This window comes from Bos taurus, chromosome 29 (genome assembly GCF_002263795.3).
Source record: "Bos taurus isolate L1 Dominette 01449 registration number 42190680 breed Hereford chromosome 29, ARS-UCD2.0, whole genome shotgun sequence".
Taxonomy (NCBI): domain Eukaryota; kingdom Metazoa; phylum Chordata; class Mammalia; order Artiodactyla; family Bovidae; genus Bos; species Bos taurus.
In genome coordinates, this window is record NC_037356.1 from 25,872,212 (window position 1) to 25,944,300 (window position 72,089).

General features: G+C 43.4%; 1 protein-coding gene across 2 annotated transcripts; it reads left to right on the forward strand.

Annotated features, from left to right (window-relative positions):
* The first annotated feature begins 10,274 nt into the window (after positions 1-10,274).
* On the forward strand, positions 10,275-38,239 carry MRGPRX2 (MAS related GPR family member X2). Of its 2 annotated transcripts, NM_001192450.2 has the most exons (3): positions 10,275-10,365; positions 29,801-30,007; positions 36,325-37,784. In NM_001192450.2, exons 2-3 carry the CDS (start codon positions 29,997-29,999, stop codon positions 37,340-37,342), a joined length of 1,029 nt encoding a protein of 342 aa, NP_001179379.1. In that variant the 5' UTR covers positions 10,275-10,365; positions 29,801-29,996; the 3' UTR covers positions 37,343-37,784. The 2 variants fall into 2 exon arrangements, with proteins under 2 accessions (NP_001179379.1, XP_059738907.1); XM_059882924.1 differs by lacking the exon at positions 10,275-10,365 and having other exon boundaries at positions 27,395-30,007; positions 36,325-38,239.
* Positions 38,240-72,089: the final 33,850 nt, after the last annotated feature.

Below are 72,089 nucleotides of genomic sequence, written 5' to 3' on the forward strand. Positions count from 1 at the left end.
CTCTCCAGGATTTATCTCATTCAATCATCATCACCATGCCCATGAGGTCAGCCATGAGCAATCAAGTTTCAGAGAGGTTAGCTAACTTGTCCAAGGTCACACAGCTGAAGAGGAGGTGAGACTTGAACCCCGTGCTCCCAGTCACTATGAGACACTGCTTTCTCTTGTGAAAAGAGACGTGAACATTGTTACAATCACAGTGGAGTCTTTGCTGTGATACAGGAAAGGAGTGACGGGGGGTGTGGGGACAGTCATAGCCTAAGATGATGCACTGAAGGACTTTTACCTTCGAGGTCATGAAGGTTACACTCTTCTTCTTGTGTAAGATTATTCATTCTGAGGGGCTATACTGATGCAAGGCACATGATCTCCCCAAAGAATGCAAGGTCAGTAGCTGTAGCTGAATCTCAAATCAAGAAATCTAGATTGGGGTCCTGGATCTGCTTCTTAGAATCCAAGTACCTTTGCTCAAGTCCCTTAAGCTCTCTGCTTTCAGGGCCCCATGTTCCTGGTCTGGAAAACAGAGATGACACTTCTCACATTACCCCTTTACTGCAAAAAGGGTCTTTGGAGATTCAAATGGGAATGAACGTGGAAGTACTTTGTCACTACCACTTTCTGTACAAATACAAATCTGTATTTGTACAGAAAGCAAAGTACTGATAGCTTTGAAGATTTTCAGTGTGATAAAGGAAGTGGCTGGAAGTCCCAGGCTGGTGCTGGACTTCAGAAAGACTGACTTAGCACCCATGGCAGGCAGGGGACAATATATATTACCTGCCTTTGAAGGACGCTTCAGTACATTCATAGCGCTGAACTCGTATTATTTGGTTAGAAGAGGGCACTTTAGGGGACCAGCCCTTTGCAATTCAACTGTAAACATAATGGGTTCCATTTACTTCAGGTTTCGACTTTTTCCCAGCTGAGACCCAAGGTCAGAACCTGTTGTGTTACATTCTTTGTTTCCATATGTGGGGAAAAAAAAAGCCCCTGTGAAAGGCCACTCACTGGGTGAGGCCAGCAAAGGAGGAAAGAAGACAACCCAAGCGTCATCAATTACTCTGGGTGATTTCCTCATCAATCAAGACTTTCCCAAATACCTCCCAGAAACTAGAATAACCAGGACTGTGCTCTGAATTACCCTGCTCCGGATGGATGGCTCAGAGTCATCTTCTCCAGGGATTTCCAGGGCTGACTGAGAGGATGACTGTGGCTCAGACTGTCAGAGATAAGGGAACACCCATCTGACTGACAGGTTGCCCTCTGTCAGCCTCCGGGCCTCTGGGAGGGAGAGACACCTAATACCCCAGATATGGGGCACTCACTCCCTCACATGGTTAGACACCCTCCAAGCACCGTCTGCCTCCAGGTGCTTCTCACGGACTGCTCAAGGGTCTCCAGCACCATTGGTATTGTGTCAACTCTAAGACACCCCTTCCCAAGACTAAATCCCCCACATTAGGAGGATGAAATGATATAAGCAAAAGGACATGGCTTTAGGCATCAGAAAGAAAGGCTTGATTTCCAAAATTCAAGATCAAAAACTGGATCAAAAACTCATCACCCATGTGACTTTGGGATATTTAATTGACCTCTCTGAACCTCTGTGCACTTACCTTTAAAACAAATAATAATCATCAGTACCTTTCTGGATTATTGTAAAGATACAAACTAACATAGAGAACGTGCTCACACAGAGCAGGCATTCAATACCAGCAGTCTCTACGTGGCAAGATTCAGTCATTTTAGAAACATGTATTGAGGGCTTTCTTTGGGTCAGTTGCTCTTCTGGGTGCTGCACATAGGAGAGCAGAATAGAGGAAGAGAAGGAGCATGGGAGGACTTTCCTGGTAGTCCAGTGGCTAAGGTGGCATTCCCAATGCAGGGGGTTTGGGTTCAATCCCTGGTCAGGGAACTAGACCCCACATGCTCCAACTTAAAGATTCTATATGCCACAATGAACGATTCCGTGCACTGCAACAACAATCCTGTGTGCTGCAACTAAGACCAGGTGCTGCCAAATAAGTACATGAATAAAAATAAGTATTTTTTTTAAAAAGAGAGAGAGTGGGCTTTGGTCTCAAAGATCTGGGTTCTAATCCAAATGTTTACCTACCTGGTGTCCCTGGACAGTGGGCGGACTGAGCCTCCCTCATCTCATCTCTGCACGGGGATGGTGTGGTGGTTAAATGAGATGATGCACACCACGTGCTGAGCCCAGGGCCCCATTCAGCATGAATTCTGAGGAAGCGGGAGCCACACTGCCAGAGTTAGGGATGCTGAATACGTGAAGGAGTTAGTGCCAGCCACGTTCAGGCAGTTCAGTGGACATTTTATTATGTAGAATTTCAAGTAATCTTATTTAAGGCTATGGTTTCTCACCCTGGACTCCATGGGCTATTTCCTTTGTCCACTTATTTTCCCAGGGAAATAGACCCTTGAACATAGAAGGGAAAAGTCCTGTCCCTTTAGATTCACTGTGCTGTCTTTAAGAGTAGAAGGGGGTCAAGACTGGGGTGCAGGGCCAGCTCCCTCCGGCTACTGTTCAGAGTGGGGAAACTAAGGCAGAAGATCGGTGGTATAGATGGGACATCAGGGAGGCGAGCTGGGGGGGGCATGGTTTGGGGGGCAGATGGAGAAAACTCGGTAGGCATGAGGGCTGCCTGGCCCTGCAGATATGGGGCAGGGGCAGCTCTGGGACCTCTGAGCCCACCCCCAGGAGTCGCGCCCAGCTCAGGAACTGCCCAGGGCTGAGTCCACCCACCCAGGGTTTCTGCAGGCCTGAGAAAGGCAGCCGCTGACAGAGACATCACGCTAACCATAGCCTTTCTTCATTTGAGCCACTGATCCAGGGAGAATCTAGTGGGGAGGGAAAAGAATAGTTTCATTTTCTCCCTATCCTGGAATATCCATGCAAAGTGCCTGACCTCCCTCTGTTTCAGGTAATAGAGTAGAGGAAAATCATGCTTCTCAACCCAGTTTCCTGGGGTTATATAAAAACGCAGATTCTGAGTCTGTGGGTCTGCGTGGTGCCTGAAATTCTGCACCTGTAATGAATTTAAAAGACGCTTACTCCTTGGAAGGAAAGCTATGACCAACCTAGATAGCATATTCAAAAGCAGAGACATTACTTTGCCAACAAAGGTCCATCTAGTCAAGGCTATGGTTTTTCCTGTGGTCATGTATGGATGTGAGAGTTGGACTGTGAAGAAAGCTGAGCACCGAAGAATTGATGCTTTTGAACTGTGGTGTTGAAGAAGACTCTTGAGAGTCCCTTGGACTGCAAGGAGATCCAACCAGTCCATTCTAAAGGAGATCAGCCCTGGGTGTTCTTTGGAAGGAATGATGCTAAAGCTGAAACTCCAGTACTTTGGCCACCTCATGCAAAGAGTTGACTCATTGGAAAAGTCTCTGATGCTGGGAGGGATTGGGGGCAGGAGGAGAAGGGGACGACAGAGGATGAGACGGCTGGATGGCATCACCGACTCGATGGACATGAGTTTGAGTGAACTCTGGGAGTTGGTGATGGACAGGGAGGCCTGGCATGCTGCAGTTCATGGGGTCACAAAGAGTCAGAGACGACTGAGTGACTGAACTGAATGAGTTCCCAGGTAATGCTGAGGCCTCCCTGAAACTCCCTGCCCATGAACCATGTCAAAATGTTAGATAAAATATTTTAAAACACATCTTTAAATCAAGAAAGGGGAACCTAAGGCTAGGAGTGAAGCCAGACCCAAGTCCAAGCAGATGCATGTGAAGAAACGGCCACATTCTCAGGTAGCAGGCTAGGCACGACCTCGTGGCCTAGAACTGCCACACACAGAACAGGATGATACACAGCATTCACTCTGTACCCGTGCAGGCTGGGGAGCCACACTGGAGACTCTTCCACATAAAACCAGGATTCAGGAAGGGCTACCCTGAGGAACACTGGGGAGAGATAAGAATTTCAGCAACAACAAAAAGAAACAAAAACTAGGAAAAGTGTCTGGGTCAATCTTGATTTGGGGGAACTGGAGAAAAAAAATTGTCCTCTGAGATTTGAGAGCTACAGGCTGACCCTTGCTTGATGCAGGAGTCTGAAATGACAAGGCAGCCTGCCCTTAGAACCTCTCCAATGATCCTTTAAATTTCAAGCAGACTGTGGTCTATTGTATGTCCAGATGCCTGGAAACAGTCACAAGTTCTCCTGCAGGAATGCATCTCAAGCCAAACCACACAGAGTTATCGTAGGAAACCACCTCCAAAAGGGCCTCACAGTCCAAATCTCAGTGCATGCAAGGAGACAGACCACCATGAGCGAGACACAGAGGGAACAGCGCACTGCGGAGTCCAGCCCACAAAGACTTCAGATATCAGGACAGAGACGAATGAACAATTATGCTGAACATGCTTAAAGAAATAAAAAGAAAATTAAAAGTGAGTAAAGAGTAAGAGACTATAAAAATGACCAGGCAGATTTTTTTTTTTAAAAGTGCTACTAATGATGAACAAGTTTCCCCAGCTTCCTGTTCCCCAGCCAACAACACGTTTTCCAATAGAAAAACGTTTGAAACGTGTCCACCCCATCCCTGGCCATTAAATGCAGCCTGCTCCCACCTGCCCTGTGTCAGCAGCAAGGAATGTTATTGAAAATATTTTTCCAGAATCATCTCTCCACCTGGCCCATCCTGTCTGGGGCTACTCCTCCAGGCTCTGGGATTCGCCACCTTCCTTCCCCAGCTCCCAGTTCCTCTTTTGGGCCCTCCTCCTTATTTAAGTGACACATTCAAACATTCCTCGCATCCCTCCTCAGCTCCACAGGAGCGCTTCTTTCATAGTGGGACCCTCCGTCCCAGGGGAGGGGTCTCAAACGTGACTGCACTAGCAGCAGTAATAATCCCGCCCCCTTCTACCACCACCACCTGCATATGTGTTTACAAAGCGCCTCTCGTTGTCTGCCAAAGCACTGTCATTGTCCCAGACAGAGCAGGCTCAGAGCCATCACAAAGTGGCCAGAAGCCAACAGAACTAGGATTCAAAACAGGGCTCACCCGGGTGACCCTGCCTTGGCTACTACTCCGCGGCTGCCTCTAATGACAGCAGTCATCAGTTACCAGGCAACACTCTCTGTTCCCTTGTTATGTCAAACCCTTCCCGGCCCTCATGGATCTGAACAGACATCTCCTTAGTCTTACCCAGTCGGTTAGGAAATCTCTGGGGGATGGCCAAATACATATTTATGATGAAGAAAATGCTAATTTATATCCCATCTGTCTGAAGATAATCTGTCTCTGGCTTCAGTCACCCCAAGTCACCCCAAGCAAGAGTCGGTGTAAGCTTAGCAGACAAGAAGAGGTGTGGGAGGGAGACAGGGTCCCATGCCACTTCCCTTCCCCGTCTCAAGGCAGTATCTCAAAATCCCACAGAAAAACTTTTTTTCTTTTTTACCTACAGAGACGAAAGACCACGATACATGACAGTATGCATAAATGCGACAAATCGTAGGCAAACTGTGAAATTTGAGTTAAGTTCTGTTAGTTTCACTCCTGGGAGAGTTTTCCAGCCAGAAACAGAAAAGGAAATTTACAGGCGCCCTCTCGTGGGGAGATCTAGCACTGCAGGGCCACCCCCAGCCACCTGGGCACCTTGGGTAAGACCGCTGCCTTCATGAAGTTTACATTCCAGGGGAGGCAGGTGAGGAAAGCGAGGCAAGGAACGAGCAGATAAATGGGTAAGCTCCTCTCAGAGAGTGAAAGTAAAGAACATAAAATAGGGTGAGGTGATACTGTCTGGGTGGAGGGGGTCTGGGTAGGGCTACAATAGGGGACGGGATGGCTGAGCTAAGCCCACGTGAAAAGAAGGTACTAACCACGCGGAGATCAGGGGCCAGTGTCCCTTGCACTGCAAAGATCTGCAGGCACACCTGAGCACAGAGCACAGAGAATCCAGTGTGGCAGGTCATGCAGAGCAGAGAGAACTCCAGGCAGTGAGAGTAAAGGCGTAGACACCTCTGTGCTCAGTCGTGTCCAGCTCTTTGCCACCCCATGGACTGTAGACCGCCAGGCTCCTCTGTCCATGGGGATTCTCCAGGCAAGAATACCGGAGTGGGCTGCCATTCCCTCCTCCAGGGGATCTTCCCAACGCAGGGATCAAACCCAGGTCGCAGGTGGATTCTTTACCATCTGAGCCACCAGAGAAGACATCTCTGGGAACACCCATATTGTGCAGGTGGGAAAACGAGGTCTCTCATACACATTCAGAACATGATTTTCACCCCTGTACCTGCCTCCATGCCAGGTCCTTCAGCAAATCCAGCCAGCTCTGACGAAGACCATCCACCTCTACTCCTACGGCAGGTTCCTAATGGATCTCCTTGCCTCCTGCAAGGCATTCTTCTCTCAGCAGAAAAGTGATCTTTTCAATGGATAGGGTCTCCCCCTTGCTTAAGCTCTTCAATGACTGTACACTTAGCATAAACCCCACTCAGGCCGTCCTTCTCCCTCCCTCCCTCCCTCAGCTGCAGCCATAGTAGAAGCTAACCTTTTCTGCGACAGGACCTTGGCGCTTGTGGTTCCCTACACCAGGAATGTTTTCCCCCTGCTTCTTATCAGGTCTGGTTCCCTTTCATCCTCCAGGATTCAGCTTAAACTTCCTAAAGAAGCCCCCAGTTTACTCCAGATCCCAGCAGCATGTAGATTTCCTTCATGGTACCCACCACCCTGTATAATTATTTTATTTAGTCATTGTTCTCTTGTTGTCTTTTTCCAAGTGGGTTTGTACCTCCACGAGGGCAGAGACCATAACATTTTTATCTACCACTGGATCTTCTATGCCTCTGAGCTCCTGGCATTTAAGTGATGTTTGCGGAATAAACAAATGAGCCCCAGGAGATGGGAGCCCATGAAGATCTTTGCAATAACCTAGCCCAGTACCTTTCAAATTTTATTTTTAGAACACAGAACCTCCTTCCAAATGGAATCCTATGCAGAATCTCAGAGGTGAGAAAGCAGACACGAGCCCTGCCCTTCTGTTCTGTGTTTGTACCACCAAGAGCCCTGAGTGATGCTGTGGGCTCTTGAGAAATCCCCCCAGGTGGCTGAGTTGTCCTCAAGCCCCACCATTTCTCTGGCTGCTTGCCTCTGTTTTGACTCTCAGAACAGAAGCAGGATGCGACATGGCATTCTGAATGGTCATAAGCAGTTTACAAAGAGGTTAGAGTTAAATGTTTTGGAGGAAATTTACATGTGGAAACATATTTGGTAATCTGATGATGCACACACCTGGGGTGTGTGTGAGTGCTGTGGTTTTTATTTCAAAGAACAGCAAGTGACCGTGGGCTCAGGCAAATTGGGAGAATTCCCCAGCAGCCCTGTGTATGCAAAAGAGGGTTCATGGACCACCGCCTTCTGAAACCAAGCAGCACAGCCCAGTGGGCCCCACTGGAGCATGAGACAGCCTAGGCCTGGCTCACAGGGTGGCTGGGCGTCCTCGGAAGGTGCCTGGGCATGTTAGACATCTTTTATGCTCCGCTTCACATCTTCTAGGCTCACCTTTTTACTTTGGCCATTGCTGAGGTGATCAGGGGCATAACAGCTGCATGGAATATCTTTTGCTTTCTGATGGCTCCTTGTTAGCTGTGTCATCTTGGGCAAGTTGCTTAACCTCTCTCTCTCACATTTATCATCTGGAAAAGGGGGGTGATAAAGGTACTCACTTCATACAGTGGCAGTGAAGATTACGAGTTAATACACATGAAATGCTCATACCAGTGCTTGACCTGCACAAAGCAAGACACTGTTATTTCAACTCTTGCCAGATATTGCCCCTCTTGTCATGATGCTGTACAGGTCTCTGTAAAAAAACTTTGCTCTCTCAGCAGCCAATTTTGTAGTGTTTGTATTTTTTGTTTGTTTGTTTTTTTTTTTTAGTTTCTGTTTTATTTTCTTTCTAACTGAGGTGTGAGAAAGTTCTAGGTTCAGTTGAAGTTCCTGGTGAAAAAACACAACTGAGATTTTTTTTCACTGATTAAAATCTGCATATTTGTATTTCAAACAATCCAGCTAAAACTTGATTTAAAAATTCCTTTTATTTCCTTTTTTGGCTTAATCAGTTCAGTTCAGTTCAGTTCAGTCAGTCGTGTCCGACTCTTTGCGACCCCATGAATTGCAGCATGCCAGGCCTCCCTGTCCATCACCAACTCCTGGAGTTCACTCAGACTCATGTCCATCGAGTCGGTGATGCCATCCAGCCATCTCATCCTCTGTCGTCCCCTTCTCCTCCTGCCCCCAATCCCTCCCAGCATCAGAGTCTTTTCCAATGAGTCATCTCTTCGCATGAGGTGGCCAAAGTACTGGAGTTTCAGCCTTAGCATCAGTCCTTCCAAAGAACATCCAGGGCTGGTCTACTTCAGAAGGGACTGGTTGGATCTCCTTGCAGTCCAAGGAACTCTCAAGAGTCTTCTCCAACACCACAGTTCAAAAGCATCAATTCTTCGGCGCTCAGCTTTCTTCACAGTCCAACTCTCGCATCCATACACGACCACTGGAAAAACCATAGCCTTGACTAGATGGACCTTTGTAGGCCAAGTAATGTCTTTGCTTCTGAATATGCTATCTAGGTTGGTCATAACTTATGAGTATCACTTATCCAGTAGGAAATCCTTATACTACATATTCCGCATGTTAAGAACAAATGTACAATAAATCACCGTTTTTTATTAAAAAAAGGAAAAGATACAGCCTTATTGCTCCCTGATTGGGACTGTCCAGAGAAGGTGGAGGGGGGCCTCCCAGAGCCCCCCAACACAGGGGCTTGCCTGTTGGGGCTGAGTAAATGGTGAGTCCTGAACACCACCCTCCCCTACCCAAAGTACACCCTGGGGGGCTGGGCTCTGGGAGAGGTGGGAAGGGGGCAGGTCTGTTGGAAAGAGCACTAGGCCAGGCGGGAGTCAGGAGCCGGATTTCAGGACTGGCTCCCTGTGCAAACCCCCAGCACACAGAACAAGGCCCTCCAAGTAACGGGTGCTCAATCCTGTATTTGTTGAACGAACAGATGAATGAACCCATGGCTGCGTGACATGGTCCCTGCTCTCAGGGGGTTTCCAACCTGAAGGACAGACCCATGAATGTTACTGCAGAGCAGGGTGTGCTCTGTCCAATCTAGGGGCAGTGCTCAGGGGCTGCAGGAGTCAGTCAAGGAAAGCGCCCCGTGAGCTGGGATACATTCCAAGAAGGGAGCTTGATGGTTCTAAAGGATAAAGGCGATTCCGGGAGGCAGAGAAGAGGGCTGAGCGCAGAGCACTAGGAGGCCTGCACGCCCAGAGTCTCAGAGGCACCACCAGTAAAGCATTGGAATGGCACATGAGAAGGAGGTTTGACACTGCACAGATCTCCGCATTTTGGAACGTACTCTGCTCCAGCAAGGCTCTGCCCACCATTCTCCCAAAGGGCAAGGTTATCTGTAAAGTGGGCAGGAGCCCAGCTCTGCAGCCCTGGTTTTCTCAACTCCAGCCCCATACAATGAGCTGGCTGAGTAGAGAGAACTGTAGGTTCAGGGCCCACAGATGTCCTCCATCCAACAATCCCACCCCTCAGGGAGCTGCAGGCTGAAGCTGAACCCAGGCCTGGCCTGCACCTTGCCCTCCTCCTCCTCCTTGACTGGCTGCCCAAACTGTTACCACGGGGTTCACACACACCCTACCCACCCTACCCTGGACAAATCCCACTGTGAACCTCTCCCTGCCCTGCCCTGGCCAAGCACTGGCAGAGGAAAACCAGAGAAAACCAGACTGGCAGGCAGCCAGGCCTCAACAGCAATTCGGGGAGGAGAGGGTGACCAGGGAGTCATTTGGGTTCTCTGGAGCTAGAAAGTGGGCGCGGCGGCTGCGACGGCGCAGAAGCGCGGCGGCTGCGACGGCGCAGAAGCGCGGCGGCTGCGACGGCGCAGAAGCGCGGCGGCTGCGACGGCGCAGAAGCGCGGCGGCTGCGACGGCGCAGAAGCGCGGCGGCTGCGACGGCGCAGAAGCGCGGCGGCTGCGACGGCGCAGAAGCGCGGCGGCTGCGACGGCGCAGAAGCGCGGCGGCTGCGACGGCGCAGAAGCGCGGCGGCTGCGACGGCGCAGAAGCGCGGCGGCTGCGACGGCGCAGAAGCGCGGCGGCTGCGACGGCGCAGAAGCGCGGCGGCTGCGACGGCGCAGAAGCGCGGCGGCTGCGACGGCGCAGAAGCGCGGCGGCTGCGACGGCGCAGAAGCGCGGCGGCTGCGACGGCGCAGAAGCGCGGCCGGGGAGCTCAAGGTCAGAGACGTCGGTAGAGAGGAGCCCAAGAGGAGCTACCCCACGTCCAAAGTCAGAGGCAGCGGTCAAGAGGAGCTACCCCACGTCCAAGGTAAGGAGCAGCGGCTGCGCTTTGCTGGAGCAGCCGTGAAGAGATACCCCACGTCCAAGGTAAGAGAAACCCAAGTAAGATGGTGGGTGTTGCCAGACAGCATCAGAGGGCAAACACACTGAAACCACAATCACAGACAACTAGCCAATCTGATCACACGGACCACAGCCTTGTCTAACTCAATGAAACTAAGCCATGCCCTGTGGGGCCACCCGAGACTAAAGGGTCATGGTGGAGAGGTCTGACAGAATGTGGTCCACTGGAGAAGGGAATGGCAAACCACTTCAGTATTCTTGCCTTGAGAACCCCATGAACAGTATGAAAAGGCAAAATGATAGGATACTGAAAAAGGAACTCCTCAGGTCGGTAGGTGCCCAATATGCTACTGGAGATCAGTGGAGAAATAACTCCAGAAAGAATGAAGGGATGGAACCAAAGCAAAAACAACACTCAGTTGTGGATGTGACTGGTGATAGAGCAAGGTCTGATGCTGTAAAGAGCAATATTGTATAGGAACCTGGAATGTCAGGTCCATGAATCAAGGCAAATTGGAAGTGGTCAAACAGGAGATGGCAAGAGTGAATGGCAACATTCTAGGAATCAGCGAACTAAGAAGGACTGGAACGGGTGAATTTACCTCAGATGACCATTATATCTAATACTGTGGGCAGGAATCCCTTAGAAGAAATGGAATAGCCCTCACAGTCAACAAAAGAGTCCGAAATGCAGTACTTGGATGCTATCTCAAAAATGACAGAATGATCTCTGTTCGTTTCCAAGGCAAACCATTCAATATCACGGTAATCCAAGTCTATGCCCCGACCAGTAACACTGAAGAAGCTGAAGTTGAACAGTTCTATGAAGACCTACAAGACCATCTAGAACAACACCCAAAAAAGATGTCCTTTTCATTATAGGGGACTGGAATGCAAAAGTAGGAAGTCAAGAAACACCTGGAGTAATAGGCAAATTTGGCTTTGGAATACAGAATGAAGCAGGGCAAAGGCTAGTAGATGTCTGCCAAGAGAACGCACTGGTCATAGCAAACACCCTCTTCCAACAACACAAGACTCTACACATGGGCATCACCAGATGGTCAACATTGAAATCAAATTGATTATATTCTTTATAGCCGAAAATGGAGAAGCTCTATAGAGTCAGCAAAAACAAGACCCGGAGCTGACTGTGGCTCAGATCATGAACTCCTTATGGCCAAAATCTGAGTGAAATTGAAGAAAGTGGAGAAACCCACTAGACCATTCAGGTATGACCTAAATAAAATCCCTTATGACTATATAGTGGAAGTAAGAAATAGATTTAAGGGACTAGATCTGGTAGACAGTGCCTGATGAACTATGGACAGAGGTTTGTGACATTGTACAGGAGACAGGAATCAAGACCATCCTCAAGGAAAAGAAATGCAAAAAAGCAAAATGGCTGTCTGAGGAGACCTTACAAATAGCTGTGAAAAGAAGTGAAAAGCAAAGTAGAAAAGGAAAGATATACCCATTTGAATGCAGAGTTCCAAAGAATAGCAAGGAGAGACAAGAAAGCCTTCCTCAGTGATCAATGCAAAAAAATAGAGGAAAACAACAGAATGGGAAAGACTAGAGATCTCTTCAAGAAAATTAGAGATACCAAGGGAACATTTCATGCAAACATTTCATGCAAAGGACAGAAATGGTAGGGACCTAGCAGAAGAGAAGATATTAAGAAGAGATGGCAAGAATACACAGAAGAACTGTACAAAAAAGATCTTCATGACCCATACAATCACGATGGTGTGATCACTCACCTAGAGCCAGACATCCTGGGATGTGAATTCAAGTGGGCCTTAGGAAGCATCACTATGAACAAAGCCAGTGGAGGTGATGGAATTCCAGTTGAGCTATTTCAAATCCTGAAAGATGATGCTGTGAAAGTGCTGCACTCAATATGCTAGCAAATTTGGAAAACTCAGCAGTGGCCACAGGACTGGTAAAAGTCAGTTTTCATTCTATTCCCAAAGAAAGTGAAAAGTGAAGTTGCTCAGTCATGTCCGACTCTTTGCGACCTCATGGACTTAGCCTACCAGGCTCCTCTGTCCATGGGGTTTTCCAGGCAAGAGTTCTGGAGTGGTTTTCCATTTCCTTCTCCAAGGGATCTTCCCACCCCAGGGATTGATCCCAAGTCTCCTGCACTGTAGGCAGATGCTTTACCATCTGAGCCACCAGGGAAGAGCCCAAGATTCCCAAAGAAAGGCAATGCCAAAGAATGCTCAAACTACTGCACAGTTGCACTCATCTCACACGCTAGTAAAGTAATGCTTAAAATTCTCCAAGCCAGGCTTCAGCAATACGTGAACGGTGAACTTCCAGATGTTCAAGTTGGTTTTAGAAAAGGCAGAGGAACAAAAGATCAAATTGCCAACATCTGATAGATCATCGAAAAGGCAAAAGAGTTCCAGAAAAACGTCTATTTCTGCTTTATTGACTGTACCAAAGCCTTTGACTGTGTGGATCACAATAAACTGTGGAAAATTCTGAAAGAGATGGGAATACCAGACCACCTGACCTGCCTCTTGAGAAACCTGTATGCAAGTCAGGAAGCAACAGTTAGAACTGGACATGGAACAACAGACTGGTTCCAAATAGGTAAAGGAGTACATCAGGGCTATATATTGTCACCCTGCTTATTTAACTTATATGCAGAATACATCATGAGAAATGCTGGGCTGGAGGAAGCACAAGCTGGAATCAAGATCGCTGGAAGAAATATCAATAACCTCCGATATGCAGATGACACCACCCTTATGGCAGAAAGTGAAGAACTAAAGGTCCTTTTGATGAAAGTGAAAGAGGAGAGTGAAAAAGTTGGCTTAAAGCTCAACATTCAGAAAACTAAAATCATGGCATCCGGTCCCATCACTTCATGGAAAATAGATGGGGAAACAGTGTAAACACTGCCTGACTTTATTTTTCTGGGCTCCAAAATCACTGAAGATGGTGATTGCAGCCATGAAATTAAAAGACACTTTCTCCTTGGAAGGAAAGTTATGACCAACGTACACAGCATATTGAAAAGCAGAGACATTACTTTGTCAACAAAGGTCCATCTAGTCAAGGCTATGGTTTTTCCTGTGGTCATGTATGGATGTGAGACTTGAACTATAAACAAAGCTGAGTGCTGAAGAATTGATGCTTTGGAACTGTGGTGTTGGAGAAGACTCTTGAGAGTCCCTTGGACTGCAAGGAGATCCAACCAGTCCATCATAAAGGAAATCAGTCCTGGGTTTTCTTTTGAAGGACTGGTGTTGAAACTGAAACTCCAATACTTTGGCCACCTGATGGGAAGAGCTGACTCATTTGAAAAGACCCTGATGCTGGGAAAGATTGAGAGCAGGAGGAGAAGGGGATGACAGAGGCCGGATTGCATCACTGATTCAATGGACACGGGTTTGGGTGAACTCCGGGAGTTGGTGATGGACATGGAGGCCTGGCATGCTGCGGTTCATGGGGTTGCAAAGAGTCAGACATGACTGAGCCACTGAAGTGAGTGAATGAGTGGAGCTAGAAAGCCGTGGAAGGGAGCTGGTCTCTGTGGGGACCCCAGGGCCATGTGCCTCATCCAATGACCCTGTGAGAGCTAAGAGAATTTCATCAGCTATAACAGTCCTTTTGGGGGATTCCCTGGTGGCTCAGATGGTAAAGAATCTGCCTGCAATGCAGGAGACCTGGGTTGGATCCCTAGGTAGGGAAGATCCCCTGGAAGAGGGCATGGCAACACACTCCTGTATTCTTGCTGGAGAATCGCTATGGACAGAGGAGCCCTGCAGTCTACAGTCCGTGGGATCGCAAAGAGTCAGACATGACTGAGAGACTAAGCTCAGTACAGCACATGACAATCCTCTACCTCTTTACAGCCCATGTTTACACAATGTATCTACTCTAACAGAGGCAGCAACAGCAGTGGAAACTCACTCTGCCTGAGGAGCCGGGTCTGGCCTGCTGCTCTGCCCCAAAGACTCACAGGGGCAGACATAGCCTGAGCAGCTCCAGACTCTGTTGCCCTTGGGGGATTGGATTTCAGGCCAAGCTTCAGAGGCTCTGAAGTTGTGGGAAAGGAATTCGATAATAATGTTGATGATGGAGACCAAGATAAGTACGTTCCTGACATTCCTAGGGCTTTTCTCCTGTGCTGAGCACTAACCTGTGTTTGAGGACCTTGCAACAACCCTATAAGGGGACACAACCATCTCACATGTGAGGAAACTGAGGGTCAGTGAGGTTAAGCAACTTCAGTTCAGTTCAGTTGCTCAGTCGTGTCCGACTCTTTGCGACCCCATGAATCGCAGCATGCCAGGCCTTCCTGTCTATCACCAACTCCCGGAGTTCACTCAAACTCACGTCCATTGAGTCGGTGATGCCATCCAGCCATCTCATCCTCTGTCGTCCCCTTTTCCTCCTGTCCCCAGTCCCTCCCAGTATCAGAGTCTTTTCCAATGAGTCAACTCTTCGCATGAGGTGGCCAAAGTACTGGAGTTTCAGCTTTAGCATCATTGCTTCCAAAGAAATCCCAGGGCTGATCTCCTTTAGAATGGACTGGTTGGATCTCCTTGTAGTCAACTAGTAGCAAATTTAAGTTAGTAATCCTTAGATCCAGGATTGGAGACCGGGAATAACCATTCCAGAGGTTGATTTCATAGACACTGCCCTAAACTGGCAGGAATAGCTCACTGCCATCCATGAATAACCATCCAGAAGCAACATGAGCCCCTTTGCCATCCTATTTAATCTGGACCTCTTTCCAGACTTCATGAACGTGAGCCCCCTGCTGGCCGGTCAAGGGTAACACGAGCCCCACAATAATCATCGACTGCCACCTAGTGGCGCCGTGAGGAATGTCACATTTCTTTTCTTTGATTTCATCAGATGTGATACTTCAAAAACCAAAATGTTAAAAACTTGCTTTTTGCTTCTCCCTGCTTCGACATCTCTAAGAATAACTGCAGGCAGATGTTATTCCTATTTTATGAATGATAAGATACAGACCCAAGGGAGTTAAGTAGCTTCTTGAAGACCACATGATGAGGTTTCAGTTCAGTTCAATACAGTCGCTCAGTCGTGTCCGACTCTTTGCGACCCCATGAATTGCAGCACGCCAGGCCTCTCTGTCCATCACCAACTCCCCGAGTTCACTCAAACTCACGTCCATCGAGTCAGTGATGCCATCCAGCTATCTAATCTGTCGTCCCCTTTTCCTCCTGCCCCTAATCCCTCCCAGCATCAGAGTCTTTTCCAATGAGTCAGCTCTTCGCATGAGGTGGCCAAAGTACTGGAGTTTCAGCTTTAGCATCATTCCTTCCAAAGAACACCCAGGACTAGTCTCCTTTAGAATGGACTGGTTGGACCTCCTTGTAGTCAACTAGTAGCAAATTTAAGTTAGTAATCCTTAGATCCAGGATTGGAGACCGGGAATAACCATTCCAGAGGTTTATTTCATAGACACTGCCCTAAACTGGCAGGAATAGCTCACTGCCATCCATGAATAACCATCCAGAAGCAACATGAGCCCCTTTGCCATCCTATTTAATCTGGACCTCTTTCCAGACTTCGTGGATGTGAGCCCTCTGCTGGCCGGTCAAGGGTAACACGAGCCTCACAATAATTATCGACTGCCACCTAGTGGCGCCGTGAGGAATGTCACATTTCTTTTCTGTGACTTCATCAGATGTGATACTTCAAAAACCAAAATGTTAAAAACTTGCTTTTTGCTTCTCCCTGCTTCGACATCCCTAAGAATAACAGCAGGCAGATGTTGTTCCTATTTTATGAATGATAAGGTACAGACCCAAGGGAGTTAAGTAGCTTCTTGAAGATCACATGATGAGGATTCAGTTCAGTTCAATATAGTCGCTCAGTCGTGTCCAACTCTTTGCGACCCCATGAATTGCAGCACGCCAGGCCTCCCTGTCCATCACCAACTCCCAGAGTTCACTCAGACTCACGTCAATGGAGTCAGGGATGCCATCCAGCCATCTCATCCTCTGTCGTCCCCTTTTCCTCCTGCCCCTAATCCCTCCCAGCATCAGAGTCTTTTCCAATGAGTCAACTCTTCGCATGAGATGGCCAAAATACTAGAGTTTTAGCTTTAGCATCATTCCTTCCAAATACAGAAGTAAAGGGTCAGAATCATTTATCTAAAGTGTGACCTTGAGTAAGACATTTTATTATTTATTTTGGTGGACACCAAAAAACCCCCTCTGCTACAATAACAGTTTTTCTTGGCTTTATTTAATAAAAAGTTCCTCCTTTACCCATTAAGTTCCCATGCTAGTTCTACTATACTTCAGTTTGGTATTTGAGTGAATCTTTCTGGGCTGTCCTTTGCAATCCACTGATCAATCTGTCTCTCTCTAGGTCTGTACCATATAGTCTTAACTGCTACAGCTTTATACTTAAGTACAGGTCCCCCACCTTAAGCTTCTTTTTCCTAAGCATATTATCTATTTTTTATGTTTCTTTTTAAATTTAAAAATCAGTTTATCAAGCTTCACATAATTCTATTGAGATTTTTATTGGAGTTGCATTGAATATGTAGTAGAGAAAATAAAGAGAATTCATATCTTTATAATATTAGATTTTCCTGTGCATGAACATGAACAGTATTTACTTGGATAATCTTTAATGTCATTCAAAATTGTTTTTTTTGTTTGTTTGTTTCTACATAGAGGGTTGTATATGCTTTGCTTTAGATTTATTCCTAATAACATTTTTGATGTTATAAATGGTTCTTTTTAAAAGTTATGTTTTTTCCATTTAATTAATTTATTATTAGTTTTTAATTTATTTATTTTAGTTGGAGGCTAATTACAATATTGTAGTGGTTTTTGCCATACATTGATATGAATCAGCCATGGGTTTACATGTGTTCCCCATCCTGAACCCCACTCCCACCTCCCTCCCCATCCCATAAAAGTTATGTTTTAAATATTTTTCTACTAATACAAAAATAATCATTTTATAATAAAAGGCTCCTTATAACCATAAAGACTAATATAACTACATTATCTTTTGTTATTGTTTACCTGGTGAATCTTTTTCCATTTCTTTTAATCTCTTTCTATCCTTAGGTTTTAAATTAATATCTCATAAACAGCGTATTATTGGATCTCATAGATTGCATTGATAACGTAAGATAGCATGTGAAGAAGTAGGGGGCGCTGCTGTTTACTCAGGACCGAAGATCCCAAGACAAGATAGATTCTGCTCTCACCACAGTACATATCCATCCACCATACAAGGAACATAGCCATGCTTAGGGGTGGGCCACAGAGGTAAGATGGGGACAGAGCCACATGGCCACAGAGAGCTTGCCAGGCTGAGGCTGGATGCGCACACATGCGTGTGCACGCACACACGCACACACACAAGCTCTGGCTCTGGGCACCCAGAAGCGAGGGAGCTGTGCAGATTACAGCTGCCCTGCTCTGAAAACAGCCACCAGCAGAAACAGACACTCAGGACACACGACAGTAATGAGTCCCGGGCTTGAGTGACAGGGTAGCCAGAAGAGGAGGACCTCAGAGAGGCAGCACTTGAGGCTGACAGGGGCCAGAGTGCAGAAGAAGGTGGCCCAGATGACAAGGCGGAGCTCTAGGAGCACAATTTTCATCCAAGACTTCATGGGTAAAGGCTCAGAGAGGTTATGGGAAAGGAGGAGGCCATTGGGAGAGGACAGTGCAGGAGAAGCCCACTGCATCTGACCCTCGACCACTATGACGATGAGCTAGTCAGCAGAGCCCAGGCCCAGGCCCCCTGGAAAGCCATCAGAAGGGGTCCTCGTTTTAGAGATCCCCTGGGGCTAGAGTGGAAGCCATCAGAGAACTCCTCTAGGGCCAGAGTACTCAGGCAGCCCAGAGTGGTTGGATTCACAGTCAGGGACCTTTTTTAGAACACACACAAAAATGAGCAAATGCATTGGAATCTTCTTGTCACTGATTGAAAACGATCAGATCAAACAGGAAAAATCAACCAGAGTAGCACTGAGTTAATCCAAGCCTACTAACTACACACACACGTGTCTCCATAATATAACAAACACTAGGACAACAGAATGGGAAAGACTAGAGATCTCATCAAGAAAATCAGGGATACCAAGGGAACATTTCATGAAAAGATGGGCACAATAAAGGACAGAAAGGGTATGGACCTAACAGAAGCAGAAGATATTAAGAAGAGGTGTCAAGAATACACAGAAAAAAAAAAAAAAAAAGAATACACAGAAGAACTTCTGTGAGAAGTTCAAAAAAGATCTTCACGACCCAGATAATCACGATGGTGTGATCACTCACCTAGAGCCAGACATCCTGGAATGTGAAGTCAAGTGGGCCTTAGGAGGCATCACTATGAACAAAGCTAGTGGAGGTGATGGAATTCCAGTTGAGCTATTTCAAACCCTAAAAGATGATGCTAAGAAAGTGCTGTACTCAATATGCCAGCAAATTTGGAAAACTCAGCAGTGGCCACTGCACTGGTAAAGGTCAGTTTTCATTCCAATCCCAAAGAAAGACAATGCCAAAGAATGTTCAAACTACTGCAAAACTGCCCTCACCTCACACACTAGAAAAGTAACGCTCAAAATTCTCCAAGCCAGGCTTCAACAGTATGTGAACCACAAAATTCCAAATGTTCAAGCTGGATTTAGAAAAGGCAGAGGAACCAGAGATCAAATTGCCAACATCTGCTGCATCATAGAAAAAGCAAGAGAGTCCCAGAAAAACATCTACTTCTGCTTTGTTGACCATGCCAAAGCCTTTGACTGTGCGGACCACAACAAACTGGAAAATTCTGAAAGAGATGGGAATACCAGACCACTGACCTGCCTCCTGAGAAATCTGTATGCAGGTCAGGAATTAGAACTGGACATGGAACAACAGACTGGTTCCAAATCGTGAAAGGAGTACATCAAGGCTGTATATTGTCACCCTTGCTATTTAACTTATATGCAGAGAACATCATGAGAAACGCTGGGCTGGATGAAGCACAAGCTGGAATCAAGATTGCCGGGAGAAATATCAATAACCTCAAATATGCTGATGATACCACCCTTATGGCAGAAGGTGAAGAACTAGAGTCTCTTGATGAAAGAGGAGAGTGAAAATGTTGGCTGCTGCTGCTGTTGCTAAGTCACTTCAGTCATGTCTGACTCTGTGCGACCCCAGAGATGGCAGCCCACCAGGCTCCCCCATCCCTGGGATTCTCCAGGCAAGAACACTGGAGTGGGTTGCCATTTCCTTCTCCGATGCAGGAAAGTGAAAAGTGAAAGTGAAGTCACTCAGTCATGTCCGACTCCTAGCGACCCCATGGACTGCAGCCTACCAGGCTCCTCCATCCATGGGATTTTCCAGGCAAGAGTACTGGAGTGGGGTGCCATTGCAATATTCAGAAAACTAAGATCATGGCATCTGGTCCCATCAGTTCATGGCAAATAGACAGGGAAACAATGGAACCCATGATAGACTTTATTTTGGGGGGCTCCAAAATCACTGCAGATGGTTATTGCAGCCATGAAATTAAAAGACACTTGCTTCTTGGAAGGAAAGCGATGACCAACCTAGACATCATATTTAAAAGCAGAGACATTACTTTGCCAACAAAGGTTTGTCTAGTCAAAGCTATGGTTTTTCCAGTAGTCATATATGGATGTGAGAGTTGGACTATAAAGAAAGCTGAGTGCCAAAGAATTGATGCTATTGAATTGTGGTGTTGGAGAAGACTCTTGAGGTCCCTTGGACCGCGAGGAGATCAAACCAGCCCATCCTAAAGGAAATCAGTCCTGAATATTCACTGGAAGGACTGATGCTGAAGCTGAAAGTCCAATACTTTGGCCACCTGATGCGAAGAATTGACTCACTGGAGAAGACCCTGATGGGAAAGACTGACAGCAGGAAGAGAAGGGGACGACAGAGGATGAGATGGTTGGATAGCATCACCGACTTGATGGACATGAGTTTGAGCAAGCTCCAGGAGTTGGTGATGGACAGGGAAGTCTGGCATGGGGTCACAAAGAGTTGGATATGGCTGAGCCATTGAACTGGACTCAATTGAGGACTTTACTATGTGATGTTCACTCCTTATAAGCAGGGTCCACGAGAGTGCCCTGCACAAAGCAGCCATTCAATAAATACCTGTGGATGAATTTACATGATGCTCGGAGGAAAAAGAAATTCCAAATGAGGAAAATTAGAGCACTGATTGTCCCAACTTTTTCATTTCTAGAATCCCCAGCCAGTGTTACCTGACAGCAGATCTGAATCACTGACGGCTGGAAGGACATGGAATGAAGGACCAGACAGGAGCTGGCTCTCCCCACTGAGATGATTTTGGCCATAGGCTTCCCCAACCACACCGCTGCTCAGGAGCCCTAGGGCTCCTGTCTCCATGATTCGCTGACTTTCGGAGGAGCCTAACCCTTGAATGAGCAAGCACAGATGGACGTAAAAGACAAAGGAATGGGAAGAAAAGAATTCAATAAGCCTTCTTTCTCCTCTACTTCAGTAGAAAGTCAGCTCATAGCTGCCTTGAAGCAGGAGGCCCTTCCTGCAGCCCCTGACTCTGTAGGAGACTTCGGGTCCTCTGGCTCGGATCGCCCAGGAGAAGGGCTCTTCACACCTGCTGCCTTACCTGGTGTTACCAAGAGTCTGAGAAGCTGTGTGATTCCCTATGCAAGGATCACGTCAGTTCTCACGAGGGAGTCCCAGACCTCCTGCCCTCCTCAAGCTCTCCCCAGCTTACTGAAGCCTCTTTCCTTCCCTGAAGCCTTGCAACTGTTTCTCCCTCCATCCTACCAGTTCAGACTAACCTTGATCCAGCATCCCAAGGCAGGGCCACCAAGGGTCATTCTGATTATGCACTCATGGTCCTCCATCCCTGGTCAAGAACAGCCAAGATTGGCAAAGCCCACCCTCCAAAAAGGTTTTTATAGAAAGGATCTTGCAACCCAGAAACTGTCCCCACCCCCAAGTCCAGCACATTCTGTTTCCACTTTCTTGGACACCCCTGGGATTCTCTGCATTCACAGTGGCCTGGTCCTCACTCTCGCAATACACTGCTTCCCAAATAGTACAGGACTTGGAAACTAATGTAAGCCAACTCCAGGTACATTCTACTTCCCACAGGGCTGGGCTTCTTACCTGTTGGGTACATTTTATTATTTTTAATATATTTATTTATTTGGCTGCACCGGGTCTTAGTTGTAGCATATGAGATCTAGTTCCCTGATTAGGGATCAAACCCTGGCCCCCTGTATTGGGAATGGAAGTCTTAGCCACTGGACCACCAGGGAAGTCTCATGTTGGGTGCATTTTAAAGTAGTGGCTCAGATGGTAAAGCATCTGCCTGCAATGCAGGAGACCTGGGTTCGATTCCTGGGTCAGGAAGATCCCCTGGAGAAGGAAATGACAATCCACTCCAACATTCTTGCCTGGAAAATACCATGGACAGAGGAGCCTGATAGGCCACAGTCCATGGGGTCGCAAAGAGTACGACTGAGCGACTTCACTTAACCTGTCAAATATTCTTTGCCTTCATTTTGGCTTGCTTCTCCACTGTCAGATGTTCCTCACAGTGAAGCCTTTAAAGTTCTCTGCCCAGAATCACTTCCCAATTCTCATCTCTCCAACTTGTCTATTCAATCACTAATTCACTCATGCTTTCAGGCACAAATGCATGCATTTCTAGTAAAAAAAAAAAAAAATTGCTGAGCATTGGGTCAGGCACTACTGCAGGCCCTGGGACTCAAAGATGTGTTCATTCTTCTCAAAGACCTCGTAGTACAACAGGAGAGAATCGTGTCCTCAGATGCTTAAAGTACAGTGTGATAAAAGCTTTAATATGGACATATCTGTGGCTGTGTGAGCAGAGGGCAGACAGAAATAAGATTCATTATGGGACATTATTGGTTCAAATAACTATTCCTGGAGCTGGCAAGAGAGGCTGGCTCCAGAAACAGTGGGATCCAGAGTCCAAATGACATCATCAGGATATTTCCCCTCTCCTGGTTTCATTGTATCTGCTTGGCTTTCGGTGGCTGGTAATAACTGCATGGCATGGAATGAGACCAGGGATGAGCCCCCCTCTTCCAAAATATATATCTGTGCAAGTTCAAGTAGTAAAATCAGCTACACATGCACACACACCCTCCCCCCAACACATACTCCCCAACAAAACTGTCCTTTATAGGGACTCTGTAAATGACACTCGCCTGCATTCTCAATTCTAATGGAAAGAATTCTAACATAAACTTTAGGGCTGTGGATAGGGGCCTAGATTGCTGAGCGTATCACAGTTACGGAAAGGGGAGCCTCTGGGAACCATTAAGGCCCTAATGGATGTGAGTCATCCCGGGATGAAGCTTGGCCTGTCAGAGATTCCCATCTGAGGTCTCCAGTCTCTTTGGTACAAAACAAATCCAAGGAGAGAGGAGGGTACATGAAGAAGCCTCCACAGGTACCAAAGATTTTCATTTTAGATTCATCACAGCTAGAAAGCATCTCATTTTAAAGATAAGGGATTAGGACAAAACAGATTCCACAATTAAAAGGATCTAACTGGAAATACATTACATGTTACAAAACAGCATAAATAGTTGGATACTTTGTGTGCATGAATCTGAGTATTCATGCAGTTGTTTCCATATAGAAGTCTAACTAGAGATTTGTATTTTCATCTATATTCTCTATATTCTCCTCTCAGTAGCCTGAGAGGATTTTCTGAAACACAGAGCTGATCAAGTTACTTCCTCCCTTAAATTCTTTAAGTCAACCCCCTTGGCTCTCAAAAGGAAACTGATATTTCCTATTATGGCTACTTTAAGCTCTGCATGATGTAGCAGGGCTAGAAAATAGAGTTTTTAGACAACCCAAAGTTGGGAAGTTAAACAAGGGTGCCCCATGAAAAACTGGGACCTCAAAAGACTAAACCTAAGTGTATTTCTCATTAGTAAAAAATAAAACCACCAAGAAATTGTTTGACCAAGCTTGGATCTAGGCAAACCAAAATTTTCTCTGGAGAATTTGTAGTCACAAGAAAGACTGTGGCCCAAACTCATATGACCTGTGGTCTCACTAGAGCTACAAATGCCAGGTGAGGTTTCTGGGGACATCCTGAGAGATGAGAGCCATGCTGGGAAGTTCCCCCAGTCCATCAGCAAAAGAAAACACAAGTTCTTTTCTGGAGGAACTCAACTATAATTCAGACCTGAAAGAATTCCCACAGATAAAGTCCCAAGGAAAGTGAGCAGCTAACAGTCTAAAATTACAAATACACAAAGAAGCAAATCACCATCACAAAGTGACAGAGGAAACACAGTAAGGTCAGGCACACAGACTCCAGCACTGGGGTTTTCAGATAGAGAGTTTTAAGACTGCTAGGCTTCATAGGGTTACAGACATAAAAGAGAATTGACAAGGTGAATCAGCATCAAGACCAGGCCAGAAACTGACCAAGCAAATATCGAAACAGAGTCTCAAGCAGATTATCTAGAAACTAATAATATAAAAATTGAATTTAAAATTCAGTGGATGGATTTAAAATCTGTGTCTAATCTTCTGTAAACAGAAGATTAGACACAGAGGAAAAGAGACTAGAAACCTAGAAGATCCACCTGTAGAAATTATCAAGAAGGCAGAAGAAAAGTTATGACCAACCTAGATAGCATATTCAAAAGCAGAGACATTACTTTGCCAACAAAGGTCCATCTAGTCAAGGCTATGGTTTTCCCAGTGGTCATGTATGGATGTGCGAGTTGGACTGTGAAGAAAGCTGAGCGCCAAAGAATTGATGCTTTTGAACTGTAGTGTTGGAGAGGACTCTTGAGAGTTCCTTGGACTGCAAGGAGATCCAACCAGTCCATTCTGAAGGAGATCAGCCCTGGGTGTTCTTTGGAAGGAATGATGCTAAAGCTGAAACTCCAGTACTTTGGCCACCTCATGCAAAGAGTTGACTCATTGGAAAACACTCTGATGCTGGGAGGGATTGGGGGCAGGAGGAAAAGGGGACGATGGACGATGAGATGGCTGGATGGCATCACCGACTCAATGGATGTGAGTTTGAGTGAACTCCGGGAGATGGTGATGGACAGGGAGGCCTGGCGTGCTGGGATTCATGGGGTTCGCAAAGAGTTGGACACGACTGAGCGACTGAACTGAACTGAACTGAACCTAGGAGCCAAACAGACAGAAAACAAGAAAGAGATGTTAAGGGATATGGAGAATAGAAAGAGAAACACTAAAATGTGTTGGATGAAACTTCTAGAAAGAGGTAATAATAAAAATGATTATAAAAGCTAGCAAATATATAGTATTTACCATGTGTCCCTGTTCTAAAGGAAAGTGAAAGTGAAGTCACTCAGTCGTGTCCGACTCTTTGTGACCCCATAGACTGTAGCGTATCAGGCTCCTCTGTCCATGGAATTTTCCAGGCAATAGTACTGGAGTGGATTGCCATTTCCTTCTCCAGCAGCTCTTCTCAACTCAGGGATGGAACCCAGGTCTCCCACATTGTAGACAGACGCTTTACCATCTGAGCCACCAGACTGTTATGCAATTAACTCACTAATGTTCACGAGAAAACCTTTCTTTTTTACCTTTTCTACCTACTTTTATTTCATTACTAACTCTTTCTTTCTTTCCTATTTTGCATCTCTTATCTTCCATTCCTTGAAATACATTCTTCAGAAGTTCCTTTTGTGAGAGTCTTTGTGGGGTTAATGCCTAGTTAAAAAGAAAGGTAGGTAATAATGTCATCCGCACTTTATAGATGAGGAATAATATCATCCCCACTTCACACATGAGGAAACCGAAACAGAGAAGTTACAACATTTGTCCAAGGTCTCATAGAGACGCCAAGTAGCTTGGCTCCAGAGTTTGTGGTCTCAACCACTATGTAATCTATGAAGAAATAATAGCAGAAAACCATCCAGAAATACTAAATGACAGTAATCTTAAAGTCCAGGAAACATCATAAACCCAGAATGTGATATAAAGAGAAAGCCACTAGACACATTTTGATGACAGTGTACCACATGAGAGAAAAAAGAAAAGCTCTTAGGAAGGAAGAAGGCAGATCACTGAAAGTGACTGGCAACTTGACTGATGGCCAGTCTCACAAGAATAACATTGGCAGCCAAAGACAGTGGATCTCCAATGTGCTGGAGGGCAGTGACTGTCACCCTGTGATGCCAGCCTGAAAAAAACCACGTCCAGAAAATAAGGGTGAAACAATGACATTTGCAGACAGAAAAAAACTAGGGCATTAACCCCACAAAGACTCTCATGAAAGGAACTTCTGAAGAATGTATTTCAAGGAATGGAAGATCAGATGCAAAACAGGAAAGAAAGAGTCAGTCAGTCAGTCATGTCCAACTCTTTGCATCCTCATGGTCTGTAGCCCATCAAGCTAATCTGTCCATGGGATTCTCCAGGCAAGAATACTGGAGTAAGTAGCCATTCCATTCCACTGGGGATCTTCCCGACCCAGGGATCAAAGCCGGGTCTCCTGCATTGCAGACAGATTCTTCACTGCTGAGCCACCAGGGGTGAAATGAGAAGTTGAACAAAAACACACTAGTTTTATGGGGATACATTTGAAGAAACACTCACTATTTAAAACTTTTAATAAATATTTAATGTCTTGGAGGGGAGGAATACTGGAGCACAGTTGACTGGAAGGAAGGGGATAGAGGTTAAAGCTTTTAAGTTCCTGGTGTTCATGAGGAAAGACAGTTGAACAGTTTGTCCACTGCACCAAACAAAGAACAGGGCAAAGCAGGGAATGAGGACTAAGACAGAACCCGCTGGTCAACCCTTGTGTCCAGGTGCAGGGCTCTGACTACAGAGATAGCAGCCTACTTCCAGACAAATTAGAAAAAAACATCTTCTGTAAAGCCAGTGACATTCTAGGCAGTACCAAAGAACTTCATCTTCTGCTCCCATCTTTTGAGAAATCTTTTTCAATGGGAAGGTTTAGAGACCTGTTCCTGCAAAGCTGGTGACTGTGATGACTGTTGGCCAGGCTCCCAGGGTTTCAGCCACGTCTCTAGCCAGCATAGATTTGTAAAGTCTGATAAGCAGCTTCCCTTGGGGGGCCAAGTTTTGCCTGGGAGTGCCAAGCACACAAGAGTGCCACTTTCCTTGCTCACTCTCGAAGTGTCAAACTTTAGAATACTTGAAAACGTGAAGGTGAAGATATCTTGGTAGAGTTTCTGTGAACATTCACCATCATGCGTATGACATTTTTTCTCATGCTTGATTAAGAAACATGGGTTTTGTAGGAACTGAGTTGGTCATTTTCTTACTAGGCTGTGAAAATTCTCTCTTAGTAATGTGTCAGAAATACAGACATACACAATAGATAATTTTGCCCAAAATATGCATTATAAATACTTTCCCCCAGTTTGCTGTTTGACTTGCTTACAGTGACCTTTTCCATGAAGAAAAATTATTTTTAATTTTCAATTATTTTTATTCAATGTTTTTATGATTTCTGAGTTTTGTGTCATGTTTAGGAAAATCTTCCCCAATCCAGAGTTATAAAAGAATTTCCCTGTGGTCACCAAAGGGGAGAGGAGAAGGGAAAGTGATGGACTGGGAATTTGGGATTGATAGATGCAAACTATTACATTTAAAATGGATAAATAACAAGGTCCTAATGTACAGCACAGGGAACTATATTCAATACCTTGTTTAAAACCATAATGGAAAAGAAAATAAAGAAACTGAGTCACTTTGCTGTACAGAAGAGATTGGCACAACATTGTAATTCAACTATAATTCACTTTTTTTTTTAAAAAAAGGACTATTCCTCCCCTACCAATCAGAGAATACCAAAGTATTTATAGTTAAAACAAAATTCTTTGAACACACACACAAAAAGAATTTTCCCATGTCTTCTTCTGACTCTTTTTGCTTCTCTTATTTATATTTAAATACACAATCCATTTTAAAGTTAACTCAGGGAACTCAAACAGGGGCTCCGTATCAACCTAGAGGGGTGGGATGGGGAGGGAGATGAGAGGGAGGCTCAAAAGGGAGGGGATATATGTATACCTACGGCTGATTCATGTTGAGGTTTGATAGAAAACAGCAAAATTCTTTAAAGCAATTATCCATCAATTTAAAAAAAGTTAACAAGGTGTGAATATGAGCTATGGTCCCTAAGGCATTTCACTCTAGATGGCTTCTCAGTTGCCCAGTAACCTTTACTGATTTATTATTTTTATTATTTTATCTCTACCTGCTCCCATTCTAAATGGCCCCTTTATCATATCCTGGATTCCACATGCATGTGTGTTTGATTCCTGAGACTCTCGGTCCTGCTGCCTCAATCTCTCTGCCTATTTTCATGTTAGCACCTCACTGTATTCACCAAGGCTTTCGGGTATGTTCTAATCTGGTAGGGCTGACCAGTCCTCATTTCTTTCTTTTTCTCTCCAGAAGTAGTTGAGGTTTCCTTTGCCTTTTTTCTCACTTTTTTTCATACCTAGGAAAGCTAGTGTTTTCTGTGCAGAAATTTTGTCCCCACTCATCTTTCTGAGCAATCTGTCTTTGTGGTAGCGTCTCAAGATGACTCTCTGAGGTTGTCCAGGTCTCCTATCACACCATTCTCTCCAAAACTCACGTTCTTCCAATTATCCAGCCTCAACATCCACAGGAACCATGCCTGTCGGGATCAGCCAGGACTCCCTATGTCAGTTCTTAGTCTTCATCTTAGTCAATCTCTTGGGGAGGATTGATGCTGTGGCTCACTCGCATGTTCTAGAATAGCCTCTCTGTTCTGTCTCTGGGATACTTTCCTAGCTTACTACTCCTTCAGCAGCTGCTTTTCACTACTGTGTTGGCCGAGTCCTCCTCTTCTTCTGGGTCTCTGGAGGTTGGAGGCCCCAGTGTTGAGTCTCAAACCTCTTCTCCACGAATACTCACTCCCAAGGAGGAGCTCCCCAGCTCCTCTGGAATGTAAGGGGCACAGTCTCGTGCATCACCATCATCACATCTTCAGGCCTGAAACAGTGCCCTGGCACAGCATATGCACACAACAGTGCTGGGTAAATGAATGAATGAGTGAATACACTTCTCTGGTTGCTTTAAATGCTTCATAGTTAAGTTTCCAAAGGAAACCACAAGTAACTCAATGTGGAGGCAGGATGGGCACATGAAAGGAAGTCACAGGAGCTAAGACTGAAAATACTGGCTGGGCTCTGCTGCTGCTAAGTCGCTTCAGTCATGTCCGACTCTGTGCAACCCCATAGACGGCAGCCCACCAGGCTCTGCCGTCCCTGGGATTCTCCAGGCAAGAACACTGGAGTGGGTTGCCATTTCCTCCTCCAATGCATGAAAGTGAAAAGTGAAACTGAAGTCGTTCAGTCGTGCCTGACTCCTAGCGACCCCATGGCAGTCTAAAAAAAATCTAGCTGGACTTCCTTGGTGGTGCAGTAGATAAGAATTTGCCTGCCAACCCGGGGACATGAGTTCAATGCCTGGTCAGGGAAGATCTTGCATGCTGTGGAGCAGCTAAGCCCATATGCCACAACTATTGAGTCTGTGCTCTAGAGCCTGGAAGCTGCAACTGCTGATGCCCACATGCCCTAGAGCCCATGCTCTGCAACAGAAGAAACTACCACGATGAGAAGCCTCCACACTGCACCTAGAGAGAAGCCTGCACAGCAACGAAGACCTAGCACAGCCAAAACTAAATACATTATTTCTTTTAAATAAATAAACTATATAGAACTAAAAAGATAAAAGCTTTTTTTTTTAAACCTTTAATAAAAAAAGAAATACAATCTAGCTAACAAATATCACGATGTAGAGGGAGAAAGGTGACAGAGTACAGGCGGTATGCTAAATTCCTTATCTTTTATAAGGGAACTCAATATACCCTGTTGTTGATATTCATAAATAAAAATATAAATTTTTTTTTTTTTACTATATAAAGCTATAACATTTAATATCTAAAAGAATTAAGAATGGAAACTGGACCTTGTTTGCTACTGGGAAATGAGATTAGGAGAGATGTTACTTTTCATTTTTGCACCTTAGTCTATGGCCACACAATGCTAAATGCACCCAATCTAGTAATTTTATGCACCTTGGTATCATTTGAAATAAAATTAATGTGCATTCACTACTTCTGTGATTAAGTTTTAAAAGATCAAGTGAGCCAGGCCACGCAGGGCCTTAAATGCCAAGCAAACCGTTCTTTAGCTACAGACGCTCATGTTACTTGGTAGGTCGGCATCTTGCGCAGGCTCACAGCAAGCAGCAAAAGGCTTTAGGACAGCCCTTCCTCACAGGGAGGGGGACCGAAGAGGGCAGGATGGGTACAGAGGCAGAGGTCAGTGATTGGAGTCAGGGCAAATAAAAATATCTCGTGAGCTTTCTTGTCTCTCTCATCTCCAGGACCTCTCATTTGCCAGTTCCCCTCCGGCAGGAAATCGCAGGGCCTTTCGGCATCTTGCTGAGCCTCCCTGGGCCACCAGGCTTCTCTCCTGCTCCTGCAGGCAGCCACACATCCAGAGGGTGGAAAAGCATTGTCTGCCGTTTGTCAATCCCAGCAAAGCTATTTCTTTTCTACTCACTACCTCCAGCAAGAAGAATGGCGTCAAGGTAAGAATTTGCTCAAGAACTATCTCCCATCAAAGGCAGATTTGTCTCCTCTTGAGTCCACACTCTCGTGAGTTCATGTTGGGGTAGGGCAGGCAGGGGGCACAGGCATCCATCAGCAACAGTCAGGAGACAGGAAGCTCCCAGTGGAAGCTTTGGCTGCTGGTAGCTTGAACTATGGGAGAGCCCAATAGGGTCAAGCAGGTTCTTCCTGCTTCTGTTCCACTTCCCTATACGCTGGTCTTCTCTCCAAACATTCAAATCTGTTTATGAAGAGAACTATTTTGTGAATTCTAATTTAGGGAGGGAGGTGGCACATGGGCATTGAAAAGTTAAATTGCGGCTGATAACCTCAGGCATCACTGATTTGCTTGCTGCTGCTGCTGCTAAGTCAGTTTAGTCGTGTCCGACTCTGCGAGCCCAGAGACGGCAGCCCACCAGGCTCCCCCGTCCCTGGGATTCTCCAGGCAAGAACACTGGAGTAGGTTGCCATTTCCTTCTCCAATGCATGAAAGTGAAAAGTGAAAGTGAAGTCGCTCAGTTCTGTCCGACTCCTAGTGACCCCATGGACTGCAGCCTACCAGGCTCCTCTGCCCATGGGATTTGCCAGGCAAGAGTACTGGAGTGGGTGCCATTGCCTTCTCCGGATTTGCTTGCTAGTCAATGTTATTTTATTTTGTTTGTTTTGTTTCTTGTATCCTGGTATCTGGCCTTGTCCCAGTAGAAAATACAGGGCATAATCTATGATGGTAATTTAGGAGAATTTAACACAAGTGGGCACAGCTAAGGGATCTGAACCCCACCCCCCACCCCCAACCAAGACCAAGTCTTCATAGGGAGCTGTTACTCTTGCTGGGCCTGATGGGGAAAAGGAAGAAGCTACCAGAACCCAGGGGGGGCTCTGGCTGGAGCTGTAGTTGTCACTCTGGTTTTAAGAAAGGGCCACCAGACAGGGGCTATGTCCTCAAGTAGCATAACACTGCCAACTTCCATCTCACAGCCTGGCGGGGAGGCAGCCAGGGAGCTCAAAACCCCAATCACTCTCTTCTGCCTCCTCACTCTCCAGCCTCCCGTCAGCATGGCCCTTTCACTGGAAGCAAACGGGAGGCAGAGAGAGGGAGGCCATCAGCTAGGCACTGATACATCTCCTCCCGGAATGCAGAGATGGGTACAGAGGAAGGAAGGGGGACGATGGCCAAGGGTGAAAACCTGTCTCTCCCAAGGCCTCCTCACGGTCCCGGGACTGGGTCAGTTTCTCATTGTATCTCCTCAGTTTGTTTCTTTGACCGTTGGCTTGCACCTCTATTTACTGTCACTTCTTTGGAATAATCTCTCACCATCATCAGAGATCGGCTTCCCGGGTGGTGCTCCCTATCTGTCAGTAAGGAATTCACCTGCCAGTGCAGGAGACACAAGAGACATGGGTTCGATCCCTGGGTCAGGAAGGAGGGCACAGCAACCCACTCCAGTATTCTTGCCTGGAAAATTCCATGGACAGAGGAGCCTGGCAGGTTACAGTCCATGGGGTCACAAACAGTCAGACACGACTGAAGTGACTTAGCATGCACATATCATCAGAAATGCCTTGAGAATGTATTCATGGGGTTTTTATTTTGAGGTAGGGGTACACAGGCACTTATAAGTATTGAGTTGGCCAAAACATTCGTTCAGGTTTTCCATACTATCTTATGGAAAAACTCTAATGAACCTTTTGACCAACCCAGTATTTTCAGTTTGCAATTTCGGTTTCTCTAGAGAAAAATCCATAATAAGAGTGACTTAACCTGTGTCCACCACAGAGAGCTAGGCACTGGGCACACACCAATGCATGGAGAAAAGCATTGTCTGTCCTTACAAAGCTCACACATGGGGCCCTTTCTAGCTCAAGAGGCCTCCTGACCCACTCACACCTGTCATAGCAAGAGCTCTTCATGACCCTAAATCATGACCTCCTTTCTTCCTAGGGGGTGCATTCCTCTTAGTCACAACGATGGCCCCCACAGCATGACTTCCTGGCCCTAGAAGGTTATTTCAGTCCCAGACAGAAGGAACGCTGAGCTCAGAGTCCTTTGGTCACCCTCACATAATTTGTCCATACTTTTCTCCTCCTGCCTCTCTGCGGACATGACATGGCCTGGGAAGCTGACTGGAGGGGACATTCTCATGTCATTAGAGGGTCGTGTTGCAGTAGAGAGAGCCCAGGCAATAGAGTCAGAGAGTTGCTGTTGTTGTTCAGTCGCTAAGTTGTGTCTGACTCTTTCCGACCCCATGGACTGCAGCACATCAGGCTTCCCTGCCCTTCGCTATCTCCCTGAGTTTGCTCAAACTCATGTCCATTGAGTTGGTGATTGCTAACTAGCCAGCTCATCCTCTGCCACCCCTTTGTCTTTTTGCCTTCAGCCTTCCCCAGCATCAGGGTCTTTCCAGTGAGGCAGTTCTTCGCATCCGGGGGCCAAAGTATTGGAGTTTCAGCTTCAACATCAGTCCTTCCAGTGAATATACAGCGTTGATTTCCTTTAGGATTGACTGGTTTGATCTCCTTGCTGTCTGAGAGACTCTCAAGAGTCTTCTCCAACACCACAGTTCAAAAGCATCAATTTTTTGGCACTCAGCCTTCTTTATGGTCCAACTCTCACATCCATATGTGACTACTGGAAAGACCATAGCTTTGAGTATATGGACCTCTGTCAGCAAATTGATGTCTCTGTTTTTTAATATGATGTCTAGGTTGGTCATAGCTTTTTTCCAAGGAGCAAATGTCTTTTAGTTTCCTGGCTGAAGTCACCATCTGCAGTGATTTTGGAGCCCAAGAAAAGAAAAATCTGTCACTGCTTCCACTTTTTCCCCTTCTGTTTGCCATGAAGTGATAGGGTCAGATGCTATTATCTTAGTTTTTTGAATGCTGAGTTTTAAGTCAGCTTTTTCACTCTCCTTCTTTACCCTCGTCAAGAGGTTCTTTAGTTCCTCTTCACTTTCTGCCATTAGAGTGGTATCATTTGCATATTTGAGGTTGTTGATATTTCTCCTGACAATCTTGATTCCAGCTTGTGCTTCATCCAGCCCAGCGTTTCACATGATGTACTTTGCTTAAGTTAAATAAGCAAGGTGACAATATACAGCTCTGTTGTACTCCTTTCTCAATTTTAAACCAATCACCTGTTCCATGTCTGGTTCTAACTATTGCTTCTTGACCTGCATACAGGTTTCTCAGGAGGCAGGTAAGGTGGTCTGGTATTCCCATCGCTAAGAATTTTCCACAGTTTGTTGTGATCCACACAGTCAAAGGCTTTCATGTAATCAACGAAGCACAAGTAGATGTTTTTCTCAAATTCCCTTGCTTTCTCTATGATCCAGCGAATGTTGGTAATTGGTCTCTGGTTCCTCTGTGTTTTCTAAACCTTGTACATCTGGAAGTTCTCGGTTGTGTACTGTGGAAGCCTAGCTTGAAGGATTTTAAGCATAACCTTACTAGCATGTGAAATGAGCACAATTGTGCGGTAGTTTGAGCATTCTTTGGCACTGTCCTTCTTTGGGATTGGAATGAAAACTGACCTTTTCCAGTCCTGTGGCCACTGCTGAGTTTTCCAAATTTGCTGGCATATTAAGTGCAGCACTTTAACAGCATCATCTTTTAGGATTTGAAATAGCTCAGCTGGAATTCCATCACCTCCACTAGCTTTGTTCATAGTAATGCTTCCTGAGCCCCACTTGACTTCACACTCCAGGATGTCTGGCTCTAGGTGAGTGACCACACCAGCATGGGTATCTGGGTCATTAAGCCGTTTTTTGTACAGTTCTTTTGTGTATTCCTGCCATGTCTTCTTAGTCTCTTCTGCTTCTGTTAGGTCCTTACTGTTTCTGTTCTTTATCATGCCCATCACTGCATGAAATGTTCCCTTGATGTCTCTAATTTTCTTGAAGAGATCTGTAATCTTTTCCATTCTATTGTTTTTCTCTATTTCTTTGAATTTTTCATTTAAGGCCTCCTTTCTATTCTCTGGAATTCTGCATTCAGTTGGGTATATCTCTCCCTTTCTCTCTTGCCTTTCACTTCTCTCCTTTCCTCAGATACTTGTAAGGCCTCCTCAGACAACCATTCTGCCTTCTTGCATTTCTTTTTCTTTGGGATGGTTTTGGTCACTGATTCCTGTTCAGTTCAGTTCAGTCGCTCAGTTGTGTCCGACTCTTCGCGACCCCATGAATCGCAGCACACCAGGCCTCCCTGTCCCTCACCAACTCCCGGAGTTCACTCAGACTCATGTCCATTGAGTCAGTGATGCCATCCAGCCATCTCATCCTCTGTCGTCCCCTTCTCCTCCTGCCCCCAATCCCTCCCAGCATCAGAGTCTTTTCTAATAAGTCAACTCTTCGCATGAGGTGGCCAGAGTACTGGAGTTTCAGCTTTAGCATCATTCTTTCCAAAGAAATCCCAGGGCTGATCTCCTTCAGAATGGACTGGTTGGAACTCCTTGCAGGCCAAGGGACTCTCAAGAGTCTTCTCCAACACCACAATTCAAAAGCATCAATTCTTCGGCACTCAGCTTTCTTCACAGTCCAACTCTCACATCCATACATGACCACAGGAAAAACCATAGCCTTGACTAGATGGACCTTTGTTGGCAAAGTAATGTCTCTGATTTTTAATATGCTATCTAGGTTGGTCATAACTTTCCTTCCAAGGAGTAAGCGTCTTTTAATTTCATGGCTGCAGTCACCATCTGCAGTGATTTTGGAGCCCAGACAAATAAAGTCTGACACTGTTTCCACTGTTTCCCCATCTATTTCCCATGAAGTGATGGGACCAGATGCCATGATCTTCGTTTTCTGAATGTTGAGTCTTAAGCCAACTTTTTCACTCTCCACTTTCACTTTCATCAAGAGGCTTTTTAGTTCCTCTTCACTTTCTGCCATAAGGGTGGTGTCATCTGCATATCTGAGGTGATTGATGTTTCTCCCGGCAATCTTGATTCCAGCTTCCGCTTCTTCCAGCCCAGCGTTTCTTATGATGTACTCTGCATATAAGTTAAATAAGCAGGGTGACAATATACAGCCTTGATGTACTCCTTTTCCTATTTGGAACCAGTCTGTTGTTCCATGTCCAGTTCTAACTGTTGCTTCCTGACCTGCATACAAATTTCTCAAGAGGCAGGTCAGGTGGTCTGGTATTCCCATCTCTTTCAGAATTTTCCACAGTTTATTGTGATCCACACAGTCAAAGGCTTTGGCATAGTCAATAAAGCAGAAATAGATGTTTTTCTGGAACTCTCTTGCTTTTTTGATGATCCAGCAGATGTTGGCAATTTGGTCTCTGGCTCCTCTGCCTTTTCTAAAACCAGCTTGAACATCAGGAAGTTCACCATTCACGTATTGCTGAAGCCTGTCTTGGAGAATTTTGAGCATTACTTTACTAGCATGTGAGATGAGTGCAATTTGTGCGGTAGTTTGAGCATTCTTTGGCATTGCTTTTCTTTGGGATTGGAATGAAAACTGACCTTTTCCAGTCCTATGGCCACTGCTGAGTTTTCCAAATGTGCTGGCAATTTGAGTGCAGCACTTGCACAGCATCATCTGTCAGGATTTGAAATAGCTCAGCTGGAATTCCATCACCTCCACTAGCTTTGTTTGTAGTGATGCTTCCTAAGGCCCACTTGACTTCACATTCCAGAATGTCTGGCTTTAGGTGAGTGATCACACCATCATGATTATCTGGGTCATGAAGCTTTTTTTGTACAGTTCTTCTGTGTATTCTTGCCACCTCTTCTTAATATCTTCTGCTTCTGTTAGGTCCATATCATTTCTGTCCTTTATCCAGCCCATCTTTGCATGAAATGTTCCCTTGGTATCTCTAATTTTCTTAAAGAGATCTCTGGTCTTTCCCATTCTGTTGTTTTCCTCTATTTCTTTGCATTGATCCCTGTACATTGTTACAAACCTCCGTCCATAGTTCTTCACACACTCTATCAGATCTGATCCCTTGAATCTGTTCATGACCTCCACTGTATAATCATAAGAGATTTGATTTAGGTCATACCTGAATGGTCTAGTGGTTTGCCTTACTTTCTTTAGCTTAAGCCTGAATTTTGCAATGAAGAGCTCATGATCTAAGCCATAGTCAGCTCCAGGTATTGTTTCTGAGTCAGAGAGAACTGGGTTTAAATATTCCAGGTCTCCAGGGCTCTGTGGACTGCAGTAAGTATCTGAATCTCTGCAAGCCTCCAGTTCCCTCCTCTGTGACACAGGGACAGTAACTCCCACCTAGCAGGGTGGCTGTGAGAATGGATGATCACACGGCAGGTGCTTTCACATGTTTGTGTTCCCAGGAACACCAGCGGAGGGTTTCTGAGCTTGGATCCAACCATCACAGCCTGGGAGACAGAATTCACACTCATGAATCACACTGATGAGGACCATCCTCAAACTTTCAGCACGGTGACCATGACCCTGTTCGTCCTGACGGCCATCATTGCCCTGGGAGGACTGGCAGGAAACGCGGTTGTGCTCTGGCTCCTGGGCTTTCATTTGCGCAGGAATGCCTTCACCGTCTACATCCTCAACCTGGCGGCAGCCGACTTCCTGTGCCTCTGCTGCCAAGTTATAGATTCCCTGGAGGCCCTCATCGCCTGCTGCAGCGCCAGCTCCATCCCCAGCTTTTTCACCTCTGTGATGACCTTCGCCTACCTGGCGGGCCTGAGCTTGCTCAGCGCCATTAGCACCGAGCGCTGTGTGTCCGTCCTGTGCCCCGTCTGGTACCGCTGCCACCGCCCCACACACTTATCAGCCATCGTGTGCACCGTGCTCTGGGCCCTGGCCCTGCTGCTGAGTATCCTGGAGGGGAAGTACTGTGGCTTCCTCTTAACGGATTTTAGCCATCTTTGGTGTCAGGTGTTTGATTTCATCGCTGCCGGGTGGATGATGTTCTTATTTGGGCTCCTCGCTGGGTCCAGCCTGGCCCTGCTGCTCAGGATCCTGTTTAAGTCCCAGTACATACAGCTGACCAGGCTCTATGTGACCGTTGGGCTCACAGTGCTGGCCTTCCTGCTCTGTGGCCTGCCCTACGGCATCCTCTGGTTCCTCTTAATCTGGATTCAGGATGATTTGTTTGCCATCCCCTGTCACAACTGCCTGGTTGTCTTTGGTTTGTCCTGCATCAACAGCTCCATCAATCCCATCATTTACTTCTTCGTGGGCTCCTTCAGGCAAAGGCAGACAAAGAAGCGAGGGCAGCAGACCCTCAAGGTGGTGCTCCAGCGGGCCTTGGAGGACATATCAGAAGTGGGTGAAAGCGAAGGCTCCCTTCCTCAGGCAACCCTGGAGCTGAGAAACAGTCTGGTGTCCTGATTCAGAGTCTCTGCCTTGGTCAGACACACTATGGCTTTGAGCGACAACTTTCTCTCTATTACTTCGGGAGGATCTCTTAGGTTCTCTCAGCCTCTGGACCCACCCTGACTGTAAAACGGTTTAACAAATCATCTGGGTGGTGAGGATTAAGGGAGATGGTGCCTGTCGCCCAAGCACTGCGTGCAGTGTCTTCCGGACTGTCTTACCCAGGGGTCTTCACCCCACCCCACGGGAGCTTCGCCAGCTCTGGGTTCCAGGACTGTTTCCACTTATGAAGAATCCCACCTTCATCAGAAGTTGAACGCAGTGCATGAAAGGTCTTAAATTTCTTTGGTCACTGCACTTGGTAGGGATTAAATATGACATTTTTGACCAGTTTCTTACAATCTGTTACTTTCTTACAATCAGTTTTTATACAATGAAAAGAATTCAATTTCCATCCAGCCCCAAAGAGTAGTCTTTGATTTTGCCAGGCCTCAGAATGACTCCCAAACTGAATAAATGTTTAATGAATAAATGACTTAATGAATGAAAAGATGAATTTTTAAGTCCAGCCTGTGCTAAATCTCCATTTACCAGATTTGAATCCCATCTTTAAGTTTGTTGCTTTCAGCATTTTCAACTTTTTCAAGCATGAAGTTTTATAACCAGATAAATCAATAATAAAGCATATCTGAGGTTTGAGGTGGGTCATCTTCCTGTGGTTTCCTTCTACTTACCATCCAGCAGAATCCGACACGCACACCTTCTCACTCCTATTCCTTCATCTTTGCCCTGGAGCTCACTAATCCTTCCTGCACGTTTCCAATGTGTCTTAACTAGACTCTGTTCTCCGAGAACAGGATCTGTGTCAGATTTACCTCCTATTTCAAAGAGCTCACAGCACTGATTTTAGGAATCTAGTTACACACAAAATATTTTTGTTACCTGTTCTATAAAAATAAACTATTAAGCTTAAACGTTGCATCTTTCAATAATTATTAACTGAAGTATAATTAAGACAGAGTGATTGCACAGATCATTAGTGGATACAGTTCAATGAGTTTGGCAATAATACACACCCATGTGATTGACATAGATACACTTCAATATATATAAAGTAGATAACTAATAAGTATAGGGAACTCAATACTCTGCAATGATCTATATGGGAAAAGAATCTAAAAAAGAGGGGCTATACACACATGCATAACTGATTCACTTTTCTGTACAGCAGGAACTAACACAATATTGTAAATCAACTATACTCCAATAAAAAAAATTTTAATAAATAAATATGCACCAGGTAACAAAAAGCTCCCATCAAAACATAACACATTTCCATCACCTCTGAAAGATCCCTCGTGTCCCTGCCCCAGAGGCAACCATCGTGTCTACTTCTGTCGCCAAATATTACTTTTGCCTGAACTTTGACTCATACAATGCACTTTCTTGTTCCTGCCTTCCTTCACTCAGCGTAACATACGGGGGATTTACTTATGACGTTGCATTGCACATACCCGTAGTTTGTCTCCTTCGGATTGGATGGGTGTCTACAGTTTATTTTCATATTGATAGATCTTTATGAAGTATTACACTTTTGACTATTGTGAATAAAGCTGCTGTCAATGTCCTTATTCAAATCCTTTCTGGGACAGAAGTTTTCATTTCTCTCGGGCAAATAACCTGAACTGAAATTGCTGGGTCTCATGCAGCAACTTTATGAGAAACTGTTGAACTCTTCTTAAGTGGTTGCGCTATTTCCCCTCCCCACCAGAGACGTGTGGAAGTTCCCGTTCTTGTGCACGCTTCCTGATAAGCATGGTGCTACCAGTCTTTGGAGTTTCAGCCATTCAGATGAGTATGACATGGTATCTCATTATGTTTTAATTTGCAGTTCCAAAATGACTTAAGAAATTGAACATCTTTTCATGTGCTTATTGACTACTTGTTTTGAAGTGTCTGTTTACCTTTTGCCCATTTTCAATAAGTGTTTCCCTTTTTCAATATTTGTAGGAGTTTCTATGTGCTGAATATGAGTCCTTTGTGAGTTATGCATATTATAAATATTTATCCAGTTGGTTTTGCCTATAATAGATTTTATATTTCAAAGCACATTTAAATTTATAGAAGAATTTTGCAGAAAGTAAAGGGGGTTCCCACATCCTCCCTCTCCCCATCCCACTCCCCCACAGAGTTTCTCCTTTTACCAACATTTTCCGTTAATGAGGCACATTTACTGAAACTTATGAGCTAATAGTATTAACTGAATTCCATAGTTTATATTCAGTTCAGTCCAGTTCAGTGGCTTAGTCGTGCCCAACTCTTTGCAACCCCGTGAATCACAGCACGCCAGGCCTCCCTGTCCATCACGTACTCCTGGAGTTCACCCAAACTCACGTGCATTGAGTTGATGATGCCATCCAGCCATCTCATCCTCTGTCATCCCCTTCTCCTCCTGCCCCCAATTGCTCCCAGCATCAGGGTCTTCTCCAATGAGTCAACTCTTAGCATGAGGTGGCCAAAGTATTAGGGTTCAATCTTTGTGTTATAAAGGTCAATGGGTTTTACAAATGCAGAATATCGTGCATCTACCATTTGAGTATCATACAGAATACCTTCTCGGTCTCCAAAATGAATACATAGAACATTTATCACAGTTATTTTAAATTCTCACTCTGACAATTCCTCACATCTCAGTCAGATTCTAAATTCTTATATAGAGAATCTTACATGGAGTATCATATGTGGAATCAACTGAGTCTATTATTAATACTGATAAATTAAAAATTAGAAATATATGTTTACTCTTCAAATGTATAACCATTACTAAGAGACAGGAGAAGGATTGAACCAAATGGTGAGTAACATCTCATGGGAGGTCATGACTCAGAAAACTCCACACTCTCATTTGCCAGCAGGTCCCTATACAGGAAATCACGGGATAGTACAGCATCCTTGGTAAGTCTCATTCGGGGACCAGGCTTCACCCTTCCTCCTGCTGGCACCTCTCCAAGGCAGAGAAGTATCCTCTAGAGACTGTCAATCCCATGAGACTTTTCCCTTCAGCATGGGCCAGCTTGGCAATTCCAGCAAGAAGAAAGGAGGAAAGGTACCTTTATCGAGTATTTATTTCCAAAGCCACTGCTGGGTTTTTCCTCTTAGTGCCTAATCACTAACTCTACCTGGGGTGGAATATTCAGGAAGCCATGGTGGCAGGGGTGGGGGGTGGGGGTGGGGTTAACAGAAAAGGGCAGGAGACAGGAAGCCTCCTCCTGGCAACTTTGGAGACTGTCAGCCTTGACCTTGAAGATCTGAACTGATGAATCAATATGGTCCCCCTGGATGAATCAAGACCTTATCCCCATTCTCCTATCCTTCTCAACCACTCAAATGTCCTATCACCATGAGAAATCTGCTTCTGTCCTTAATTCAGAGAGCAAGATAGAGCACATGCATGATCCCAAAACTCAATTTATGAGAAAAACCTGGGCATTTGTTTTACTTCCTTTTCAAATGTGCTTTTCCTTTCTGTAGCTCCCAAGCTTCCAGCAGACAACAGATGGCCTAATATGTGATGGTTAAAAAGAGTTTAATTAAGGGACAGTTTACTAATCTGAGCAGGTTAGGGAAAGTTACATGGGACGATGACCTCTTTCCACTGGGGAAAGTAAAAGAAGGGAGACTTAACATCACTAGGCTAGATAGACAAGGGAAGAAGACGTTACCAGAACTCAGGAAGGGCTCTAGCTATAGCTGTCATTGTGACTCTCTGAAAGGGCCACCAGACAGGGGCTCCATCCCTGAAAGTAGAGTTAGATCACCACTGCTGATGCTACCTGGCAGGAAAAAGCCAGGATGCTTAAAAAAAAAAAAAAAAAAAATCCCCCGATTTCTTTCCTCCTTCCCTCCAATCACCTGTCAACGTCTCCCTTTCACTGAGAGCATCCAGGAGCCAGAAGGAGAGGGAGGCCATCATGATACACAGAGATGTCTTCTCCCAGGACAGAGAGAAGGGAAAAGATGGAAAAGAGATTTGATGACAAGTCTTACAGCCTCCTCACAGTTGCTATTTCCTGGAACCTTCTCTATCTCAGCATGATTAGATCAATCTCACATTGTATCTCACATTGTATTTTGTTTCTTTGCTTCATTGTACTTTGTTTCTTTGACTGCCTGCCTGTTTGCATCCCTATCTGGTATCACTTCTTTAGATTAATCTCTCACTATCATCATGAACTCCTTAAGCATGAAATGCAGACTTTTTTAAAAGGATTTTTAAAGTATTTTAAGTTTGTGATTTGGGCTTCTCTAGAAAGAAATTCATTATAAAAGTGACTCAGGGACTTCCCTGGTGGTCCAGTGGTTAAGACTCTGAGCTTCCAATACAGGGACATGGGTTCAATCCCTGGTCTGGAAATTAAGATACTGCATGCCACACATAGCAGCAAAAAAAAAAAAAAAAAAAGAGTGACTCAAACAAGAAAGAAGTTACTATTAATGGGACTGGACTGATGCCTTCAAGGCCTTCAGTTCAGTTCAGTTCAGTTCAGTCACTCAGTGGTGTCCGACTCTTTGCGACCCCATGAATCACAGTATGCCAGGCCTCCCTGTCCATCACCAACTCCTGGAGTTCACTCAAACTCATGTCCATCGAGTCGGTGATGCCATCCAGTCATCTCATCCTCTGTCATCCCCTTCTCCTCCTGCCCCCAATCCCTCCCAGCATCAGGGTCTTTTCCAATGAGTCAACTCTTCGCATGAGGTGGCCAAAATACTGGAGTTTCACTTCAACATCAGTCCTTCCAATGAACACCTAGGACTGATCTCCTTTAGAATGGACTGGTTGGATCTCCTTGCAGTCCAAGCCACTCTCAAGAGTCTTCTCCAACACCACAGTTCAAAGGCATCAATTCTTCGGTGCACAGCTTTCTTCACAGTCCAACTCTCACATCCATACATGACCACTGGAAAAACCATAGCCTTGACTAGATGGACCTTTGTTGGCAAAGTAATATATCGGCTTTTCAGTATGCCATCTAGGTTGGTCATAACTTTCCTTCCAAGGAGTAAGCGTCTTCCAACTTCATGGCTGCAATCACCATCTGCAGTGATTTTGGAGCCCCCAAAAAATAAAGTCTGACACTGTTTCCACTGTTTCCCCATCTATTTCCCATGAAGTGATGGGACCAGATGCCATGATCTTCGTTTTCTGAATGTAGAGCTTTAAGCCAACTTTTTCACTCTCCTCTTTCACCTTCATCAAGAGGCTCTTTAGTTCCTCTTCACTTTCTACCATAAGGGTGGTGTCATCTGCATATCTGAGGTTATTGATATTTCTCCCGGCAATCTTGATTCCAGCTTGTGCTTCTTCCAGCCCACGGTTTCTCATGATGTACTCTGCATATAAGTTAAATAAGCAGGGTGACAATATACAGCCTTGATGTACTCCTTTTCCTATTTGGAACCAGTCTGTTGTTCCATGTCCAGTTCTAACTGTTGCTTCCTGACCTGCATATAGGTTTCTCAAGAGGCAGGTCAGGTGGTCTGGTATTCCCATCTCTTTCAGAATTTTCCACAGTTTACTGTGATCCACACAATCAAAGGCTTTGGCATAGTCAATAAAGCAGAAATAGATGTTTTTCTGGAACTCTCTTGCTTTTTCGATGATCCAGCAGATGTTGGCAATTTGATCTCTGGCTCCTCTGCCTTTTCTAAAACCAGCTTGAACATCAGGAAGTACACGGTTCACGTATTGCTGAAGCCTGTCTTGGAGAATTTTGAGCATTACTTTACTAGCGTGTGAGATGAGTGCAATTGTGCGGTAGTTTGAGCATTCTTTGGCATTGCTTTTCTTTGGGATTGGAATGAAAACTGACCTTTTCCAGCCCTGTGGCCACTGCTGAGTTTTCCAAGTTTGCTGGCATATTGAGTACAGCACTTTCACAGCATCATCTTTCAGGATTTGAAATAGCTCAACTGGAATTCCATTACCTCCATAGCTTTGTTCGTAGTGATACTTTCTAAGGCCCATTTGACTTCACATTCCAGGATGTCTGACTCTAGGTGAGTGATCACACCATCTTGATTACCTGGGTTGTGAAGCTCTGTTTTGTACAATTCTTCTGTGTATTCTTGCCATCTCTTCTTAATATCTTCTGCTTCTGTTAGGTCCATACCATTTCTGTCCTTTATCGAGCCCATCTTTGCATGAAATGTTCCCTTGGTATCTCTAATTTTCTTGAAGAGATCTCTAGTCTTTCCCATTCTATTATTTTCCTCTATTTCTTTGCATTGATCACTGAGGAAGGCTTTCTTATCTCTCCTGCTATTCTTTGGAACTCTGCATTCAAATGATTATATCTTTCCTTTTCTCTTTTGCTTTTCACTTCTCTTCTTTTCACAGCTATTTGTAAGGCCTCCCCAGACAGCCATTTTGCTTTTTTGCATTTCTTTTCCATGGGGATGGTCTTGATCTCTGTCTCCTGTACAATGTCATGAACCTCCATCCATAGTTCATCAGGCACTCTGTCTATCAGATCTATTCCCTTATATCTATTTTTCACTTCCACTGTATAATCATAAGGGATTTAATTTAGGTCATACCTGAATGGTCTAGTGGTTTTCCCCACTTTCTTCAATTTAAGTCTGAATTTGGCAATAAGGAGTTCAGGATCTGTGCCACAGTCAGCTCCCGGTCTTGTTTTTGCTGACTGTATACAGCTTCTCCATCTTTGGCTGCAAAGAATATAATCAACTGATTTCAGTGCTGACCATCTGGTGATGTCCGTGTGTAGAGTCTTCTCTTGTGTTGTTGGAAGAGAGTGTTTGTTATGACCAGTGGGTTGTCTTGGCAAAACTCTATTAGTCTTTGCCCTGCTTCATTCCGTACTCCGAGGCCAAATTTGCCTGTTACTCTAGGTGTTTCTTGACTTCCTACTTTTGCATTCCAGTCCCCTATAATGAAAAGGACATCTTTTTTGGGTGTTAGTTCTAAAAGGTCTTATAGGTCTTCATAGAACCATTCAACTTCAGCTTCTTCAGTGTTACTGGTTGGGGCATAGGCTTGGATTACCATGATATTGAATGGTTTGCCTTGGAAACAAACAGAGATCATTCTGTCGTTTTTGAGATTGCATCCAAGTACTGCATTTCAGACTCTTTTGTTGACCATGATGGCTACTCCATTTATTCTAAGGGATTCTTGCCCACAGTAGTAGATATAATGATCATCTGAGTTAAATTCACCCATTCAAGGCCTTAGATACCTTTTAAATTGCTGCTCCCCATCCCTAGAGAGATGACTTCATCCTTGAGGTTCTGAATGACTCCCGGACACATGAGCATTCCATCCAGAGAAGCGGAGGAGGAAATGCACAACCCAGGAGTTGGTTACATAAATTCTGCTCACCTCCCACTGGCCAGTGTCTAATCACATCCTGCCATACAGCATTAAGGGAGGCTGGGACAAGGATCCTTTTTCTTCCCTAAAACTCTCAGAATTATGTGATAGAAGTAATGGATATTTGGAGCAACTATCAGTGTCTGCACCTCTGAATCTCTCACATTGCAAGCTCACATGAAGATTTTTCTTGGGGGCTCCTCCCATAATAAATGATGTAGTGGAGAACAGTGGGAAAGCCTCACGCAGGGCTTGAGGAGCCCAGAACTGGTACTGAGCCTGCTATTCAGGATGTCATCTCAGGGAAACCCTTTGACTCTTTAAGCCTGGGCTTCATCCTGTGTTAAATGGGGGCATTACAATATGTAGTCTCTAAGGGACATGTGCTACATGCTGGGGATACAATAGTGTACAATAACAACCAAAAAAGCCCAGGCATGTCTAAGCATTATTTAGTTTTGATAACAGGGAGACAAAAGAAACCAAAAGACATACACTTAAAAGTTAGAACTGCAACTTACCTGTTCAGTGCTGAATAAAAAGCACATGGTGAAGAGAGGACAAGATGGCAAAGTAGAAAGACCCTGAGTTCACTTCCTCTCACAAGTACACCAAAAGTACAACTGTCGGCAGAACAACCATCAAAGAAAACGACTGGAACCAACCGAAAAGATCTACCACTAAAGACCTAAAGAAGAGACCACAATGAGATGGGTAGGATGGGTAGACTCATGATCTAACCTAATCCCATGGTGACTGACCCGCAAACTGAAGAATAATTATATTGCAGAAGTTCTCGCACAGGAGTGAGAGTTCTGAGCCCATGTCAGGCTCCCCAGTCTGACAGTCTGGCATTGGGAAGACAGGTCTTCAGAGTCTTTGGCTTTCACGGCCAGCAGGGCTTAATTGCAGGCTTAACTGTTTTCAATAATCAAGACATGGAAGCAACCTAAATGTCCATTGATAGATGAGTGGATAAAGAAGATAAAGTACATATATACAATAGAATATTACTTGCCCATTAAAAAGAATGAAATAATGCCATCTACAGCAACATGGAGGGACTTAGAGATTATCGTACTAAGGGAAGTAAGTCAGACAAAGACAAATATCATATAATATCACTTATATACTGAATCTAAAAAATGATACAAATTGAACAATAAAAATCATATGATCATCTCAATAGATACAGAAAAAAGCTTTTAATAAAGTTCAACATCCATTTACAAGAAATAACTCTCCAGAAAGTTGGATGGAAGGAATCTACCTCAAAATAATAAAGGCCATATATATAATAAATCCACTGCTAACATCATACTCACTGTTGAAAAGCTGAAAGCATTTCCTCTAAGATCAGGAACAAAACAGGGATTTCCACTCTCACTGCTTTTATTCAACATAGTTTTAGAAGTCCTAGCCACAGCAATCAGAGAAGAAAAATAAAAGAAATCCAGTTTGGAAATGAAAAAATAAAACTGCAGAAAACCCTAAAGATTCCATCAGAAAACAATTAGAGTTGGTCAATTAATTTGGTAACACTGTATGATACAAAATTAATATATAAAAATCTGTTGCATTTATATACATTAATAACAAATCATTAGAGAAACTTAGGAGCAATCCCATTTACCATCATATCAAAAAGAAGAAAAAAATACCTAGGAATAAACTTACCCAAGGAGGCAAAACACATGTATTCTGAAATCACTGATGAAAGAAATTGAAGATGACACAAATAGATGGAAAGATATATCATGATCTTGAATTAAAATAATCAATATTGTTAAAATTACCATACTACCCAAGGCAATCTATAGAGTCAATGCAATTCCTATCAAAATACCAATGGCATTTTTCACAGAACTAGAACAAAAAGTTTTAAATTTGTATGGAAATACAAGAGACCCTGAATAGCCAAAATAATCTTGAAAAAAAAAAAAGAACAGAGCCGGAGGAATCAGACTCCCTGACTTTAGACTACACTACAAGGCTACAGTCATCAAAACAGATGGTAATGACATAAAAACTGACATACAGATCAGTGGGACAGGACAGAAAGCCCAGAAATAAACCCATGCATTTATGATCAATTAATCTACAACAAAAAAACTGCCTCTTTAACAAGTGGTGCTGGCAAAACTGTACAGCTACAGATAAAAAAATAAAATTAGTATATTCTCTAATACCATATACAAAAATAAACTCAAAACACACTAAAAGACCTAAGACCTAAAGTAAGTAAAACTGGACACTATCAAACTTCTAGAGGAAAACACAGGCAGAACACTCTTTGACATAAATATGTAATATAAAAGTAATATTTTTGACCCACCTCCTAAAGCAAAGAAAATAAAATCAAATATAAGCAAATTGGACTTAATTAAGCTTAAAAGCTTCTGCATACCAAAGGAAAATGTTGAAAAAAATGAAAATACAACCTATTGAATAGGAGAAATACTTATAAATGTTATGACCAAAAAGGGGTTAATATCCAACATGCATGAACATCTCATACAATTCAACATTAAAAAAAAACTTGATTTTTAAAACTGGCACAAGAACTGAATAGATATTTTTCCAAGAGAAAATGCAGACAGCCAACAGACACATGAAAAGATGCCCAGTATCACTAATCATCAGGGCAATGCAAATCAAAACCACAATGAGATATCACCTCACACCTGTCAGGATGACTGTCAATCAAAAAGCCTACAAATAACAAATGTTGGCAAAGATGTGGAGAAGAGAGAACCCTCAAATGTTGTTGGTGGGGATATAAATTGGTGCAGCCACTGTGAAAAACAGTATGGAGGTTTCTCAAAAACTAAAACTAGAATTACCATATGACCCACTCCTGGATATATATCCAAAAATTTTCACCCCTGGGTATATATCTGAAAAAACAAAACAAAAACAAAACCAAAAGCACTGCCGCGGTCCAGCCCCGGCTGATCCAGGGTATTCGAAGGGGAGACAGCGTCGGCAACTATTTACATATTTATCAAAGATATAAAGAGTAATAGAATGAGGATAGCTCAGTAGGAAAATTCAGTGGAGAAAAGAGGCTGAGTAGCTTGGTTTACGCGGAAAATCAATATAACCCGTGATACCAGGTTAGCTCTGACCACAGAGGCCGCAGGCACCCTCTCGAATAGCGGAAGGTGCCCCACCTTAGACACCTACTCAAGTGGGTCTTAGAAGCCCAGGCAAATAAATGGTCGCAGAGGACCTCCGCGCTCCAGATGGAGACTTCAGCCAGAATGTGAAAAGAAAGAATGACATGGGGAGACCAAGCTCTGGTGAGCAAGGCCCGTAGCTTTATTTTCAACAGGGGCTTTTATACCCTAAGTTACACATAGAGGATAATAGGGGATGCAAAGTCAGCAGTTTTTGATCCTTATCAAAAACCAGGGTTTCTTTCCTGCAAATTTATCGTATACAAATGGTTTAGGTGATTTACATCATCTTCTGGCCAGAAGGCCTATTAATATTTTATGACTCTTGACAAAGACTTATCAACAAAGACTTATTTTCTCTAAAAGTAATTATTTTAAGGTTCGGCACCATCTTCCGAAGATAAAATTGCATTCCTATAGGGCAGATGTGTAATGGGTTTACAACAAAGGAAAGAATTTATTACCTTAAGGGTCTAAAGTTACTAACACCAAGGCCGCTACTTATTTTTTCTACATACCAACTATATTAATTAATACACATTCAAGGATACAATTCAGAGGATGTGAAAACTTGGCAGCAAGCATTGGCTCATCAATGAAATCTTTTACTAGTTTTATTCTGACAGTTTCTAACTCTCTGAGAGGCTCTAAGCTATTTGAATATCTTAGGCTTCCCGTGCCTCTCGAGGCTGGGAGACTGTAAACAATCGTATGCATAGCTGTAGGAGTCCGGGTAAATTTGTCAGGCGAGTTAGAGAGCCATCTGAGGGGTTTGGATTTAAACACTCCTAATTGCCCAGGAACTGTATTAATTGGAGCTGTAAGTTAACTCTTTGACAGAGAGAGCGAGATGGTGGTGGGGGACAGCCCCCAGTAAAGTCAGAGGTGAGAGCACAAAGCAATAAAGTAGGCAGACTCTGGTTTTTTGGGGGGTAGATGCTGGAGAATATCCGGGGGGACTCCTGAGGCTCGATCTCGCCTTTGCGTATGCCGAGGCTCCTTCCTCATGACCTTTGTCACGAGTGGAATGTCTCTCGCCAGCTCCGGGCAAAGCACTAAGTCAAAAAGATATATGCAACTCAGTATTTGTTGTGTTATTTATAATTGCCAAGATATGGAAACAGTGTATGTGTCCATCAGCAGATGAACTGATAAAGAAGATGTGGTGTGTGTATATGCATATGTCTATTGGAATACTACTCGGCCCATAAAAAAGAATGAAAATTTTGCCATTTTCACCAACATGGATAGGCTTGGAGAGCGTTATGCTGGGAGAAAGAAGTCAGACAGAGAAAGAGAAATACTATATGATATCGCTTAGATGTGGAATCTAAAAAGTACAACAAACCAGTAAATATAAAAGAACCAGAACCAGCTAGTGGTTCCTGGCAGGGAGGTTGGGAGAAGCAGTATACGCATGGGGGAGTGGGAGGTACAAAGTGATGGGTCTAAGACAGGCTCAAGGATGAATTGTAAACATGAGGACTATAGCAAATATTTTGTAGAAACTGTAAATGGAAAGTAACCTTTAAATTTTTTTTTTAATTCTTCCAATTTTATTTTATTTTTAAACTTTACATAATTGTATTAGTTTTGCCAAATATCAAAATGAATCCGCCACAGGTATACATGTGTTCCCCATCCCGAACCCTCCTCCCTCCTCCCTCCCCATACCATCCCACTGGGCCGTCCCAGTGCACCAGCCCCAAGCATCCAGCATCATGCATCGAACCTGGACTGGCAACTCGTTTCCTACATGATATTTTACATGTTTCATTGCCATTCTCCCAAATCTTCCCACCCTCTCCCTCTCCCACAGAGTCCATAAGCCTGTTCTATACATCAGTGTCTCTTTTGCTGTCTCGTACACCGGGTTATTGTTACCATCTTCTAAAAATAAAAAAAAATTTAAGAAGAAAAGATGCTTCCATTAAACATGATGCACCATCCACTGTAAAGTGAACAGTAGGTTGACAGAGATAAAAATGGTAAAGACTTAAGAAAAGAGAGAGAGGCACATAGAGACACACCTCTGCCAACAAGTGCTGACATCACTTGATATCTGTGGCTCTCTCCAGGGCCAGCCTGACCCTGCTAATCATATTCCTGTGTGGCTCCCACTGGATGCAGAGATGATAGGCTGTATGTGACCATCCTGAGCACAGTGGTCGCCACCTTTTGGTGGCCTGCTTGCTGGCATGCACTCATTCCTTGGGTGGGGGATTGAAACCAGTTAGAATTCCTTCTCTTGCTGCCTCCATGGCATCATGCTGCCCTGTGCTAATGGCTGTGCCAGTCTCATTGTCTACTTCCTCACTGGCTTCTTTAGGTAGAATGGGAAACCCTCAAGTTGGTTCTACCAAGGGCTCTCCAGGATATTTCTGAGATGGATGAACACAGAGGAAGCTTTCCCCGGGAAACCCCGGAGAGGTCCGGAAGCAGACTGGGGCAGTGAGCAAGAACCTCTTACCTGTCAGTCAGAAGCGAATTTGAGAAGCGGTGCTGCCCTGCCAGACCTGGCAATCACCCACTCTTCTCTCAGCCTCGTGTCTCTGAAATGTCTCAGTGACTCCTCAGTGTTTCCAAATGGCGTTTTTTTTAATCTGGCTTTTCTGTTTTTCTCAGCTGAAAGCAGAGTATCTGTATCTCTCTGTACATTATAAATAAATTTCTCATGTTATCTTCTTTGAATCATCTCTATGCTTTGTACTTCTAGTTTCTTTTCAATAGGAAAAATATTTGCCTAAAATCATAAAACCCTGTTCATAATCATTTTCTATCTGATGATATAGAAAAAGAAGAATCCTTATTTTTCCCTGAGACTCTGTTCCCCTAAGATTCATGTTTAGGCCTGCGTTTGGAAGCCTTCTGCACATAAAATGATTTAGTGAAGATGGTGAAGTATCTGCCTGCAATGCAGGAGACCCAGGTTCGATCCCTGGGTCAGGGAGATCCCCTGGAGAAGGGAATGGCTACCCACTCCAGTATTCTTGCCTAGAGAATTCCAAGGACAGACCACGGAGTGGCAAAGAGTTGGACATGACTGAGTAGCTAAAACACAAATGAGTGTCTAGAGCTCCCTGGGTTCTTTGGTCTTTGGGAAAATAATATCCTTAGAGTTAAACTCTGCATGCATAAGAACAGTCCAGGAAATCAGGTTTAGGAAAGGCCCTCTGGAGGAATTTGTCCCTAACATGGTGCCAAGTTTGCCATGGTTTCTAGGAATGAAAAACACGACCTTCACTTTTGAGAACTTATGAGTAGTTATTTAACTTTTGTTCCAATCAATGTAGAGTCAAAAAAATATGCCCACCAGTTCCAATTTGGCCACTGCAACTTCAGTATCGACTTCAAAATAGAAATTACCTTGGAAACCATTTACTGTTAGCTTACAGATATTCATTTTTGGAACACTCTGTAGCCTCAAGATTTGGTACCGATTGTTCTGGCTGTGACTTTTAGTCAGTTTCATGGTCAGTCCCCAGGAAGAGCAGGATTGAAAACATCTGAGCCTTCTATATTCATGTCAGTCATACTAATAAAAACTTTAGGTTCGATACAGAATTCTCAACTATTCTGTCAGGGGTTACTCATTCCCCATGGCACTCAGACAGACAGGAAGCGGCTGCCAACAGATGGCGTGACAACACCACAGGCTCCCCCTCAGACTGACTTGTCCCCTGAGAGGACGGTTGACAAACTCTTGATACTCAGGAGACAATACAAAGTAACTATGAAAATAATACCGTTCATAGTTTTCAGATTTTCCAGTCAAATATATTGATCATTCCTAGAATACAGTTCAATACTAGGAACTCAGATCCAAATGATTCTATATTCTACATGCAATCCCTGATTCCCAAGTGCCATATTAAGGTTTGGCTGTAGGTGAGGGCTTCCTGGGCTGGAGCACAGGGTGGTGGGAAGAGATAGGGAGACCACACTGGCAGCCTATGCACCAGGCAGGGTGCCTTGATGCCATGTCAGCAACTTAGACTGGGGCTCTTATGAGAGTCAGCTCTGTGAGTCCTGAGATTTTATCAACTGTACAGCCTTGGCTAAGGATTCCATACATCACGAAGAGCCCTGTGGAGAGAGCCAAAGACGGGAGAGGGAAAGATGGCTCACCTCTAAATTCCACATTTTAAGCCTTACATAAAATGTCAGTATTTTATGGATAACAGCTTAAGAGCTGTGTAACCAGCTATCAGAATTTGAAAGTAACCACTTTCAAATTCTATAAATCATGCTGCATCCCTTTTAAAATGTATTTTGTGCAGTATCTGAATATTTAGATATAACCTTCTATTTTGACATCCTATTATGCATATGAGAGAATAATACACATCAGTTTCAGAAGACCTGAAGAGTGAGAGATCAAAGTGAGCTGCAGGGTTGAGCCACAGCCATATCTTTAGTTTTATTTATTCATTTTTAAAGAGTTTGGCAAGTATAATAAAATTTCAAGAAATGCCTGATTGTTGAGGCGGGTATATGACTGTTTATTATTTTCTGGTTTAAGTGCCTGGTTTATAGTCACTCCAGTACCACTTCATCCTCACTCCTGGAGACTTGAATATGGTCAATCCAACATTATAACCTCTCAGTTTTCTAAACACATCCTTCATTTAACTTTGTCTCCCGTGCTTTTTAATCATCCAGTCCTGGATCTTGCCATCACCCACGATAGCATCACCTCCAAAATACGTCTCAAGTTTGCACTGCTTACCCCTCACTTCTGATCTGCCGTGTTTATTTTCCCTAATACCCCAAATCCAATGACTGGCAAATACTACCCTGACCTTCCATCGGTTGACTCAACACACATCATTGCCCACCATTTCCTCATGCCCTCACTTCCATTCTTGCCGTGTTTAGATTCCATGATCTGTTGCTGTAATCACTACTTTGCACACACCCTCCTGGTCCTTGTCACACTTCCCTCGGCCACACTTGTCAGACAAAACCCGATTCTGGTTAAATCCATCTCTCACTCACTCCATAGAGATCTTCTCCTAGAGACCTAAGTATGGTTGGTATATGTGCTAACTTCCTTACTTTTGAAAGGGAATTAAATTTATCCAGCTTAGCACAGATCAATCTCAAAGAAAGACAATGCCAAAGAATGTTCGCACTACTGTACAACTGCACTCATCTCACACACGAGCAAAGTAATGCTCAAAATTCTTCAAGCCAAGCTTCAACAGCACATGAACCAAGAACTTCCATATGTTTAAGCTGGATTTAGAAAAGGCAGAGGAACCAAAGATCAAATTGCCAACATCTGTTGGATCATCGAAAAAGCAAGAAAGTTAAAAAAAAAAAACCTACTTCTGCTTTATTGACTACACCAAAGCCTTTGACTATGTGGATCACAACAAACTGGATTATTCTTAGAGAGATGGGAATACCAGACCACCTGACCTGCCTCCTGAGAAATATGCATGTATGTCAAGAAGCAACACTTAGAACCAGACATGGAACAATGTACTGGTTCCAAATTGGGAAAGGAGTACGTCAAGGCTATATATTGTCACCCTGCTTATTTAACTTATATGCAGAGTACATCACGTGAAATCCCAGGCTGGATGAAGCACAAGCTGGAATCAAGATTGCCAGGAGAAATATCAATTACCTCAGATATGCAGATGACACCACCCTTATGGTAGAAAGAGAAGAAGTAAAGAGCCTCTTGACGAAAGTGAAAGAGGAGTGAAAAATCTGGCTTAAAACTCAACATTCAAAAAACGAAAATCATGGAATCCGGTCCCATCACTTCATGGCAAATAGATGGGGAAACAATGGAAACAGTGAGAGATTTTATTTTCTTGGGCTCCAAAATCACTGCAGATGGTGACAGCAGCCTTGAAATTAAAAGATGCTTACTCCTTGGAAGAAAATCTATGACAAACCCAGACTGCATATTAAAAATCAGAGACATTACTTTGCCAAAAAAGGTCCATCTAGTCAAAGCTATGGTTTTTCCAGTAGTATTGTATGGATATAAGAGTTGGATCTTAAAGAAAACTGAGCACCAAAGAATTGATGCTTTTGAACTGTGGTGTTGGAAAAGACTCTTGGACAGGAAGGAGATCAAACCAGTCAATCCAAAAGGAAATCAATCCTGAATATTCATTGGAAGGACTGATGCTGAAGCTGAAGCTCCAACACTCTGGCCACCTGATGTGAAGAACTGACTCACTGGAAAAGACTGATCCTGGGAAAGATTGAAGGCGGGAGGAGAAGGGGACGACAGAGGACGAGATGGTTGGATAGCATCACCAACTCAAGGGACATGAGTTTGAGCAAGCTCCAGGAGCTGGTGATGGACAGGGAAGCCTGGCATGCTGCGGTCCATGGGGTCGCAAAGAGTTGGACACGACTGAGTGACTGAACTGAACTGACTGAGCACAGATCAATTTTAAAAATACAAACCAAAGTTTATCATTCAAAGCTATCATCCTAACTAAAGAAAGATTAAAGAACAAAAGGTCTAACAAAGTACTGTTTTTGGAGAAATGGATGCAGAAAGACTTTCATTTTTTATTTGATACACTTCTGTGCTGTTTGGAAAGAAATTGTAAATGTGCACGCATTACAACTATGATAAAGAAAAACGGGAGGACAGGCCATGGAGGGCCTTGAATAAGTAAGGAGGGTGTGCTTTATTCTTAGTTATAAAGCCTTCCAGTGCAGGCTCATTTTGCTTGGCTTTGCTGCCCAGGCAGGCAGCATAAGGCTCCACAAGAACAATCCTTTGCAGGGACCGGCTCTGAATGGGGTGGGGGTGGACAGAGATTGAGACACAGGAGAAGAGCTGGATCAAACGTTGAGGAACGTCTCAGGAGGGGTCATGCCTCAGAGAACTCCACACACTCGTTTGGCAGCAGGTCGCTGTACAAGAAATCACGGGGCCTGTGCAGCATCTCGGTAAGACTTGCTTGGGCACCAGACTTTACCCCTCCTCCTGCTGGTACAGAGAAGTGCCCTCTAGTGACCGTCAATCCCAGGAAGCTCTTCCCTTCATCACAGATCAGTTTGTCAATTCCAGCAAGAAGAATGGAGGAAACGTACATTTATCAAGTATTTATTTCCAAAGCCACTGTTGAGTTTTTCTCTTTGTATCCATTCATGCAATTCCACCTAGTGGTGGGGTATTCAGGGAACCATAAGGGCTCCAGCAAGAAGAAATGGGAAAAAGACATTAAGATCCCTCCTGGCAACTTTGAGTCCTGGCAGCCTCCACTGGGAAAGATCTGAATTGGGGAAACAAGGCTGCTCCCCCTTCTTGGGTCCTCTCCCTGTTCTCCTCTCCATCCCAACCATTCACGTTTGCTATCATAGTGAGGAATCTCCTGCTCTCCTTAATTTAAGGAGCAAGACAGGGAGTGCTTAAGCATCTCAATGCTAAAGTGCTGTTAACAACCCAGATTTCACTCATTTCTTTGCTTTTCAAAAGTTTGCCCCTTTGTGTATCTGGCAGTGTCCTCGCAGAAAATAAATGGCCCAACTAGATGGAAGAAATGAGGAGAGCTTAATTAAAGAACTATTTATGACGATGGGTAAGTTAAGGGAAGTTTAAAAGGAATGATGAGACCTCCAAAAATGATCAACTAAAAGGAGCTTTTACTAACCCTAGGCTGAAAGGACAAGGGGAAAGATGAGTTACCATAACTCAGAGAGGGCTGAAATTATATTAATAACTAGTTGTAGCTGTGACTGTAGGAATGGGCCTCCAAACGGACTATGTCCTTGAGTAGAATAACACTGCTATTGCCAACTCACAGCCTAGCAGGCAGAGAGCTGGGGTAGATTAAAAACCCCTTATCCCTCAAAGGCTTTTCTTCAGTTTCTTGTCAATGTTTTGACAGATTTCTACAAGGAGCCACAGGAAAAGGCGCTCATTGTTAAGGAACAGAGATGTATCCTCCTGGAGTGCAAACTAGGGTAGAGAAGGATGGAAAGTAGGCCTTGATGGCAAGTGGAGAACATCCATCACCTTCTTATACCCACCACACAGCCTGTATTTCCTGGGACTTTCTCTACCTCAGTGTTCAACCTCTAATTTTATCTCTTCAGTGTCTTATTTATATCTCTTTGCACCTTCTCTCTTTAGTGTAATTTTATTGGAATGATCATACTATCAACATACATACCTTTAAAAATGAGCCATTAAGAAGAGAGAAATATGTTCTTCTAGGTATTTTTTGGTTTATGAGCTAATTTTTTATTTTGGCTGCTCTAACAGAAACTCATTAAAACAGTGAAAAGAGAAAAGTTTATTTGCCCTGAAATAGTTTATAAATGGTGGTTTGGCGGTTTTAGACATGAGGGCTCCTTCCAATTTGTTGCTCCTCCATCCCTCAAGAGGTTCTCTCATCTTAATAGTCCTTAATGGCCTCAATCTTTATTGCCACATCTGCATTCCAGCTGGCATGAGATGCAAAATGACAGAAATAAGCCCTTCCTTATCAGTTACTATATTAAATTTAAATGAATTAAACTGTCCAATCAAAAGACAGAGATTGGCAGAGTGGATTTTTAAAAAGCTATTATTCAACTTTACACTTTCTATTAGAAACTCATTTTAGATCAAAAGACACAAATAGGTTGAAAGTAAAAGGATGAAAAAAGATACACTTTCCAGTTTTGGCTATAAGGAGCTTGGAAGTCACCACTCCATCCTAAAAACAAGTCAACATTGAACAAATTGAAGAATCAACAACCGTTTTGACCAGTAAGATGGAGGAAGACACAGGGCAAAGAGTCACTCCCAAGATTAAAGAGACAGACAAGCAAATACAGGAAGTCACGAATTACTGGAGCAGAGAATAATGGGTAAAAAACACCACAAAATCCAGTGCCAAGGTAGAAAAACCTGAACTACAGCACGTGTCTGGCAACCAAAAAGTAAACGAGTTATAATACATACTAAAAGGAAACAACAACAACAACAACACAATTGAAAAGACAAAGCAAGCGTCAGAACCAGACATGGCAGGGATGTTGGCATTATCAAACTGGGCATTTAAAACAACAATGATTAATATGCTAAGGGCTCTAATGGATAAAGCAGACAGTATATCAGAACAGATGGACAATGTAAGCAGAGAGGTAGAAGTTCTAAGAAGGAACTAAAAAGAAATGCTGCTGCTGCTGCTGCTAAGTCGCTTCAGTCGTGTCCGACTCTGTACAACCCCAGAGATGGCAGCCCACCAGGCTCCCCCGTCCCTGGGATTCTCCAGGCAAGAACACTGGAGTGGGTAGCCATTTCCTTCTCCAATGCATGAAAGTGAAAAGTGAAAGTGAAGTCACTCAGTCGTGTCTGACCCTCAGCAACCCCTTGGACTGCAGCCTTCCAGGCTCCTCCGTCCATGGGATTTTCCAGGCAAGAGTACTGGAGTGGGGTGCCATTGCCTTCTCCGAAAAAGAAATGCTAGAGATCAAAAACACTGTAACAGAAATGAAGAATGCCTCTGATAAGTTTATTAGTACACTGAGCATGGTTAAGGGAAAAAAATTATCTGATTCTTGAGAATATATCAATTTTTTCTTGTTGCTAAGTCACTAAGTCATGCCTGACTCTTTGCAACCTGATGGACTGCAACATACCAGGCTTCCCTGTCCTTCACTATCTCCTGAAGTTTGCTTGAATTCATGTTTACTGAGTCGGGGATGGTATCATATCTAACCATCTCATCCACACTCGCCCTCTTCTCCTTTTGCCTTCAATCTTTCCCAGCATCAGGGGCTTTTCCAATGAGTTGGCTCTTTGCATCAGGTGGCCAAAGTATTGGAGCTTCAGCATCAATCCCTCCAATGAATATTGAGGGTTTATTTCCTTTAGGGTTGACTGGTGTGATCTCCCCTCTTGCGGTCCAAAGGGCCTTCAAGAGTCTTCTCCAACACCACAATTTGAAAGCATCAACTCTTCAGCACTCAGTCTTCTTTATAGCCCGGTTATCACATACATACACAACTACTGGAGAAACCATAGCTTTGACCTTTGTCAGCAAAGTGATATCTCCGCTTTTTATTATGCTCTCTAGGTTTGTCATAGCTTTCCTTCCAATAAGCAAGCATCTTTTAATTTCATGGCTGCAGTCACCATCCACAGTGATTTTGGAAACTGAGAAAAGAAAATCTGGCACTGCTTCCACTTTTTCCCTTTCTGTTTGCCATGAAATGATGGGATCAGATGTCATGATCTTAGTTTTTCAAATGTTGAGTTTTAAGCCAACTTTCTCACTCTCCTCTTTCACCCTCATCAAGGGACTCTTTAGTTCCTCTTCATTTTTCACCATTAGAGTGGTATCATTTGCATATCTGAAATTGTTGATATTTCTCCCAGCAATCTTGATTCCAGCTTGTGCTTCATCCAGCTCAGCATTTCACATGATGTACTCTGCACAGAAGTTAAATAAGCAAGATGACAAGATGTCATGCTCCTTTCCCCATTTGGACCAGTCACCTGTTCCATGTCCAGTTCTAACTGTTGCTTCTTGACCTGCCTACAGGTTTTTCAGGAGACAGGTAATGTGGTCTGCTATTCCCATCTCTTTAACAATTTTCTGCAGTTTGTTCTGATCCTCACAGCCACAGGCTTTAGCATAGTCAATGAAGCAGAAGTAGGTGTTTTTCTGGAATTCCCTTGCTTTCTCTATGATCCAACAGATGTCTCTGCCTTTTCTAAACCCAGCTTGTACATTTGGAAGTTCTCAATTTACATACTGCTTAAACCTAGCTTGAAGGATTTTAAGCATAACCTTACTAACATGTGAAATGAGCACAAATGTATTGTAGTTTGAACATTCTTTGGCTTTGCCCTTCTTTGGGATTAGAATGAAAATGGACCTCTTCCAGTCCTATGGCCACTGCTGAGCTTTCCAAGTTTCCTGACATATTGAGTACATCACTTTAACAGCATCATCTTTTAGGATTTGAAATAACTCACCTGGAATTCCATCATCTCCACTAGCTTTGTTCATAGTGATGCTTCCTAAGGCCCCCTTGACTTTGCATTCCAGGATGTCTGGCTCTAGGTGAGTTATCCAGGTCATTAAGATCTTTTTTTGTATAGTTCTTCTGTGTATACTTGCCACCTCTTCTTAATATCTTCTGATTCTGTTAGGTGCTTACTATTTCTGTCCTTTATCATGCCTATCCCTGCATGAAGGGTTCCCTTGATATAGCAATAGAATTTCCAAAACTGAAAAGCAAAGAGAACTAAGACAAAACACACAGAGAGAGACTATCCAAAGACTTCAGGACAACTACAAAAGTGCAACATACACATAATGGGAATACCAGAAGTTGAAGAAAGAATTGAACAGAAGAAATCATTGAAACAATAATGAAAATTTCCCCCAAATTAGTGTCAGACACCAAAACACAGATCCAGGAAGATCAGAGAGCACCAAGCAGGACAAATGTCTCAAAAACATACATGTAGGAATATTATTTCCAAACTGTAGAAAAATCAAAGGCAAAGATAAATATCTTGACAGAAGCTAGAGGAATAAAGAACTTTACTGCAGAGGAACAAGGATAAGAATCACATCTGACTTCTCAAAAACCACTAGCTTTGAACTCTGCATCCTGTGAAATTATCTTTTTAAAGTGAAGGAGAAATAGACTCTCAGACAAACGAGACTGAGGAAATTTCTTACCCATAAACCTAACTTGTTAAAAGAAATTATTGGGAGAGAAGAAAAACAATATAGGTCAGAAACTTGGATCTTTATAGAAAAAGGGAGAGCATTTAAGAGGAGTAAGTGAAGGCAAAACAAAATCTTTTATTTTTTTTTTCTGGCTTGCTCTAACACATCACAGTTTATTCAAAACAATAATACAACATTATGTTCAATTTTGTATGCATAAGTATATGTCATCATGCATACATGTTTATATATGCTTATAAATAAGTGAAGTGAATGGCAGCAATGATACAAGGGACAGGACTGAAGAACTGGAATTATTTTGTTATTATAAGCTATTCAAACTAGCTGTGAAGTGGTATAGTGTTTTTATAAAGTGGACTTGGATTAGTGGGGGTGTGTATTGCAAACTCTGTAGCAAGCGCTAAAAAGGTTTTTTAAAAAAGGAAAGAAAAAAAGTATCACTGCTATGCTAAGAAAGGAGAGAAAATGCTAAGAAAGGCATGCTAACTGACATGCTAAGAAAGCAGAATCACATAAATGCTCGACGGAAACCACAAAAGTTTGAAAAGGCAGTTAACAAAAATAGGAACGAAGAATAAGGGCAACAAATAGAAAATAGTAACAAATATGGTAGATATTAATCCAACTACACTGATAATCACCCTGAACGTCAATGATCCAAATGCACAATTAAAAGAGATTTTCATATTGTATCAAAAACAAGACCCAACTATCTGTTGTCTGTAAGAAATCTACTTTAAATATACAGACACATGCAGATTCAAAGTAAAGAAATAGAGAAAAATATACCATGCTAACACAAATGTTTAAAAGCAGGAGTAGTTATATAATTTCAGATCAAGCAGACTTTAAAGCAAGGAAAGTTTCAGAGATAAAGAAGGGCATTACATGATTATTATAAAGGGGTGAATTCTCCAAGAAGACACAAAAATTCTTAATATCTATATGCCTAAAAACAGCATCAAACTACATGGGGCAAAAACTGATAGAACTTCGAGGATAAATAGCAGAATCCATTATTACAGTTGGATACTTTCACACCCCTCTATCAGAAATGGAAAGATTCAGTGGGCAGAAAATCAGTAAAGACGTAGCTGAACTCAACAACATCATAAATCAACTTGCTATCATGGACATCTATAGACTACTTCATCCAACAATAACAGAATACACCTTCTTTTCATGCTCACATGGAATATTCGTCAAGACAGGTCACATACTGGGCCATGAAACACACCTTAACAAATGTAAAAGAAGAGAAATCTTTCAGTGTCTGTTCTCAGACCACAATGGAATTCAGCTAGAAATCAATTAACAGAAAGATAACTGGAAAATTCCAAAATATACAGAGATTAAATAATACACTTCTAAATAACACATGGGTCAAAGAAGAGAACTCAGGATAAAGTCTGAAATATTTTCAATTAAAATATGATTTATCAAAATTTGCAGGATTCAGTAAGAGCAGTGCTTAAAGGGAAACTTAAAATGCTGAATGCATATATTAGAAAAGGGGGGAAAAAGGCAAAATAAAGTAAGCAGAAGAAAAGGAGTAATAAAAATTAAAGCATATATCAATGAAATTGAAAATAGAGAATCAATAGAGAAAATCAATGAAGTCAAAAGCTGATTCTCAGACTCACAGACATAGGGAATAAACTTACGGTTGCCAGGTTTAGGGGGGAAGGGGGAGAGATGGATCAGGAGCATGGGATTAGCAGATGCAAATTATCATATAGAGAATGGATAAACAACAAGGTCCTACTGTGTAGCACAGGGAACTATGTTCAATACTGTGTGATAAACCAAAATGGAAAAGAATATGAAGATTAATATATATATGTATAACTAAATCACTTTGCTGTACAGCAGAAAATAACAACATTGTAAATCAACTATATTTGAATAAAATAATTTTTAAAAAGATGCTTTTTTGAAAAGATTCATAAAATCAATGTCTCCAGTTAAGCTAACTAGAAACATAAGGAGGACACAAATTACTAATATCAAAAATAAAGCAAGGGACATCACTACAGACTCCATGGACATTAACAGGACAATAAAGGAATACTATACAACCCTATGCCCACAGATTTGATAGCCTACCTGAAATGGATGGATTCCTTGAAAAACACAATCTACCAAAACTCACAGAAGAAAGAGACAATATGAATATATATACTGAATATATATTTTTAACAAAATTATATCAGTAATAATAATCTTTCAAAACAGAAAGCACCAGGCTCCAATGAGTTAACTGGTGAATTCTACCCAACATTTAAGGAAGAAATTATACCAATTCTCTACAATCTTATTCAGAGGATAGAAGAGGGACTACTTTCTAACTCATTCTATGATGTCAGCATTGCTCTAATACTAAAACCAGACAAAGATGTTACAAGAAAAGGAAACTACAGACCAATATCTCTCGTGAACATAGTTGAAAAACCCTCAACAAAATGTTAGCAAATATAATCTTAAGAAGGCATTAAAAATTATGTACCATGTCCATGTGGAATTTATTCCAGATATGCAAGGCTGGTTCAGCATTTGAAAATCAGTTAATGTAATTCATAACATGAACAGAGCAATAAAAGAAAAATCACAATCATTTCTGTAGATGCAGAAAAAGCATTTGATGAAACAGCCATTCATGATAAAAATTCAGTTAAATAGAAACAGAGAACTCTCTCAACTTGTTAAGATGTACTATAATTCTACAACTAACAGCATACTTGAAACTTTCCCACAAAGATACTTGAAGCTGTCCCACTAAAATCAGGTATGAGGCAAGAATGTCCCCTCTCACCATTTCTTTTCAACATCATACTTAAAGTTCTTGCTAATCCAGTAAGAAAAGTAAGTAAAATGTATATAGACAGGAAGGAAGATATAAAACTGTCTTTGTTTGCAGATAGACATGTCTACACAAAAAATCTAAAAGAATAAAAAAAAAAAAATCCTCTGGAACTTAGAAGCAATTATAGCAAGGTTACAGGATACAAAGTTAATATACTAATGTCAATTGTTTTTTTATATACCAACAATGAACAAGCGGAACTTGAAATTAAAAACACATTATTTATTTATATTCCCTGGTGGCTCAGATAAGAGACCTGGGTTTGATCCCTGGATTGGGAAGATCCCCTGGAGGAGGGCATGGCAATCCACTCCAGTATTCTTGCCTGGAGAATCCCCATGGACAGAGGATACTGGTGGGCTACAGTCCATGGGGTTGCAAAGAGTTGGACATGACTGAGCAACACACACATTTATATTAGCATCCCTCAAAATGAAATATCTAAGTATAAACCTAATAAAATATGCTTTATTATTTTATCTGTAAAATCTATACACGATTTTATAAAATCTATACAAGATCGCAAAGAGTCGGACACGACTGAGCGACTGATCTGATCTGATCTGATACAAGATCTATATAAGAAAAACTACAAAGCTCTGATGAAAGAAATCAAAGAACTAAATAAATGGAGAGATAGTCCCTGTTCATTTCTTAATATTAAGATGTCAGTTCTCCCCCAAGTTTACTTATAGATTCACCTTTCACAGTTCAGTACTCAGAACTCAGGTCCCCTAACTCCAGATCCAGTGGTCTCCCAATCCAGCACTCTGCTGATTCAATATCCTAGATGCGCCACTTGATTTCCAAATGCTGTAGTAGGGTTAGGTTGTATGTGAGGTCTTAATCAAGCTAGGATGCAGGGCAATGAAAGCAGCAAAAAGACAGTGCTTGTAGCCTAAGCACCAAGCAGGATGCTTTGATATGATAAGACAAATTTAGACAGAGGGTTCTTAGGAGAGTTAGATTTCCTAACTCTGAGCTGTGAGCTGTGATTTCATCAAATGTACAGTTTTGGCTGAAAATGTCCTTTATGAGGAATCCTGTAGAGAAATGTCATGTAGTGTTTAAACCAAAGACTGTTGGGTTTCATGTGGGCAACTGGTTATTTTGAAGTCATTGGCTTTCCTCTTCATGTTGGCTGCAAGATAACTTAGAGATGGATGCTTAAGCTCAGTCCCCGCAGCTCTAAACTCACAGAATTCACTCAGTTCCAACATTCCTCTATTACAGTACTTATAATACTATACTGTAATGATTCATTGACATGTGTCCCTTCTTCATCACACTGTGAGGTCTTCAAAGAATAAAAGTATGCCTTTGAATCCATAATGTATAGGATGAGACCAATGACTATTCTCAGTTATTAATAGCTCCCCTTCTGAAACTCATGGTTGCCTAGCATCTTGAAAAGACTGGCTCAGTCACCAGGTATCCTTCAGGCACCTCCCACTCCAGAGGACGGAGAGTGTCCCCCGGAGCTGGTCAATCTGAAGAAGGTGCTTCCCTTTCATTGCAGGTTTGCTTGCTGCCTCTGGGGAGGAGAAGAAAAAGAAAGGATTTGCTCATGAGTTGCCTTCTTTCCAAAACCAGCAATGGTTTTTCCACCTAGCTTCACCTTAGGGTGGCTCCTCATGCTTGATATTCAGGAGTTTTCTTCAGGAAGAGAAAAAAAGATATGAAAGTCCCTCGTGGCACCTTTTGGGAGTTGTCACCTACGACCGTTTATTTATGCATGAATTTGACAAACGTTATCTAAACCTACTTGATAAAGCACTATGCTATTTCTTTATGGAGCAAACACGTTTTATGTAAATCTCTGGTTAACAGACTCTTATCTGTTTAACCAAGCCTGTCCATTCCACTAAGAAAATATATTGATTGACGTCCAGTAAACACTGAGTCCTCAGGACCATTCATTGACTGTCTAGTACACCTGGACACTACAGCCCTGAGTTAGCTGGTTCACAAGAAACAATTGGGCCTATTTCCAACCTTGCTTATGCCAGTTAGACTTTTTCATGTAATTACCTGATTTGTCAAGTTTATCAAAACACATTATAAATCAATGAAATATGAATATAGAAAGAGAATTTTTGATTGAAATTAACGAGTGCTTAAAAGGGCAATAAAAGCCAGTCTCAAGATTATTGTAATTTAATTAGGAATGAGCCTGACAACTATACAAAACTGAAAAAAAATTAGCAATATTGAAAAACATCATCAAGAAGAATGCTATATACATGATGTTAAGATCTCTAATAAATACAACTGCAAATCATAGACAAGGCTGAATGGATGTGCTCTCTGCAAGAAAGACTAGAACTATATTTTATGACCATAGTCAAAGGAAAGTCCTTCTTGGTCCTTTATTTTGGTGAATGAATTCTGGGTTAAAATAAAATATTTCTATTACAAATGTGTCCTTTTTTATAATTGCCTTTTAACAGACTGTTGCAATTAACCTATCTACTTCTACTACTCTTAACGATATCACTAAACAGGCTTCTCATAGCAGAGTCACTCAATATTCTTCTGTTCTTTCCATAAATAATAACTGAACATCTTCAATGTTCCAGCCCCTGTGCCAGGCACTAGAGGTTCAAAGACAACATATTCATCTTCAAGGAACTCACAGTCTGTGGAAGGAAGGAGCCTAGTGTGGGACAGACTGCCACACAATGTGATCCCTGCGATCGCAGAGTTGTTCGGGATTCAAGGGTCCCCAGAGAAAGAATCATTTAAAAATTCCATTTTTTCTCATTTACAATTTATTATCAAAAATAATAAAATACTTAGGAATGAACTTAATCAAGACAGTAAAAGATGTGTACACTTAAAACTACAAAGCATTGATGAAGAAATTTAAAAGTACCCAAACAAAAGGAAAGACATTTTATGCTCAGGAATTGGAAAAGTTAATATTGTTAAAATGTCCATGGTATTCAAGGAGAACTATAGATTTGATTCACTCTTCAGCAAAATACAAATAGCATTTTTTTGCAGAAATAGGAAAACAATCTTCTTAAATCCGTGCAGGTCCAAAAAGACTCTGAATAGTCAAAGCAATATTTAGAAAGTAGAACAAATCTGGAGGCAACACACTTCCTAACTTCAAAATATACTATGCAAATACAATGGCAAAACAGTGTAAATTGCTTCAATCCTGAAGAAGAATGTCATACCCAACCACCCAGGAAAAGCATGGCAATATGAATCCAGGTGGCTCCCATGACTGACAACATCCTCAGGAAAAGGTCTATAATTGATTAAATCACTAGACTCACTATGCTGAATCTTCTAGCAGTCTACACTGTGACATCACATCCAGGCAAAATTCAAGAAAGCGTTTCTAAGAAGGGTCCCTGCAGGTGCTAAGGCATAGGCATTGCACATCTACTTATTCTCATTACCCTGTATTCCAGCAGAGAAAGTCCTTGCCTCCAGCCAAGCCCACCTCAGCATCCAAATATCCTGGGATACGCAGGAATACGGGCTTCAGTAGTAAAAAAATCCTCCTGCCAAGGGATTCCATCCCTGGATCGGGAAGATCCCCTGGAGAAGGAAATGGCAACCCACTCCAGTACTCTTGCCTGGGATATCTATGGACAGAGAAGCCTGGCAGACTACAGTCCATGGGACTGCAAAAGAGTCAGACATGACTTAGTAACTAAACAACAAAGAAAATGCAGGAATACAGAACCTGCGAGTGCTAGGCTGGAAAGAGCACTGGACCTGGAGTCAGGGAATCCAGATTCTCATGAGCAACTTGGGTCACAAGGCAACTCAAGCAGATAGTGAGGTAACAGGATTGCACCATTCTGAGTTTTATGCCATTTGTTGTTGGACACCTGTTTTCAGAATAAGACAGTATGGTTTGACTTCACCATAGACAGGAAGGTAACTTCGGTTACAAGTCAGGTGGCCTCAGAAGTTTATGTCTCTGTACTCTGACTATAATCATAAGCACATATATTCTCATCTGAAGCTGTATTTAGCAGCTACCTGGTGGGCTTCCTTGGTGGCCCAGAGAGTAAAGCATCTGACTGCCTGCAATGAGGGAGACCTGGGTTCTATCCCTGAGTTGGGAAGATCCCCTGGAGAAGGAAATGCAACCCACTCCAGTACTCTTGCCTGGAAAATCCAATGGACAGAGGAGCCTGGTAGGCTACAGCCCATGGGGTCACAGAGTCAGAGACGACTGAGTGATTTCACTTTTTGGAATTCAGGAAGGTTGCTTGATGCTCTTTCTGTATGATGGTAGGGTATGTATTAGACACCAATATTGTCAATGTTTACCAATGCTAGCTATACAAATAGATGAGATTTGATTCTTGTTCTCCAGGAGCTTATAATAGAATGTGGAAGAAGGACTCTTATACATATTTAACATACTGTTATGACTGGCTCTGAATTCTTCCAGGATAACAAACACTGAGAGGGATATGACCTCATTAATAAGGATGTACATGGTGATAAGTGGATCAGGGAAGGCTTCCTAAAATACTTGGAGTTACAGTTGATGATTCTACAATTTACCAAGCAAGTAACCTATGTCACTTTTGCCAACCACACCAATCTTTAAAGGTAGGGAAGGAAAGATCAATAGGATCTGGACACACGAAAATGGGAGAAAAAGCAGTTCATAGTGGCATTGCTAATAAAAGCACAGAGGTTGGTTTAGAGAATGGTGATCAGTATGCAAACAAGTTTTATTCCCTGTGACACCCCAAGTATTTGGTCTTGGTTGCTAGATCCCTCTGAGAGAGTCAGTTCCTAGGCAGGTTGATAAGGAGTCTAGGGGTCCCCAAGGAGAGAGGGGTCTGGAATTCTCAAGGAGGAAGAAAGGACAAACTTTTTTTTCTTTCTCTACATTCCTTAGGATTATATAACAATAATGTATCCTGCCTGAGGACAGTCTCTGGATTAAACCTTCTGGCTAATTCTGTTATCTTAAAATGTAAATTATGGAAGTAGGTCTGGTGAGGTCTTTACAACCTCCAGACATTCTTTGGATTCATTGGAGAGGATATAACTTCATTGCTAACACTAGCAAGGGGGTACTCTTTCTGCCCCCTTCTGATGCCTATGTCAGAAACTTTCTCTATCTCCTTTATACTTTAATAAAACTTTATTACACAAAAGCTCTGAGCGATCAAGCCTTGTCTCTGGCCCCGGATTGAATTCTTCTCCTCTGGGGGCCAAGAATCCCGGTGTCTTCGCGTGATTCAACAACAACCTTTCATCTTGGGGGCTCGTCCGGGATCCTTCAGGACAAGGTAAGGATGCTTGGAGCTTTAGTTCTTTGTTCTCTTAGTGAACACTTTTTCTGCTGCGCTTTACTAACTCTACCGTGTGCTTGTGTGAATGAATGACATGCCCTGCGTGAAGCAAGTAAGGAGCCCTGCTCTGCGGTTCCACGGTGATCTCATACGGCTTATGGCAGAAACCTGTCGGGGAGTTATACCGACCTGCCAATGCCAAGAGGCACCCAGTATCTCCTTTGGGAACTGACCAGAAATATGCAAAGCGTGTGGACCGAACTCTCCTTTCTCGGTCAAACTTTTCAGTCTCTTTGACCATTTCCTAACTCCTTGGGAATTAGAAGCACTAACCTAATCTATTGGATCATAGACTTTTAAGGGACTTGTGGTCTATACTGTTACTGTGTACTGTGGCTTAGGTCCCAAACTTGGATTGGTATTCAAGAAAGCACCTAGCCTCGCTAGGAATTGAAAGTTCGGAAGCTAGATAGAGCTCTAGCTCCAAGAACATCTCTGAGGTTAAAGGTTACTCAGATTGGGACTGCAATGGGTTTTTTTTTTCTTTGGTAACGCTGGCTCTTAGTGGATCAGAGGAGGCTATTATACTGGTATGGTGATGCTTGGAAAGAACATCTCAGTTTTATGTTCGCGTCGGTCTTACTGTGGTCAGGAAATACTCAGGATTGTGCACAGGCACTCAGGTGACAAATGTTTCCCCTAGTAGTCTTAGCTTGGGAGGCATTCCTAAAGGTTAGTCTGATTCACCCCGGGTGACATCAGAGGCAAGCAAGGTTAAAGGTGAAGAGCTGGACGTCAAGTAGGGATGCTATCAGGTCTACCCCTGGTACATCTCCACCCCATCTCAGTGGTAGAACCGGGAGGGACACGGACTGTGCCTGTTGGTAAGGGACAGACTAAGTCCGACCAGGAAGGAAAAGCTTTTGGTGTAACGTCTGTCTACACCCCGATCTACAGCAGGGAGGGACGCCTCCAGTAGAAAAACGGCACTGGTTGCTTTTTTTCTCTCTTACAGATGGGAGCTAACAATTCCAGCCTCACTCCTTTGAACTGTACCCTGAAAAACTGGGATAGATTTGATCCCCAGGGCTTAAAGAAGACACACCTGGTCTTCCTATGTGATACTGCATGGCCACGGTATCCATTGGAGGACGGCGAACGGTGGCCAGTTGGAGGGTCTCTTAAGTATAATACTGTTCTACAATTAGACCGGTTCTGTAAGGAACAAGGGAAATGAGTAGAAGTAGCATATGTGTTGCCCTTTTTCTCTCTGTGAAATATGCCAGACTTGTGTCCTAAGGGTATAGATTTGGGCGTGAAACCTTCAGCTCCCTCCTATCCTCTTACTTTGCCCTCGTACCTGGAAATCCAAACTGAGATTCAAACTGCCCACATGGAGGTCCAAACAACTCCTGTCTCAGTACGACCTCAGACTACTCTGGTTTCAGTAGAAACTCAGACCATCGAAGTAAGAGATGAAATGGAGGACAGGAGACAAAGAGAAGAGGAAAAACAGGTTTCTCCAATCTATCCCTGGGATCATATGCTCAGAGCAGCCAAAGAGACTGAGGAACAGCCACACAAGCTGTTGCCTTTTTATGAAACACCCACTGGGAGAAATAATCAGTCTGTGAGAGTTAATAAGCCTTTTTCTTATCAAGAAATACAAAGAATCAAGGAGGATCTGGGAGATTATCTAGAGGACCCAGAAAAATATATTAGAGCTTTTAAAGGTGTTACTCTGCTTTATGACCTCATTTGGAAGGATGTGATGTATATCTTGGGACAAACGCTGACTCCTGAGTCAAAAACTCGAGTTTTGGGGAAAGCGGTTGCTTATGGAGATGAATGGCTTGGTAATGAATCAGTAGGGAAGAGGGAGAACGAGATAGCGGCCTTCCCCACTGGGAATCAGGCAGTCCCAACTATAGAACCAGACTGGGACTACAACACAGCTAAAGGAAGATGGGATCAGAGTAATTTTGTTAGATGTATTCTTGAAGGACTTAGGCTGGCGCATTCTAAGCCTTTAAACTATGGCAAATTGGCAGACATAGAACAGGAGGAGAAGGAAGCTCCTGGAAAATTCCTAGATAGACTGAAAGAAGGCCTTCGCAGATTCACTGAGATTGATCCCGAAAGTGAAGAGGGAAAAGTGATCTTAAAGGATAGATTTCTCACTCAGTCGGCTTCAGATATCCGCCGTAAGCTATTAAAATGGGCGTATGGACCAAATCAGTCTTTAGATACTCTGTTACAACTGGCTCAGACAGTCTATTATGGTAGGGAATATGAGGAAAAGAAAGAGGGAAAAAAAGACAAAGGAAAAGGCGGAAGCCTTCGCCATGGCTATGAAAAACGTTCTTAAACAGCCTGAGAAAAATGCCCAGAGGGGCCCAGGTGAAAAGGGATGGGCTTGCTATTACTGTGGAAAGGAGGGGCACCTCAAGCGGGATTGCCCTCAGGCATCTAAGCCGCCCCCGGCTCCATGCCCTGTCTGCAAAGGACCACACTGGAAGAGAGACTGCCCCCAGAGGCGTAGGTCTCCGGGGTTGGACTCTCAAGACAATCAGGACTGAAGGTGCCCGCGGGCCCCCACACAAGCTCCCATCCTAATTACACCTGAGGAACCCCGGGTATTAATAATTGTGGGGGGCCAATCCGTTGATTTCCTTTTAGATACTGGGGCAACTTATTCTGTGCTTACTGAAGCCCCTGGCCCACTTTCTTCCCAATCCGCTTCCGTAATGGGACTGTCTGGACGAGCCAAAAGGTATTATTTCAGTTATTCTTTATCTTGCAACTGGGATTCTGTGCTGTTTTCACACGAGTTTCTGATCGTGCCAGAATCTCCCTCACCCCTTTTGGGAAGGGATATACTGAGCAAGGCCCATGCCTCTGTTTTCATGAATATGGAGCCCTTCCTTTCTCTCCCTTTAGTTGAACAAAATGTAAATCCTAGAGTATGGGCTGATGGAAAATCTGTGGGTCGAGCACAAAATGCTATTCCTGTAGTTGTTAAGCTCAAAGACCCACACGTATTTCCACATAAGAAGCAGTATCCACTGAAACCTGAAGTTAAGGAAGGGTTAAAACCCATCATCGAAAATTTACAGGAGCAGGGACTATTAATTCCCTGTAACAGTCCTTGCAACACTCCTATTTTGGGTATAAAGATATCGAATGGTAAATGGAGACTAGTTCAAGATTTATGAATAATAAATGAGGCCGTAGTTCCTTTAAATCCCATGGTGCCTAATCCTTATACTCTATTGTCCGAAATTCCTGAATGAGCCAAATATTTCTCAGTAACTGATTTAAAGGATGCCTTCTACTCAGTGCCTTTGGCGGAAGAAAGTCAATTTCTAGACTTAAATTGAAGAAAGTAGGGAAAACCACTAGACCATTCAGGTATGACCTAAATCAAATCCCTTATGATTATACAGTGGAAGTGAGAAATAGATTTAAGGGCCTAGATCTGATAGATAGAGTGCCTGATGAACTATGGAATGAGGTTCGTGACATTGTACAGGAGACAGGGATCAAGACCATCCCCATGGAAAAGAAATGCAAAAAAGCAAAATGGCTGTTTGGGGAGGCCTTACAAATAGCTATGAAAAGAAGAGAAGTGAAAAGCAAAGGAGAAAAGGAAAGATATAAACATCTGATGCAGAGTTCCAAAGAATAGCAAGAAGAGATAAGAAAGCCTTCTTCAGCGATCAATGCAAAGAAACAGAGGAAAACAACAGAATGGGAAAGACTGGGGATCTCTTCAAGAAAATCAGAGATACCAAAGGAACATTTCATACAAAGATGGGCTCGATAAAGGACAGAAATGGTATGGACCTAACAGAAGCAGAAGATATTAAGAAGAGATGGCAAGAATACACAGAACAACTGTACAAAAAAGATCTTCATGACCCAGATAATCACGATGGTGTGATCATTGACCTAGGGCCAGACATCCTGGAATGTGAAGTCAAGTGGGCCTTAGAAAGCATCACTACGAACAAAGCTAAGTGGAGGTGATGGAATTCCAGTTGAGCTATTTCAAATCCTGAAAGATGATGCTGTGAAAGTGCTGCACTCAATATGCCAGCAAATTTGGAAAACTCAGCAGTGGCCACAGGACTGGAAAAGGTCAGTTTTCATTCCAATCCCAAAGAAAGGCAATGCCAAAGAATGCTCAAACTACTGCACAATTGCACTCATCTCACACTCTAGTAAAGTAATGCTCAAAATTCTCCAAGCCAGGCTTCAGCAATATGTGAACCGTGAACTTCCAGATGTTCAGGCTGGTTTTAGAAAAGTCAGGAACCAGAGATCAAATTGCCAACATCCGCTGGATCATGGAAAAAGCA